The sequence below is a fragment of the Magallana gigas genome, chromosome 7 (assembly GCF_963853765.1).
Source record: "Magallana gigas chromosome 7, xbMagGiga1.1, whole genome shotgun sequence".
Taxonomy (NCBI): Eukaryota; Metazoa; Mollusca; class Bivalvia; order Ostreida; family Ostreidae; genus Magallana; species Magallana gigas.
The window spans coordinates 41,157,443-41,229,531 of record NC_088859.1 but is presented as its reverse complement, the minus strand read 5'-3'; the positions used below and the strand labels follow the sequence as shown (position 1 = coordinate 41,229,531).

Genomic DNA, 72,089 nt, shown 5'->3' with positions numbered 1-72,089 from the left:
TGTATGGAAAAAAAAACCTATTTGTCGCTTCAATTTCCCAATTCCTCCTATCAAAAACCGTTACTTTGTCCCCTTTAGAAGATGAAGCTGTATTGCCAGAAGCAAAAGCAAATTACCAAAAGATTTGCATGCTACTTAATTCAGATGAAATCAAAAATACTGATATGGACTTCAAAGAATTTTTATCAAAATTAGAAATGGACTTTGAGACATATACATTGGCCATTAGATCATCACTGACACAAAGTAAACTTTTTTTAAAGAGAGAGCCATACGAAATTAGAATCAATTCATATAATTGTACCTTGTTGAAAAGTTGGCTTGCAAATATGGATATATAGTTTATCCTAGACCCATATGCATGTGCAACATATATTGCTTCCTACATCTCTAAGGGTCAGCGAGGGATGTCAAACTTGTTGAATAAAGCATGTGAGGAAGCTCGAAGAGAGGATTCAGACCTAAGGCAGCAAGTAAGGCACATAGGGAATCAGTTTTTGTCCCATGTGGAAATTGGAGCTCAAGAGGCAGCTTATCTTGTGTTACAAATGCCTTTTCGCAGAACTTCCAGGTCTTTTGTATTCATCAACACAAGTCCTCCAGATGAACGAGTCATAATGTTAAAGCCTAAACATGTACTGGAAGACATGAATGAAGACAGCACTGACATTGAATCAAGCAACATTGTGAAACACTATCAACAGCGACCAGAAAGTATTGAAAAGTTGTGTCTAGCAGACTTTGTATCTAAATTTTCTGTAAGATACAAAAAAGGGAATCAAATCCTAATTTGATAAGTACAGATGATCTGCCAGAAACAGAAGATACATCAGATGATGTTGAGGATGATTCTGTGGACTTTGAATTACAAAAAAGTTACATGTTTAGAAATGGAACAGAAATAGTTCAAAGGAAAAAACAATGTATTTTAAGATGGGTGCACTTTGATGTAGAAACAGAACCTGAAAATTTTTACAGAGAACTACTGATGTTGTTCACACACTGGAGGAATGATGTTAAGGACTTGAAAGGAAACTGTCTGTCTTTTGAAACTATGTATTTAAACAAAAAAGATGAAATAGATAGCAAAAGGGGAGAATATGAACCAAGTCGTGTTGTTTTTAACACTATAGAGCAGGCAATCCTGATGGGCAGTTCATTGGAAAATGAGTGTCTTGATTTTGTTGAACCTGAAAATGAGCATAATGAGCTTATTGACAGAGATAACGGTGATAGGCTTTGTCAAAAGTATGGGTGCTTTATCAAAATATGCCAAATTAAAATATAGGGATAGACCTTGGCATAGCAAGAAAGCAGCTTGAAAATGAACAAATCATTCAGTGGGGAGAAATAAATGATAATGATTACATACAGTTATTGAGAAATTTGAACAAGCAACAAAAAGAGCTTTTATACCATATTTTGCATTGGGTGAAAACAAAACCAGACCCACTCTATGTGTTTTTGACAGGAGATGCAGGTGTAGGGAAAAGTGTTGTGACAAGGGCTCTCTACCAATGTTTACTGAAATATTTTTCTCATCAATTACAAAACTCACCAGATAACTTGCATGTCTTTGTGCACCAACAGGAAAGGCTGCTCACAGCATAAATGGTGCAACCATACACTCATCATTTTGCTTACCAGTTGGGCAAGGTTTCAAATATAAGCCCTTAGACATGCAGCAGTTGAACATTCTTAGGTCTAAATACATGCACCTTAAAGTTATCTTCATTGATGAAATATCAATGGTTGGGCATGGCATGTTTAATTTTATTAATTTAAGATTGCAAGAGATAAAAGGTTGCAAAAAGCTCTTTGGTGGAGTAAGCATTATAGCAGTCGGTGACCTTTTCCAGCTTAAGCTAGTAATGGATGGTTGGATTTTCTCACAACCATGCCAAAACTATGGACCTTTAGCGACAAACTTATGGAGAGACAATTTTCAGATGTACGAGTTAACAGAAATAATGCGACAGAAAGATGATAAAGAATTTGCTGAGATTTTGAACAGATTGAGAGAAGGAAAGCATACCACATATGATCTTGCAAAATTAAAAGGTGCTTTGACTACTAATGACAGCAAACTTTCCAACATTCCTCATCTTTTTGCAACAAGGAAGGAAGTCTTTGGTTTTAATGAAAAAATCTTTTCACAGTCCTCATCCGAGATGAAGGTCGTTATTAAAGCTATAGATTGGGTAATTGGGTGTCCTAATGAAGCATTGCATCCAAGGATATTGTGCAAAGTTCCTGATGACAATTCGAAGACAATGGGTCTAGTATCTGATTTGCAATTGGTTATTGATGTGCCTGCAGAAATTACCAACAATGTTAATGTAAAAGATGGTGTAACAAATGGATCACCTTGTATTGTTAAGAAATTTGACTATTTTGTTCAGGACTCTGAAAGAGTAAGCATTGTTTGGGTGGAATTTCTTGAGGAATCAACAGGACAAAAAATCCGCACCGAACATTTCAGGCTTTATCATAATGGGATAGAAAGATCTTGGACCCTTATTTTGGAAGTAACAAGGATATTCAAATAAATGGAGTATATCAAGTGAAAAGGCGCCAGTTCCCGTTGCAACTTGCTGCGGCCAAAACAATACATAAGTCTAAAGGGTCAACCATGCAGAATACGGTTATCCATTTTGGAAATCGGAAAATAGATCATATTCATTATGTTGGTCTAAGCAGAGTGACACATATAAGAAATTTACACATATTTAGCTTAAATGAAAGCAAAATCAAAGTATCTACACTAGTGTTGGAAGAAATGGATAGGTTAAGAAGTAAGTCACAAACATCTTTAAGCCTTGAAAGCTTTGATGTCCTGCCTCTATCAGTCACAAAAGTTGTATTTTACAACGTAAGGTCACTTCATCGTCATATGGTAGACGTAAAGAAAGATTTTACTTTGTTATCAGCAGATATTTTAGCTGTGTCAGGAACAAGACTTGGAGAGGCAGATGAAATTGACATGTACTTTTTAACTGGATTTACTACTTATCGCTTTGACTACCCTGGTACAGCACACAGGCCAGCTTTTGGTTTAGCAATCTTTGTAAAGCAGTCTATACTGGTTAGAAATGTGTTCAGGAACCTCATTCACAATATTCAGGTTTTGTCGTTAGAGGTACATGTAGCTTGTGCTCACAACTGGTTGTCAATAAAGTTTTTGTATGTTCCACCAAAAACTTCAATTTCACATTTAAAGGAACTGCTGAGCATAATAAGCAATGAACATTTTTCTCAGCCAATCCTTATACTGGTGATTTCAATTTTGATTCACATGTGTCTAAAGCTCTTGAGTGTTTCATGCTTGAAACATTTAATTTTAGATATTTAGAGACAGGTATAACAACAGACTATAATTCTGTGCTAGACCAAGCTTTTACAAATGTTGGAAATGCTGCTCTTCACTCATGGGGAACTTTTGAGTCCTATTATTCAGATCACAAACCAATATTCATATGTTTCAATTAAACAAGAGATCAAAACTGTTCTTTAGTTAAAAGTGCTTTAAGTGATATCTCCATGCTTAAAAAAATCCTTAGACAATTCTAACAAATTGATTATTACTTTCATCTGAAACAATATATATTTGACCTACAAACTGCAAATTAAAAAATGCTCTTGTATTCTCTTATTGCAAGACTGAATTTTCAAATATTTACAAAACTTTAGTAATGGTCAATATAAAAAAATCCTTTTTAGCTTTTATATGCATTTAAAATGTTGCATTTTTGTTTGAGCAACAACTTTCATTTTAATAGCTTCTTTATTTCAATATGAAGTATTTCAACATTCATAATGCTCTCAAAAAGCGCATCCTGAAATACTGGAATGTCCTTAAAAATGATGAAATATGCAAAGAACTATTTACCAATGAACCTATAATCGCCTACAGTAAACACAAGAATATCGGCGAAATGATAATTCAATCACGATTACAATAATGTGAAAATCATAATAGGTAGACCCCTGATGAGGCGGGCCTTAAGAGTTAAAACCATAACTCTTACAAAAACCGCCGAAACACTCTATGCATCCTTAATAACAATATCAGTGTATAACGTGTACTCATAATGTGGTCTAGAGTGTCGGGTCTTAATAAATTTACAACAAGTTTGGTTGATTGATGTCGTCTTTTTTCAAAACTTTTCAAAACTTTTCAAAACAATATCAGTGTATAACGTGTACTCTTAATGTGGTCTAGAGTGTCGGGTCTTAATAAATTTACAACAAGTTTGGTTGATTGATGTCGTCTTTTTTCAAAATTTGATTGTTTAAAAAAAAGCATTTTGCATTAATACAATTTAACTTTTCAGATGTTCAGCATCAAGAAACTGAAGGCTTCAAAGCCGAAGCCGTATTCCAACCCACTTAAAGTAAAAGTGATTGGGGTTGGTGATAAGTCGACGTACACAACAGCCGATGGTAAAGAAAAAATGCTTGTTCCTTGTTCCACTTGGGGTTGCAGATAAAGAGGACTCTATAAAAGTGTCCTTGTATGAAGTTGACAAATTACCATTATTGAAGGCAGGAGAATGCGTGGTTCTATCGAACTACGTATACAGAGCGGACCCTCATCCAACAATAGTGGTCACTGCAGTGACCAGAGTCATGAAAACCTCAGCCTTTGCGGTTCCAGAAGATGTCGAATTAACAGCAAAGGCAATTGCAAATCCTGCCCCAGCCAAAATCATAACGATCCACGATGCCAAAAAGAGCCCTAACAAATCCTTGGTATCGATAAAAGGACGAGTTATTTCGGTTTGTTTCAATACCTCTTCAATTTTAAATTCAATTTCTTAAATTTGTGAATATAAAACCTTTACCTGAATCTTTATCAATACATTGTTCAGAAGATTTTTAACAAGTTTTAAATAACTATGTCATTTCAACAATTTACTTTACTATATTTATCAAAATTTTATTTTTTTGACAGGAGGAAATAATTCGAATAGTACAAGTAGGAGGAACAGATGTCCAGGTACGGAATGTAAGGGTAAAGGATGGAACCGAGGAAGTAATGGTGGCATTATGGCGTGACCAAGTCGATGGGTGCATAGTTGGAGAATTCTTAAAATTCTCTAATTTGGTGACCAACACGTACATGGATGAGGTTTCCTTGTCAACAACACAAAGAACAAAAATACAGGTATGGTTTTTTTTAAATACCCATGCAAACCATGTTTAAGGGGATGTATTAGAATTACTTTGTCTTTATGTATATAGACACTAATTTGTCTCCCTATAAACTATTAAATCACAGCATGGATGAGTCTTAAATTATTTATATATTCATGTATGTTGAACATTGCCTAAAGATAAGTGCTTTAAATGATATCTGAAGATAATCACCTGCATTTTTATTAAGATGTAAAACATTCATTAGTTTGTAAATCTTTTCTTACCTTATTCTCTATATTGTACACTGGTAATGAAAAGTTAGGCGGCTTATCCTTGCATTGTTTTAAATATCTATTCTAAGTTTACCAAAATTCTAATTATAATATTCAATTAGTTCTAATTTAATATAAATTTTGTTCACATTAATATTTCTTCTGCTCATTTCTATAACTCAAAATATGTGAACATTTGTGATTTCAAACTGTAATTTTGATGAAATGTATACAATTTCATGTATATACTTTATATGTACATTTTTTTTATACTAATTTGAATGAATTTATGATAGAAATGTTATTACATCACTTGAGTCACTCACGTGACCTATTGCAATTGGTGTTCATCCGTTGTTGTAATGTGCATCTTGTGTATCACTTGAACTTTTTGCCATGAAAAGCTGTTACTTTAATGAAAGCCCTCTTTGTTCACCAGACACATGTACGATGTGTATACATTCCCAAGATACACATGTGTCTGGAGCAGTAGCTTCGTTAGTTTACCTGTGTCATTGTTTCGAATCATTCGTGTGTGAAGGGATATTATGTAATCAAAAAATGAATAATGAACATAGATCTGCCAATGCAAGCGTTTCAAGATATCATATTCATCAGTAAAAAAGCGACGAGAATAGCAAATTTTAAAATCCTTTAAAAAGAAGTCTGACTGTAACAAAATAATTACGGATACAGATTACTTATAATAACTAGTTACGTCAAAACATCACACCTATATCAATCTTTTTGGCTGAAAAATCTTATTTATTTTTTATAGCTTGTAAGAAAATCTTCCTCTGAAGCCTCGTTATAGCCTAATTCTATTTTCCCTTGATTAGATTTCTCAAAGCAGGTAAAAATAGCCAGTTTGAAGCGGCGTAACACCGTTATTTTTGCATCAATTTTTTGCATGAAATTCTTGTAAATAAATTTTATGACATAAATTTCACATCGGCTGGGCTGCAGGTACCCATTAACAGTCATTAAAAGAGACCTCTACATCTAAAAGGTGACTTGAAGAAAACGTCTTATTTGATTTTTCATAATGAACTTCATATTTTGACTAATTAATGCAAATCTTGAATACTTCATTTTTTTTCTTAAATTCTAACCAATTGCTATGTGGTTTGCGTCATTGTTGTCAAAATTTGATGTCAACTTCTCTTGACGATCTCCGATCCTCAGCAATGTTTAATAACTTTAAATTATCCGGATTTCTTTTATCCATAGCATAAATCTAACTTTTATACAGACAATTTGAATTAGTATTTTAGTGTTAGTATTACCATCAGTCACACCACTACATGCTTTGTGTAGTGGATTCACAAGGAGCTACTTATCAATGAGTTAGTTATACCCGCCAGTGCACCAGCACTTTTTTTCACACTTAGTCTCGTTTATTCCATTATATCCATCGTATGCAAATTTGCAATAAATTTGTAAAATGCTTTGATACCATCCAAAAATTTCATTTTTTTTTTCATTTCACTTATAACGTTTAAAAGATATGTAACACTTTTATGATGAAAAAAATACTTTGAGGCTGAGGATCAAAACCTCAATATTTGTTACTAAACTTTAAATGACTCAATTATAAAACAATGCAAAATACTTTTTAAAAAATTGGATTGAAGATAATAAATTACAATTGAAAGGAGTACAAAAATGCATTTTAATTAAATTATATTGAAATATGAACAAAGGAATAAGTAAATTACACACAAGACGTAGTGAATTTGTCTCTTAATTTGTTTAATATTTTTTAACAAAAAATTTGTGAATTTTATTTGCAGCCAAGTGATGCTCCCCCATCAATGCTAACAGGAACAGTCATTGCGTATGAAAAATTTGAATTTGGATTTTCCATTATGGTGGAAGACGGAGACACATTTCAGACAGTTGGTATCCCCATAAATATGGTCCGTGACGCTCTCGAATGTGATGAGAATAGTGTTGAAGACACTTTATCCATTAGAATACCATTCAGTGTGGCAGTGGGAACCACAAACGGAATTGTCTCTTCATTTGCTTTAGTGTGAACTTTTTATGCACTGTTGGTGATTGCAATCCTGACCATATTCTGGGTTTTTTGCTTTATGATTATGCTTTTTCATGTATATTCAGTACTTTGCTGTAACTGTTAAAGCTGACATGAATTCATAAATACGCATTATTTCCCTTTTTGTCTCCGACTACCGCCATATTAGTTGTCGATTTCTATTGTTCTGCTCATCGCTACACACCCCCTATATAATGCCGAGAGCACTATTCATGCTTCACCGCATTCAGGAATTTCATACACCCGAACACGTTACCTTGTACGAAAAGACTTGTAAAAACGCGTTTTGAACAAAAATAATATGACAACCACTGCAATGGCATGCAAGATATATCCAATAAACGACGAAACAAGACAGACTGAAATCCAGGCGCAGATACTTCGAAAATTCCTCACTAATTGTAGTCCGTTTTCCTGTGTGTGTTATAACATCGCACATGCGCAAGCCACACACTGTGGCAGATCGAGCAATGTCAATTATCGCATGGATTTCAGAAACGGGGCGTTTTTGTAGGAACGGATTGAAACGTTGTTACTTTCTTGGATTTACTTACTAACGTTTAGCTACTGTGTTGGATGTAGTGTCGCCGGGGTTTTCAAGAAGATGCAGACGTTATACACTCTGTATGAACAAAACACGTGTTCGATGTGCATGCGAAGTAAGGCAGCACTGTCTGTGCAAAATAATGCGGATACCTTGGACATCCTTTCAAAGAATAAATATATTTTGTATTTCATTGATTGTTGTTTTCTTTATTCTTTATTACTACATTTTACTACAATGTGTAGTCCATGCATTTAGAAGTCCCTGCAACCCGAATGCCTCGATCGGAACGCAACCGACCGTAACTATCTCAACCGGTATATATACCCCAGTGGCAGTACAGGAGCGATCGAAACTAATATGGCGACCAAATGCTTTTATGAATTCATGTCAGCTTTAATTAAGATCTGAACTCAGATAAATGTTATGTTTGAATACTTTTCTGTATTTGGAATGCACGTTGTGCATTTTGAAATGTTGGAGAATTTTATCACTTATTTAAACTGCTTGTTTTTTTTAATTTTTGTTGTCACTGGATATATGATAGAGAATATTTTGCCTTTTGACATTCTGTAGTTCATTGCTTATAATTAAGCACTTCGTTGTTACAGTCTGTATGACTTATCTGTTTTAAGTCAAGTGCAATATGAACACATCATTCACTGTATGTTCTGACACATTCCCAACAGCGTTTTACCCCTGGTTCAATTATTTTTCAAAATTCAAATGCACATTCTGTTTCTTTTCCATTATTATAATCTACAATTTTGCTGGACAAATTTTTCATCTAAAAAAAATAATTTGTTGCTCTATAATGTAAAACACCATGCATGCATCCACAATTTTGCTTGATGTAAATATTTAAGTGCTTTTATTTTTTTTTCAAATATTGGTAAATAATTCTTGTTTATTTGCTCTTCTCTATGAAGTTTCTTTTTATACATTTGTATTTTAATACATTTTGATCAGGTGATCTGTTAATAAGTGCTCTTCAATTTTCAAAGGCTTCATTTTGTATTGGGACACAAACAACAAAAACCTAAAGCTTTGTTTAGTATGTACATGTATTAAAATCAAAGCATCACTAAGCCATATGTTAGAGGTCCTCAACATGTACCAATATACACTATTGTCACTATTTTCAGCATTCTTGAAATTTCTGTTATGATTCTCTATTTTCCCAATCATGTTGCTTGAACTGGACATACTTAAACAGATTACTCGTATTTTGCCATGTAATACATGCATTTAAACAAGTTGATAAGTTTTAATTGCAAAAAGTTCTCATTTATGATTTTTTTTTATCCAAATACCATACTAGTCATATCAAAATCTGTCCTCTTGGGTGATTTTTAGTTTTATAATTTATTGTTTCAAATGCACTACCAGTATTTTTCTCAACATGTAATATTGGGGTTTTTTTTGTATTTTACCTATAAAACTACTCCCCTTTTATTAGTTATCAAGCTTTAAAATTGAACACATTGTATAATGTGAATGATTAAAACAGGAAAAATTGTTATTGAGGATTTTTATAAGTTCTAGAACAATAAAAAAAATAGAAATTCCTTTATTTTGAATAAACATAATTCATTTTTTTTATTATTTAAAAAAAAAAATATTTGATCTTCATTCTGTTTCATACAGATTGATCATAATTCAAAAAGTTTCCACTGAATGCCAACTACAGTTTTATCATGATCTTTTAATTTAAGATACATGTAATATTGCTGACTAATTTGTTTATATTACAGCCAATTGTTTCTGTTTTTGTTCTGATATTATATAATTACCAATGTTCAATTATATTCCTGTTCACTTTTGAAAGCTACACAGACTGTTTTTCAGATGGTTTTCGGTCTTCCATACCTTATACCATCTCTGAATAAATTTTGTTTAACTGTTGATGATTGTTGTTCTACATATTTACTGGAATCATATTTAGCATTTCTCTCAAAATACATATTTTTCTCCTCCAAAAAAGTAAAAATCATGAAACCTTTTAATACGCTTCTCCCAATTGGGATGAGCTTAATCTTGATCAGGAATATTTCAAACTTATGGGTCAATGTCAAAGCAAACGTTTTTGAAATTTTTCTCATCCTATTGTCCATTATTTCAGCAGGACCCTTTGACAGGGTAACCATTTCAATGTTGTCTAGATATTAATGTACATGTACTAGTCCAAACATACTACTGGTATTAAATTTATGCAAGATCAACTCCCATTAGTACTTTCAGTACTTTGTTATATGTCCAACCGCTTCCGAATAAATACTCGCTTCCGAGAATTGTATATTGCGCCGGTCTTAAGTGCTGCTTATACCATCATTGACAGGAAACCACTTCATCCCAAGTCCAGTGCTTTAACTGTTGGGAAATTGGTCATAGAAAAACCAGCTGCAAAAAGGCGAAAGCCTGTAGAGTGTGTCAGAAAGAAGGCCACGAACCAGGGTCACCTAAGTGCAAGCATTTTGTACAGCCATCAGAAACGGTCGTTGCTTTCCAAGGGAAAGACAATCCTTTTTCTAACTTTTACCCTTGTGAAATTAAAGCCTTCGGCGAAGTTCACCAATCTGCTGAACACGCATACCAGTTTACAAAAGCGTTAAGATCGGGAGATATGGATGCTGTGCAAAAGATCAGGGAGTCCTCCACAGCTTTAGAGGCCAAGCGGATTGGTCACACAGTGAAGGATCCAGTGGGGAGGAATAATTTTACCTGGCGATTGTGGCCACTTCCTTCGGTAAAGCTATGAGTGTCTACTATTATGAATTATCCCTCTTGAATGTATGCAATCTGCTAAAAAAAAGTAAAAATATAAGTTTAAACTGTAATATGAGACATCGTAAAATGAACCCAATCAATAAAGGTATTTTCAATACAATCAAATTATTTAATGTAAACTGTTGTGATACCAGAACATATTACTAGTCCGCAATGGGCAGGTGTGTGCATAGGGATCAGCAACAATCGTTTTTTTTCCAAATTGTCTACTTTTCTAACCTGCATAACTCTCTTTCTCATACAATATGGAACCCCCCAAAAAATCCAGGAATGTCGCGTCGTTTGTACATGACTGTACCAAATAAAAAATAGAAATTTACAACCAGTTGTAAAATAACAGCATACTGTTGAAATCAGCTTCATGGTATAGCTTTCGATAACAATAATGCAAGAAAATTTTGTTAAAGGATCACACTTGTAATATCTAAGATGTAATATCTTATCAACACAAACACACAAACATTCATTTCAATATCAATAGAAAAAGAATGTATGGTTTACCTGGTCGGTTATCCAATTTGAACTTCTAAACATTTGATATGTTATAGTTACCATATACTTTCTTTTTTGGGCGTTTCAAAATGTCATCGGGTATCTAAAGCAAACCAATAGAAAAGCATATCGGTAACTTGCTTGTACCATAGCTACACCAAAATGTTGTTACTAAATATAGAGGATGAGAGAGAGAGAGAGAATATGTGCAATTTTATTATTTAACGTATTAATTATCAATACAATCAATTTCTTTTTTAATTTTCTCAAGACATTCACATTAGTTACTAGTATTTTTCTGACCTAAATAACAAATAAGACACAGAAGCCGATGTTTACTATTGCCAATCGATTTGTCACGCACGATTGAACTGGCATAAGGTATCGCACAAAAAGACACGTGTTCGGGTGGTTATTCCGGGTAAAACATGGAGGAAGACGGACTGGATTTTGCGTTGTCTCAGGCTTTGGATATTGCCGAAGCTGGGGAATCCTTAAATGAAAGGTCACTTACACAAACAGTAGAAGTTTACAAAGTGGAGGAAGCTGAATTTGCAGATTTTGAGATGTTTGAAGGGCTGGATGATTTGTTTGATACCAATGAAGAAGACAAAAATCGGTTTGGGCCATTGGTTGAAGAGGAGGAGATATATTCTATTAAAAAGTCGTTTGAAAGCAAGAACACGCGTAAAAACACTAATTGGAGTCTGAGTACTTTTCTAGAATGGAGAAAATATCGAATGGAAATTACTGGGGCCTTTATTCCTGACTTGGAAAAGATAACGAACGAAACTGAGATGAATAACTTAATGACGAGATTTGTCTTGGAAGTCAGACGAAAGGATGGAAACACATATCCACCCAGATCCCTTTACCAGCTGTGCGTGGGTCTGTTAAGGCATCTGCGTGAAAATGGAAATCCATTGAACTTTTTGGATGAAAAAAATATTTGTTTCCAAGGTTTTCGTCAGGCTTTGAGCGCCAAAATGTCTGAACTGACGTCTCAAGGCATTGGAATCGTCAAAAGACAAGCCGAGCCGTTGTCAGAAAACGACGAAAAATGCCTTTGGGAGAAGAACATTTTAGGAAATTCCACTTCCAAGTCGATGTTATATTCGATGTTATATTCGGTCTTCTTCTACAACTGTAAGTTGTTCGGCCTACGAGGAGTTGACGAACACCGAAATCTGGCGATAAATCAATTTGAACTGCATGATGAGAATGATAATGATCGCCCGTTGATCATTTTAAAAGGGCGGACCAATAAAACATATAAAGGTAAAATTTTTATTATTTGCAAAAGTTAAACAATAAAGTAGCGATCATTTGCTGAGTAAATAAAAATCATTTCCAATATTTAAAAAAAAAGAGAATTAATTAGGAAATTGCATCAGCATGCTAGTATTCATTGATAATTTAAATTAAAGTTTTTGTGAATTGCAGGTGGTCTTAACCAGCGCAACGTTTCGCCAAAAGTCATCAAACACATATTCTCGGACACTGAGTTGTATAATGTTTATAAAGAGTACATTTGCCTTGTTCTCAGTGTATCCGACGACGGGGATTCGGCTGGACCGTTCTACAGAAGAGCGTTAGAGGGTAGAAAATTCAGCAAACAATGTATTGGTGTAAATAAATTGTCAACCATGATGAAATCCATGTGTGAAGAGGGCGGGTTGAGTGGTAACTTTACCAATTACACCGGGAAGCGAACCTGTGCGACGGCTTTGTATCAGGCGGGGGTAGAGGAACAGGAGATTATGGCCCGCACGGGTCACCGTTCCATCGAATCTGTTCGCCAATACAAAAGAGCGTCAGACGACATGATGAAGGAAGTATCCACCGTGTTAGAACCGAAGCGCGTCAGGAAAAGTGATGAGCCTACCTCTACGATTACTACAGCTTCCCTTGATTCACCACGCTCCATGGATATTGACAACTCAGCCTCTGGAACTATCTTCACCAATTGCACATTTAACTTCGGTGGATTTTAAGATGATGGTTATTCAAGTAAATATGTGCTCATAATAATTACATTGTGAACGATTTGTTATACATAGAGAAAGGGAGAGAGAAAGAGGGGGAGATAGAGGGGGAAAAACATTAATTTTGAGTTTTGTTCTTGTGCCGTAAAAACGGTTGAGAGAGAGAGAGGGAGAGAGAGAGAGTATATTGAATTATTGATTCAATCTTTATTAATTCTCAGTTATTCTTATTTCTGTACACTAATAAAGAGTAATTATTCATGCATGTGGTTTTTTCCCTAAACTATAAGAGGGCGGAGCTTCAAGCTCTCTTACAGGTATGTATACCCGCTATAGAAAACTGCGGGTTTGCCATATATACACCACGTTTTTAAACAAAGAAAACGTGGTGTATATAGCGACAGCTATGGTACAACTTCAGCATTCACTTAGTATGGGCCAATCAATACGCTAGTAGAACTATGTATTATTTCTTTTTTACAGTGTTAATGTACAAGTTCGATGTGTTTGACACCGGGAAACCTATCTAAATCCGCTTTTTAGCTCAAGTTAGCTATTCTGATCGCATTTTGTCCGTCGTCCGTCCGTCTGTAAACTTTTTACATTTTAAACTTCTTCTCCAAAACCGCTTGGCCAATTTCAATCAAATTTGACACACACAATGCATCCTTATGGTAAGGCAACTATAAATTACAGAAATGAAAGACCGATCTTTACTCAAAGCGGAGAAAACCTCGAAACTGTAGGAAAAGGGGGTGCATTTTTAAGAATCTTCTTCTAAAGAACTACTGAGTCAAATTCAACGCAATTTAAGATAAATAATCCTTATGGAAAGGAAAATATAAATTGCAAAAATTAAGGGCCAATCTTTTTCCGAATTTGAGTTATAACGAAAAAATTAATTGGAAGGGGTGGGCTTCGATCAGTTTATAACTTCGGGTTCGGTATTCCATATCTCAAAAACCTCTTTGAAGCGGCCATTTTCAACGTATGAGAAATAGTTCAATCTGACAAAGATGAACTTGGTTGTTGTGGAACAGTTTGCATGCGAAAGGAATATATGAAGCACGCAAGATACATTAATGCCGATTTTGTAAAGTAAATTGAGATAAAATATTCCAATGCGGTGACATTTTCACCTTTGACGGTGGTTTTAGCTTGTTTTGATTTTCGTTTCGTTTTCATAAATTACGATTTGTGACTTAGGGGACCTATTGCCTGTATTTTGTAATTTTTAGTATCAATCAAATATAGACATCGGTAAATAAGACAGCTGACTGTAACTTGCGGAAAATAAGATACATTAACAGGTACGGTACTTTAACAACTAAAATACAAATTTTAATGGTAATACGGTATGGTCTTTGCGTAATACTAGTTGATTACTGCAATATGTTTTAGGCTAGTTGTCAGTATTTTCTCTAGTCTATTCAGTCTAAACGGAGATTAATTACTACATGTAGCAGAGTCATAAATAATTGTTAGCTCACCTGAGGTGAAATATACTGAGATATATCTTGAAAAATATTCTTCCCAAAAATCAATTGGCCAGAAAGGCTGTAACTTGTGTGGAAGTGTTGATTCGTTCTAGTTTGTTCAAACCATGATTTCAGTGGGTAGGGTGGGGTCAAATTATGTTGGTACATGTAATTCGGTACGATCTCTACGTAATGGTCAATTAATGCAATATGTTCTATTAAGATGCTCAGCAATTTCAATCTAAACGGAGATTATTCTCGCTGCTAGAAATATATAACTAAAGGATATATATGATGAAAAACAAATTGAGTTTTTTTTTTTTTTTTGTTTAAGTGCAGTGTTCTCTTGTTTTAATTGTTTATAAATTCCTATACTTTTACTAACCTGAGAGTCAAGCTTCGAGTTATAAGCAAGATACAGAGCTTTGCGCACAATTGTACAATACGTTTGTACACAAAGCTGAGGCCATGCTTTAGTTTGTTTATTTTTTAAATGCTGCTTTCCTGAATAGGAAATACCAAGTTTAAAAATCTTAAACTGAATGTGAACAAAAAGATGACTTAAATCAAGCTATGTGTCTTGCTTATAATTCTACGATTGACGCTGAAATTTTGGTTATAAACTCATGTGAACAAAAAGATGACTCAAATCAAGCTATGTATCTTGCTTATAATTCTACGATTGACGCTGAAATTTTGGTTGATCAATAGAAAAGGATGATATGCTGTAACTACTTTCTGGTGCTTCTTCTTTAACGATGAATTGCATACAATCTACACAAAAGTTTTGATAGTTTTTCGAACACAAGTAAATGAAAACGACGCCTTTTAAACAGTTTCCATAGTCCTGACACACTATTTTTATGAGGATAAAAGCATTATCGGTGTTCTTAAAAAACTAATGCAACGGAAAATCATCTTTGTTTGTACACATTTGTTGTTTTTAATTAAGATGAAAATAATGGATGGGCCTTGGTACAGTAGAGCGACATACCTACCAATACAATAATTCGAATTATAACTCTTTAACATATGTGACAACATTTTTCAGTTAAGTTTATTCTTCAATCAAGTTAGTAAGGATATGAAACGTCATACGAAATGAATTCATGCCTGGAAAATGACAATCGTCTATAATAGAGACGGCCAATTAATTTTTCAATGTTTTTAATTTGAGGAATTAAGCGCAATCATTCTGGTGCATGGAGGTACGCTTTTCTGGAGGGAGAAAATGCACATTCATGCTCTCGTGTATTTTAATCGTTTCATAAAGTGATGGGGGGGGGGGGGGGAGAGGGCTAAAATAAAGGAACTGAAAGTTAACCGTGAACACCAACTGAAAATTTAGTTATCTATATTGCATATGATCTTATTTTCGGTAAAAATGTTTTTTTATAAAGGTAAATATGTCAAAGATTAAGTATATGCAAAAACAAGTGAAAATTCAGATATTAATTTTTGGTTAATCTACCGAGGGGCCAAACGGCACAATATCCCTTGAACACCCATTTAAAGCCAGTTATTCTCAGGTGAGCGATGTGCCCCATTTGGGCTTCGTTACAAAGGCATATACTAAACAGATCATTTTTGGGGGGATATAAATTAAGGAAATGTTCAATTTTTTAAAAAGCGCTGCTTCTTTGATGAAATCTATAGACTGAATAAATAAATACGTAAAATATTAAGCAAAGGTCATATCACCGTGTGATTGGGTTGTGGTGATAACTAAATTCTTTAAACCTGAAGAACAGGACATGAGACAGTCTAAAAATCAAGCTGTTTATTGTTCAATGTCCGTCGCAAAAGTGATCGGACAAAGATCTGATAGCGTCCCCTGTTCAGGCGTTGAGTTTTTCTTGTCACCAATTGTTACAAAAGGTGTTCATCTAAAAGTTATATATTCTTAATCGAAAGCCATGAATTTGATTGAAGTAAATAAAAGTATACCAACTGGTAAATACAACTTTATAAAGGAAATAATTTGAAATTGATAATAAATTTATACTACAAACAGAAATATATCAAAAGGTCAATTTTACAATATGATAATACCCTCTTGGTCAGAAAAGTCTTTGTCCTCAAAGATAAAAATGAAAAATACATTAAATGGCAAGTAAGTAAAAAAAAACTATGAACCAAGAAACAAATGAAAAAGATGCATGTATATACACTAAACAAGGCATGTTATCTAAATAAAACACAAATAATTTTTTGCACCAGTGTATGGTGACTAAATGTTTGAACAAACACAAAAAAGTAGTTATTTGCAAAATATGTGGCATACATACCAACTGAACAGATTGAAAACATAATATATTTCACTCATACAGTTTTAAAGCAAGTTATGCCCAAAAGGAAAAAATATCTACAGTATTTGAAAATAGTTGTGGTGTAACAAAAGAAAATACGCTATGTAGAGATGCTTAAGGATGTTGCGAATTTTCCATGTCGTAAAGGGTGAAATTAAAATGATTGTTGGTACGTCAATGGAGCGGTTAGTGTGAGTGTTAGTGACAGAGAAGTTAAAGCTTTGAAGGTGTAGGTAATGGAGAATAAAATATGAGGTGGTAATATGTACAGACGAAATATCCTCAGGGGTATGTATTTTCAAGTTATGTGGACACAGTGGTAGTGTAAGCAGCGTAAAGAGTTCGCAGCTTGGTCCAGTGGTCAGTTCCAAATGTAGAGATGTTCTGTGCGACCGTTGGAATGTTCGCCAGATGTAAGCAATGCACACCATTACAAAGATGGTGGTCAATACGGTTAGGGAAACATATGGCAAAGGAGTTGTGAACGAAGCAGAAATATTCAGCAGGTCTTAAAATAGCGGAGATATACGTCATTATTCTCTCGAATTCGCAAGTTTATTTTTACTCGGACATTTACCGGTCCAGGGCTCAAGATGGGAGTTTGCCTATGACAACAGCAGTATTGCAACAAGTCGAGAAAAATTCGCACTTATCTTTTAAAACCTCACATCAAACGCACGCTACTTACATCCTTAAATTCCGATAAAATTCCTTAAATACTCTCCAAACTGAACTTTTATTCTGCAGCCACATTGACTTCTGACAGGGCCACTCATTTTGACGTCTTCGAGAAAGACTGATTCTGATTGGACCATCAGGAATATTAACTAATGAAATTGAGTTTAACATATTCTATCACAATGGCCGGTCTGGTCAGGAGTTGAAGTGGCTGCAGAATTAAAGTTCAGTTTGGAGAATGACGTGTATCTCCGCTATTTTAAGACCCATCAACTTGAAATTCGGCATGAGTGTATCTTAGACATTACTTTTCTGAAAAATACATGCATGTTGCAAGTGTTGTAAAAATAATTGATTTATTTGGCTTTTGAAGCGAGCTGGTAGTTTTTTTTTATCTGGGTCAGAGTTCGACCCCTTTCTTTTTTTATGTTACATTGAAATTGATGTTAAAACGGGCTTGGCCCCTGTGAATTTGATGTGAACGAATTCTTTAAATATGGTGTCTCCAAATAAAGTTGAGTGAGCATCCTTGTCGAAGAATTTCTGGAGCAGGGCCAGGTTAACTGGGTAAAGGATGGTAACCTTATCAGAACATTTGTTGCAATTGCCCAAACGGGGTGGCAGATACAAGCTGTTGCTAGTTACTGAACAAAGGCACGGTATTTTAACAACACAAAAGGAACAGCCCTTGAGAATTCGTTGACCATTTGCGCAATCTAATGCAATTATTGTTGTTCGGTACAGCAGCAGATGTGAGGGTGACAGTTCGTACATGGCAATGGGAAGCATGTTGGTCAAGAAACGAAAGTCACACATTTTGCTAACTGCTTCTTTGTGATTGAAGAAGACTGCTGACAAACAACTTGCAGATGCTGAGGCTGTCAGTGCAATGTTGAAACTGCAAAAGAGAATTGTTGTTCCTTTACACTGTGACAACTGTTGTAAGGTAATGGAGGTATAATGTTGATTGTCTTTCGTATTTAAAAAGTAAGGTAGCATATGTTCATTAGCTGAGTAGCATGGTTGGAACTAGAGTTCACTGGTACTGGATATGAATACACCTTGTACACTGAGATTGGTAGATGGAAAGAAGATGTTGGTATTTTCACTGCCATGTATAAATGAGAATGTCGTCTTGTATACAGGAAATCCCCAAAGGAGTAGAAAAACAGTGGGTCCTTATTGGAAACTTGAAATTGTGGGAATTTCTCTGTGATGATGTTTTGGACTTGGTTTAAAGATGACTTTAGGACATGTGGTGACAACAGGAATGGAGATAGTTTGCTATCTTACCAAGTCATGTATTCCTAATTTAATATTTTCAAGTTCCTTTTCTAATTGTGTTGGCACATTACTCATGATCAAAATTCATGATCCAGGGCATCCATTGATGCATGAGCTAATCGAAAAATCGTAACAGCATCCTGATGATTCTTTTTTACTGCAGCTAGAACGTTGGAAAATCTTTTGTCTACTGTATTGATAAAGGATGATAAATGTTGATCCTGATGGACCATGGCTTTTGCAAGTTTTACGTTGTTCTTGTTCAAAACTTGCATGTGACGCTGGAGAGTGGTAATATCAGCAGATGTTGTAGTTCCAAAAAGTGATTTTGAAATTTCTCCAACGAAATAAAAAAAATCCTCGTTTTGATCTGGATGAGACAATATATTATTGTGTAGGTGGCATTTGAATTGTTGGGATGAGGTCATGAATATGGTGAACAGTTAACACTGGCCATACTCTGCATCTTGAAGAGATTCAACGATTTGATTATGTGACCTAGGGTCTTACATTGTGGCAATATTACATACAGCTTGTCGACTTATAATTTCTTTGGCAGAGGAATTGGAATGTGTGGACCCCGTATTCTTGTCCGAGGTACACTTCATTGGTCTTTTCGAACAATACTCCATAGTTGATTTTTTAGATGTGCTGATCTGAAGTGGCGGTTGTGCAGACAGAAATTAGACAGAAGCAGCTTATATTATGTATGTATGTATGTGTCCCAGATCCACCATATGTGTCCCAGATCCACCAGTAAGGAAGGGAATAGGAAAGATAAGGATCGTGTACAATGTAGAATCATGTCAGTATCAGTAGGTACCATTACTGAGAAGCATTAAAATAATAATTTCTAAACAAACTATTAAAATTTAAACATAATTGTATACAATGTATACAGGGAGGGGTTAAAAGAGAAAGGAGTTAAAGGTGGATTAGAAAAATAAATTCAGAAGATCTAGTTAAAATGATTTTGTCCTGCGCCTGCGTGCCCTTCCCGTCTGAGTCATGGTAATGTGATACTGATGGATGAGGTCCTTGTTTATGTGTTCTTCCGGTTCCCATGTCTTAACACTGCTTACCTGCCGTTTAACTAGGAAATATTTCTTTCCATTTGTAGCCATGTTTGTTAAATGAAAGGGTGTTAGGTATATCACACTGTTATCCACTTTCTCGGAATTCTGCGGTTCTTTGTTTGTCTCTCAGCGTCTTGAGTGTCAACAAGTTCTGCGGGCTGATACTCGGTGTCCTCAGCTGGAGGGGTTTCCCACAGGATGTTCCTCTGTGTTTGGTTCAGCTTCTTTAGTTATCCCAGGTTCAGTAAGAAGGAACCTGTACGTTCAATGCTGGAGGATATCCTTCAGTTAAGTGGGTCCGTACATCTGTTTGCACAGGCGATTGGTGTGCCCCAGTTTCTTGATGGCCAGCAGCGTTATCCAACGTTGACTGCTGCTGGGACTCAGCGTTACTGGACTGGGAGTCTTGTCCTGACTCTGTACCTTCTGATGAGGTTAGGAAGCTAGGAGTCCTATTCCTCATGTTGTAGTTTTGTGGTCTGTTTTCTTTCATCCGGGAGTACCCGGATCTCTGCACCAACTTATCGCCGTGTATTTGGGGATCTGGTGATAACAAATGTTATACAACCTGAAAAACAGGACAGGGTAGTCTAAAAATTTAGCTGTTTATTGGTCAATGTCCGTCGCAAAAGTGATTGAATAAAAGACCCGATAGCGTCCCCTGCCCAGGCGTTGAGTTTTTCTTGCCAGAAATTGTTACAAAAGGGTGTTAATCTAAAAGGACTCATATTTGACATAAAGAGGTAAGATTGACAATAGGACTTTACGATTTATGTAATTAAGAAAACAGAGTTCCATTTTGGGAAAACTAAGAAAACACAGATTTTACACGAAGGGATGACACTAATTGATTTCATAACTTTTCTCAAGAAAACTGACAAAGGGTCTTAAGTTATATATTCTTTTTAATCCAAAGCCATGAATTTGATTGAAGTAAATAAAAGTATACCAACTGGTAAATACAACTTTATAAAGAAAATAATTTGAAATTGATTAATACTTAAAACAGAAATATATCAGAGGGTCAGTTCTACACTATAATAGTCATATAAATTCCATCCGGAGCTCATTTCTTTGATGTTTATTCTAATATAAGATGAACTCTATACAAAGCAGCAGCACCTTTCAGAATCTACATGAAAAGTAGAATTTAATTAAAATTTTAATTTTTAATTCAAACAAGCATTCTGAGAGTATTGCATAAGCAATACACGACCCCTACCGGTCTGTATTATTCTATGAAAGCTTCGAAGCATACATCGGTTTCAAAACTGTTATAAACGAGATGTAATGCTTTAATCAGAGATAAAAGAACAGAGGACATTCAAACTACATCGTTGATATGGAAATGAAATAAAAAATGGGTAAAATACACTTTATTTTATCTCCTGGTAGAAATTTGTGAAAACAATGCACTGTTATGCAGAACATCATTTCTTACCGTCTTCTGTACCCCGAATAAACAGACCAACCCGATAACGAACCCGATTGTAATTATACAAAAAACAATGTCGATTAACACAATGTTTGACACTTTTTTTACAGAACTTATTTGTTTGTAAGAAACAATAATAGGAATGGTACAAGTAATGCACGATATCATTACTGACTACATATTTTCCCCGTTTTATCAATACATACCGAACCCGATAACGAACCCGAACATTAAAAAATTGGAATAAAAAAATTAATTTTCTCGAAAATATGTCAACCAGACGCTACAAAAGTGTCAATTTGATCTGTAGTTTGACATTTTAAAGCTGTTCGGCAAATTTCATATTATTCCTCAAACGCATAAAGAAACGAGATATCTGTGAGCCAGTGCTCACTAGTGATACCCCCGCTCTGATGTTAATATGCGAAATAAGCAAAGTCGACATTTAACAGAAAGCTGGCATCCGATTGGTTCAGAAATATATCCCACAATATGGCATGCCTAAACAAATAGTGTGTTAAAATTTCAAGCATCTGCGATAAATAACTGCTGAGAATTCTTTGACAAAAATTTGTTTGAAAATTTTTACTAAAAATAAACAAAGTCGTCATTTAACAGGAAGTTGACGTCTGATTGGTACAAAAATATATCCCACGATATGGCATGCCTATACAAATATTGTGTAAAAATTTCAAGCTTCTGCGATAAATAGTTGCTGTGAAATCTTTGACGAAAATTTGTTTGAAAATTTTGGTTAAAAAATAAGCAAAGTCGTCATTTAACAGAAAGTTGACGTCCGATTGGTACAAAAATATGGCATGCCTTAACAAACACTGTGTAAAAATTTCAAGCATCTGCGATAAATAGTTGCTGATATAAATGCGACAGAAATTTTTGTTACAGACGGACAGACAGACACACAAGGGTAAAACAGTATACCCCATCTCCTTCGGAGCGGGGGTATAAAAAGTGTGGAAAACTGAAGTGGGACAGACGGACGGAGGGACGGACGGGCGCAGAGGAAAGCTATAGTCCCCTCCAGTGAAACCGGTAGGGGACTAATAAGCATATGCCCTTGTAATATCGAAATTTGTTTATGACCTCTATTATCAACACATGTCACGTGACTATTAATTCAGGGGACCACACTAAGTGTCATACAAAGTAGCATTTACTATACTGTTTCATTTAATGTCATATTTATATCATGATAAGATAACTTTAAATAATAGATGCATCGTTTTATGAACGTTTAAATCCGCTGATATTTTCATAGCAAGCCTTAACAGTGCTGCGAAGCTGCTATTACCTTGAATGCTCAATGAGGATATTTGTAAAAACAAGAGGCAATAGTTGCGAAAAAGGATGATGATCATTAAGAGGAATCAATGATAGCAGCACCCAATCACTCAAAAATTAAAAATACAGTTCAGGTAGTATCTAGGGGTGACCAGAATTCGAAATGCCAAGCTGCTGATTTTGTCGCTGCACGATACGATGATGAACCATAGGCGTCGGAACCGGGGGGGGGGGGGGGGGCTAGGGGGGGAATTAGTTATTTTTCTCAATATTTCTGAGGATGAGTCCAGCCCCTCCATTTTCAATTTGCTTCCGACGCCAGTGTGAACTGAACAGAAGAAAAAGAAAGTCACTGTTTCAGTGGCAGGCAAAGCCCGATTGTATTTGGATTGAAAAACACGTTGTGTTCTGTAAGGTTAAGCTCGATTGGCCAACAGTCAATGGGAAATCAAGAAGATTTTTCAGGTTATTGCAACTAGGTGAAGCTAAACTGGCACGGTTTGGTGACTTAAATAATTGTCTTTCTTTTTCAAAAAAAGTGTTCCATTTCAAAAAAGTGTTCCATTGTAACTATCAATTGTCAAAAACGTTTAATATTAAAAACAATTCTGAAGTTATTTTAACAGATAGGCAATATATTTTCGATAGGGCTATATTTTGTTGCCTCAATCCACATATTTTATAGCTTCTTATTTTTATTTGAGATTTTCACGCATTCTTCGTTTTGGCATGCCATATGGTAGAATCTAATTTTGAACCAATCTGGTGTCAACTTCCTGTTAAATGTAGCCTAAATTTCCAAACAAATTTTCATCAATGATTTCTCGGCAACAATTCTTTGCAGATGTTTGAATTTTGAACACGCTCTTTGTTTAGGCATGCCATATGGTAGGATCTATTTTTGAACCAATCAAATGTCAACTTCCTGTTAAATGACAACTTTGTTTATTTTTAGCCTAAATTTCCAAACAAATTTTCATCAATGATTTCTCAGCAACAATTCTTGGCAGATGTTTAAATTTTTAACACGCTCTTTGTTTAGGCATGCCATATGGTGAGATCTATTTTTGATCCAATCGGATCTCAACTTCCTTTTATATTTAAATGACGTTTATTTTTGGCCTAAATAATCAAACACATCTTCGTCAAAGGTTTCACAGCAACTTATCATTGCACATGTACAACTTTAACACACTCTTCGTTTTGGCATGCATATGGTAGGATCTATTTTTGAACCAATCAAATGTCAACTTCCTGTTAAATGACGACTTTGTTTATTTTTAGCCTAAATTTCCAAACAAATTTTCATCAATGATTTCTCAGCAACAATTCTTGGCAGATGTTTAAATTTTTAACACGCATGCCATATGGTGAGATCTATTTTTGAACCCATCGGATCTAGTTTTAAAAACAAAATGAATGTTTTAATCGTTAGGAACTGTTAATAATGCTTAAAATGAATAAGAGGATAGACCAAAAAAAACAACAACAAAAAAACAGGACACGAGCCCTGTTTACATGACAAAGAATTGCTAGCCCTGTATCTTGCCTAAAACTCAACGACTGGCACCAATATTCCATTTGATCATTAGAAATGCATTCATAAAGCACTGTAAATAATAAAAACCGAAAAATAAAATTTGACCGAAATCGTGACTATGCCCCTTTAAGTTTCACACTAGTGAAATGGCGGTAATTATTATCAAGTCATACATAAAAATCCTTTGTGGAATGGTGATATTTCAAAAAGTATTTAACCAATAGACATAAAAAGTAATATGGTTTGTCTTTTAACTATACCAAATAATTATACAAAGTTCGATAAATATTTGTGAAACTTTTTGCACTCGTATAGTTTGCGCAAGGGGATAAAATGTATTTAAATTCTAACACTAGCTGCCACCTCAGTCTTTTTCAAGAAAAAGAAGGTCATTATTCTTTACCTTTTTGTCACTAATAATATTGCTTTTAATATTACAATTATTATATTAATTTCACTAGGTGTCCAAGTAGCGTAGTGGACAATGCACTCGCTTATCACCGCTGCGACCCAAGTTCGATCCCCGTGATCGACAGTGGTTCTATGTGATAAGGTGGTAGATGGACGTCTCGGCCCAACGACACCTCGGCCTAGGGGGCCCAAAACTATTGACACCTCGGCCCACAGAAATTTTCAGTTAAAAATATGTACAAGACACCTCGGCCCAAAGAAACTTTCGTTAGCATTTAAAATTATAAACAGGGGCAGGTAATTACTGTATCTATTCATTTAATGCAGCTTCATTAATTTTTATCTCGTGTGTGTGGTTAATATTACGCAGCTTCATTAATTTCATTTCGTATGAACACTCTTTATTTTTAGTGCTACTTAAAAAGTACTTATATTAATTTACGGTTCACGTTACACAGTAGCTGACGTGCAAGTTGACCACAAGTGAGTAACTACGGTTTGTGTCTTGGTTCAATTTAGCTAAATTTCATGTTGTGATTTTGAATTTACAACATGACATAAATATAGAAGTTCATTAAGAAATATTTTTATCTTTATGAATTGTATTATATTATATTGGAAAACTCCATTGTTAAATGTTCAACAGGTTATATATGTATCTTATATCAAGAAAGATTCTTAAAATATTTGATAGACAGTCAAACGTATGTTCTTGTACTCATAAAGACATAATTAATTCAGCAAAAAAAAAAGAAATAGGATTAATATTTTTATTTATCATAGTAAATAATGAAAAATAAATAGATACCAAATATATGCATAGAAAACAAAAACATGTACATAGAAACATCTTCTATATTCCTTTGAACATTAACTGTCACCACAACAGAGTTCATTTCACTTTAAACATTTACTGTCACTACAACAGAGTTCATTTCACTTTGATCATTTACTGTCACCACAACAGAGTTCATTTCATGGCATACTGTCATCAAATTTCACGGCACCGAAAACACACTAGAAGTCTGCCAACATCATTGAAATCTTCTTGAGGGCCTTCCGTGCGGACACCTCCCCCAAACTTAGGCGCTCCCACACGGCGAACAGTTTCCCCTGAAATCACAGGCTGCTCTTTCTTCTGGCGACGTCGCAGCTTCTCCACAGAGATAAGGCAGACCTGAAGACTAACCAGTCTGGCCTCATCGCCAAGAAGTTGGACAAGGAGATAGAATGGAAGACTGGATTTCCCTGCGGCATGGTTCAATCGGCGGTGCCATCCTTCAAGGTCGTTGTTAGTACGTACCGCCAGAGAATGAGAGAAAAATAGGGAAGTTCATATAAAAGAACATTTGATAAAATACCAGTTCAGGGGTATATTATATAATTATTTATTTAAAATATATTAAATGGTTTTTTGTTAAAGATAAAACAACATAGTGCAAACATATATGTTTATTTACATGTTCTTTTTTATATTTCAACAGCAAATTTCATAATATTGTTTATCTCATAATGAAGTGAGTATATATATATATATATATATATATATATATATATATATATATATATATATGCACTATGTTGTTTTATCTGGTTCTTATAATAAAGTCATGAGACTGTGATAACTGATGAACAATAATTATGAAATTAATATAATAATTGTAATATTATAAGCAATGTATATATAACACACTTCAAAATAAATAAAAATCAAACAAACAAAATATGTGGAATTTCTAAAAGGATAAAACATAACATATTGATAAAATGTGTAACTATTATATTTGTTTTTAAGAAAAACAATCAGCTGCTATTAATTAAACGGCACAAATATATCAACACAAAAATTCAAATATCTTTTCTAATGCCTTGTATCATGCTCAATAAATAATAAATATATCTTTAATTATACATATATTATTAAACATTATAACAACAAACTTTGAATATATATATAACATAATGCGCGGATCCAGTGTTTTGACAATCTCATTACATTGGGAAATTGAAAATTAATAATTTATTTTTTAGAAAATGTGCCTTAAAGTTGAAAAATTGACCTGGAAACTTACTTGATAAATTATCTGGATCCACGCATGAACAGAATTGATGAAAATGAAATAAATTATCATAAATTAATTTTAAAAACTGCTGAAAAAAAAACACTTTAAAATTTACATCTCTCTCTTTCTCTCTATCTCTCCCGCCCCCTGTCTCTTATAAATACTAATTTTCCGCTCACTCTGCATCTTCTTCTGTCCTCACGAACTTTGGGCATCCCTCAGTGGCCTTTCTTCTTGATGGCGTTGCTGACAGCTTCTTTTTCTTCAGTTGTTGCTTATGCTGGGGGATCAGGTTTTCCTTGTGAATCTCCTCTAGCCTGTCTTTTAGAGATTGGAAGACCTCCTTCTGCCATGGCAGGCGCCGCACATTGAAGTGTGAGAACTCCCCTGCGTCATCCTCCTCGCTCTCCTCAGATGACATATAATCTGCTGTGAACAATTTCATAACTTTTTCCTTATCGAAATCCCCCAACTTGTCCTTTCCCACACTCTTTAACGTTTTCTTCAGCCTGGCTGCTCTCTTAAAATGATATTGAAATGTTAAGATATAATATAGTAAACATTTATTTGATAATCAATTTAAGTATCTTTTTGATGTAACACTGAATTATTGGAAAAGGTAACAAGAAGCCATTATGTCATTCCATGTCATTATCTTTGATTATTTGACATTGTAGAAAGATTTAAAACTATTCATTCAAGGTTACTGCGTCAGTTTTGGCAGACAAGTTCTGTGAGTTGACATGTTACATCTCGAACTCACGCACAAGGAAACGGTCGTTCTTCGACACCCAGTTGCTAAAGCGGCTTATGAAGGTGGAATTGGAGGACTTGAGCACAAGTTTTTCCAGGCACTTTTTCTTCTTCGGGCAAACACTCTTTGATCTTGAGTAACACTTCCTCAACGATCGCGCGATAAACCACAAACATAAAACAAAAGTCTGAGATCGTTTCATGCTCCGATGCAGCTTTCTTTAGCGCCGATTCCGCTCGCTCCTTGATGAGGTTCCCCATAAGTTCCATCAGCAAAATGTTCACGAAGTTGCAAATACCCTGACTGGTAAAAGTTAAAGTCCCAAATAACAGCATGTAACCACGAGTAAAATCCGCACTCACTGTGGTCTGGTGGAACTTCTGAAACATGTACTCCCTGTCTAGTGTACTACACAGGGTCCTCCCCACTGAGAAAACGGTCGTGAAGGTATCCAGGAAAAACTGGTGTACCCCCGACAAACACAACACCACACGACACTACAAAGTGACTTCACTTTCACCGAACAACTTGTGCATGGGGTCCTTGGCAATGCTCTTCAGGGTAGCTCCAAAGATAGCAGGAAAAATATCTGCAATGGGCGTGTAAAGATCTGTGGATGTGGTCTTGGAGATAGGATTTTCAGCCGTGTTGTAGATGATGAATGTAGCTTGGGTAAAAAAAATAGGTCAGGTGCAAACATACAGTTTAAGCAAATAGCCATTCATATATATGAAATGAATATGAATTATTATTTTTTATAAAACAGCATTTAATATGAGAATTTTTGATGAAAATAATATAAGAAATTGAGTTTACATATAATCTGTATATTTATATTTAGAGATATAAAATTACCTTTTAGATGGGGTTTATCATGCAGTTTGGTGACATGCCCACGGAAACCGGCTATGGTTTTCAGGACTCGACTGCACACTGGACAACGTAAACCAGCATCAGAAGGGGGCGGGGGGGGGGGGGGGGTCTTTTTGGGTTTCTTGTGTTGCACATCGTTGTCATCGTTTTCTGTATAATCTCCCAGCAATGCATCAAGATCTATATCATCATCCCAAGAATGAAAGTCTGACTTAGACATTTTACCATGTGAATGTTCAAGGCAGAAGTGGTCAAGATCAATTATATTTTGCGTAAAAATATATTAAAAACAAAACGGAGTATCTAAATGATAACAATTATCTAAACATACCTTAATTGATGCCCCTTTAGATCACACTTCAAAGGAAAGAACCATATCTCGTCCAAATTGCATCATCGTTTGTGAAGAAATTAATTAGTGTGATTAAGCCTAATTAAAATTTGTTTTTGTAGTGTACGAACATCGAAACCAGATATTGGCCCCCATTAAAACAAATTACAAACCATTTATAACGGTCCTGCATGATGCGAGACAATAGATTATATATATATATATATATATATATATATATATATATATATATATATATATATATATATATATATATATATATATATTTGTCCAAACGCACTAAAAACTAAATATCATGCTCCAATTATTGGCATTTTCATGAAGATTTAATAACGGTAAGTTTTGTTTACATTGCCGGTAACCGCCATCTTAGATCTCGAACAGTCCGAGAACTGGAAATTACGAACAATAGGGACCGCGAGATTTCGATCAGCTGCCAATTAAGCATTGAATCATTATTTTTTGAAAGATTTAGTCTCAAAACTGCAGCGGTGTGTGCATACACATTGAGTAACGCGCGCTAGCGCGTTATGAAAATGTGTATGCACACACCGCTGCAGTTATGAGACTATATCTTTCAAAAAATAATGATTTAATGCTTATATTTACATTTTTTTAAACTTCTTGCCTTGTCTGCAAATGTGATTTATACGTCGAAATTTCTGTTTTATCCTAAGGGTAAGTTCAAATTAATGGAAGAGCCACTGTAACAGCCACAAGCGTGAACTTTGATTATCGCTTGTGACGTTGCATTTTACAGCGTTCAACGTTTGTGACGTCATAATAAAACTAGTCATTCTAACCTTTGAGTACCCTGTGTGTGTTACGGTCTTATAACTGCAGTATCTTTTCACACACTTTACATATGTACATGCAAAAACTATTTGGAATGTAAATATTCTCTGTTATTAAGGTCTTCCGTTTCCAACGGAAGACCTTATTGTTATTGCTTTGTTTCTTTTTCCCTTTTATTATTTTTTTTTTCTTACGCTTTTTTGTACAAGCGATTTTTTGAAAACGACTTGACCGATTTTCGTGAAAATTTCAGATCTTGTAGATATTGATAAAAACCTTATATATAATTTTTTATTTTAATGACGTCATTTCCGTTCGGGAGATATTGACGTTTTAGTGATTTTTAGAGGGTCATTTTGTCCTGCTATCTCCTCCTAAACGAAAAAAGATATTGAATTTAAATTTTCAGGGATTGTTGACAAAAGATTGTAGATGTGTTTAAAGGCATTTGTGGTTGTAAGGCTTCAAAGGCGTCGAAGCTCGCCTGGACCTGAAAATCGAGTTTAAAAAAACGACGTAATTTTTAATGGTTTTCGTTCTTTATCTCCTTTCCTGAAAATATTTTACCATAACATATAGAGCAAATAAAAATTATATTAACAAGATCTTCCGTTTGATAACAAGAAAAAGGGGCTGGTCCCTGAAAAAAGGGGCCAAAAGGGCTCTAAAGTCTTTCTCCCATAGCACTTTACTGAGAAATATTTTGTAATATGTTTAAAAAGCAAAAATGTTTATCTTTTACTAATAAAACTATACAATATAATTTTTTTATTATGCGTTACGTAATTAGGGGTTTTAAGGGGCCAAAAGTCCAAAATTTCGATCGAATATATCTCAAAAAGGACAAATATTTTGAAAAGCAATATAGAATAAAAGATGCTTAGAATGATGTTTTAAACAATATTCAATCATAAAATTTTCGTTATCTGGCCCCAATAAGGAGACTAGGGGTCGGCCCCTAAAACGTCATATCCCAGATAGCTCAAAAACGGCAAAGAATTTCTAAACACTTGTTGAACAAAATATGTTTAATATCAAAAGAACTTTCGTATGATGCCAAGAAAAAGGGGCTGGTCCTTCAATTTAGGGACCAAAAGGGCTCTAAAGTCTTTCTTCTATAGCACTTTACTGAGAAATGTTTTGTAATATGTTTAAGAAGCAAAAATGTTCATCTTTCACTAATAAAACTATACATTATAAAAAATTTATTCTGCGTTACGTACAGTGCTGCTATCGTGAAAGTTGACAAAACTATCCTATCCTATCCTATATCCTGTATCCTGCATCCTATCCTGCATATAAGCTCTATCCTATCCTATCCTATCCCATACCTTCAAAATATACGAATGCAAGTTAAATGAAACGAAATTTAAGAATTAAATGATTTTATCAATTAATGTAGTACTCAAAAAGAATAATTAAATCTTAAAACCGAATATTCTTCGAGCGGGATAACTTACTTACCTGTGCTACGGTAAATTAAATCGTACGCGGGATGGACACAATAACGTAAACAAACAGGTAAGCGATTCGATTTTTGATTTTATTATATTTATGCATTAAAAACAGATAAACAACTTCGATGCACTTATTGAGGAACTGTTTAGTTACACATTGTTATCAAATCATTTTCTTATCACGTATAACTGAGCGTAATTATCATCATTCGAGCGATTCGTTCGGCGATAAATGTAAACACGATCTGGAAATAAATAATTCCTTTAGGAAGTTTATATCGTTGATAGCTCAACCACTCGGAGTTATTTTTAAAGTATAAATTCTCAAGCATTTATAGCTAGCTAACATTTATTAATTCGATATGTTCAGGTTAATATCGGACAGAAATATGCGTCCCTGTTATTGGGCATCGAAGAAATTACATGAAACGTGAAACAATGTATGTTTCTTGTATAGATGTTTATCTTTTAAAATGCCAAATTGTTCGTTTATAAATTCAAGCTTTTATTACTTTGCAGACTTTAAATGAAGTAAAAACAGAAATCTATTTCCGACGGTGTCAAATGTTGCATCGAATTCTCGCAGTAACTCCGTACTTGCGTACGAATTGACAAAGATGTAGCGCCGACATTTTAGCGCGCATGAATGTAATGCACCGCGTTCTTGATATAATAATTATTCTTAAATGGTTTAACTTGTAAAATGTATTAAATTGACATTGAAAATACATTGTTTAGCCAATTTTCGTTTCGCAAAATAACTCTGAAATTTATACTCGAATCTGATTGGCTACAGGATGCAGGATAGGATAGGATAGAACTTAACTTTTATATTTCTATCCTGTATCGTGCATCCTGCATCCTATCCTATCCTATCCTTGTCAACTTTCAGGATAGCAGCACTGTAATTAGGGGTTTTAGTCCAAAATTTCGATCGAATATATCTCAAAAAGGACAAATATTTTGAAAAGCAATATAGAATAAAAGATGCTCAGAATGATGTTTTAAACAATATTCAATCATAAAATTTTCGTTATCTGGCCCCAATAAGGAGATTAGGGGTCGGCCCCTAAAATGTCATATCCCAGATAGCTCAAAAACGGCAAAGAATTTCTAAACATTTGTTGTACAAAATATGTTTAATATCAAAAGAACTTTCGTATGATGCCAAGAAAAAGGGGCTGGTCCTTCAATTTAGGGGCCAAAAGGGCTCTAAAGTCTTTCTTCTATAGCACTTTACTGAGAAATGTTTTGTAATATGTTTAAGAAGCAAAAATGTTTATCTTTTACGAATTAAACTATATATTATAAAATTTTTATTATGCGTTACGTATTCTGGGGTTTTAAGGGTCCAAAAGTCCAAAACTTCGATCGAATATATCTCAAAAAGGACAAATATTTTGAAAAGCAATATAGAATAAAAGATGCTTAGAATGATGTTTTAAACAATATTCAATCATAAAATTTTCGTTATCTGGCCCCAATAAGGAGATTAGGGGTCGGCCCCTAAAACGTCATATCCAAGATTGCTCAAAAACGGCAAAGAAATTCTAAACACTTGTTGAACAAAATATGTTTAATATCAAAAGAACTTTCGTATGATGCCAAGAAAAAGGGGCTGGTCCTTCAATTTAGGGACCAAAAGGGCTCTAAAGTCTTTCTTCCATAGCACTTTACTGAAAAATATTTTGTTATATGTTTAGGAAGCAAAAATTTTCATCTCACATTTATTTAACAACATATTATAATTATTTTATCATGTGTTTCGTATTAAGGGGTTTTAATGGGTTTTAAGGGGCCAGAAGTACAAAACTTTGATAACATACCTCAAACAGAACAAATATTTTAAAAAGCATTATTTTGAAAATCAATATAGAATAAAATGCTGAGAATGATGTTCCTAACAAAATTCAACCATCAATATTGTTTGTTGTTGCCCTAATATGGAGATAAAGGGTCAAATATCAAAGTCAAGGTCAAATAACCTTCAAAAAATCGCACGGAAGACCTCCTCGTTGCTCGCAACGAGATCATGTCTAGTTTATGTCTCTGGTTTTAAGCATAGCTTATTGATTTTCCGTTTACGAAGAACTCCTCCTTATTTAAAATATGCAACTTAAAGACCTTCCAGAATATATACGTTGACAACCACCTATCAATGATATATCGAATATATTAATTTTTTACCAAGAATTTTTTTAAAAAGAAACAAATCAAAGACACATTATATTCGTGAAGTAGAAGGTCCTATTGGAGTTTACTGTAGAATAGAACAACGTTCAACAAAATACACTTGTTTCTAATCCCCTTACAGTATGTATACTATATTGTTTTTTTTTTGGTTTTGAACAAAAAACAGTAATATAACAGTTTCTATAAAGAGTCAAAGGTTACCCTTTCCATAACTTTTTGTTGGTTTCCTTAACTGATACACTAACCTTTCAGTAAAAACAATATTGAAAGATTTCTTTTCTCACAAGACCGGAACGTTTCTAACGGGGATTTAAAAATGAGCATCTTTCATCCATTTGAAAATTCTCACACAATTTTTCAACATTATCATCCGGGTACTTTTCATTACGTATGCCCTGCAAAATCATAGTTAACTTTTTAATGAGTTTTAAAGCGAATGAGGGGCGTTTAAAAACAAGGGGACTTCAATAATGTACATATATGTATGATGAATGTAGCTTGGGTATAATGCAGTTCTGATTATCGTCATTAAACAACAGTTACATTAAATGTTGCATGTAAAACTACGAGTTACTGATCTTGCATTAGGACTAGCATATTCCACAATGCAAGATATGGCGTTAACAGACGTGACCATTGTTTTAGGCCTACAGGACATCTTTTCAAAATTACACGACCCAATAAGGCAAAATAACTCATTAAGTTCAATAAAGGAGGTTGGGTTCTTTATAGTGCTACTAACTACTGTGACCCGACAGTTTCTTAAGATTTTACAATTTTAACCGATTTCTTCACAGAAAAAGGGGGATGTATATTAATCAAATTGTTTTTTCTCTCGTTTATTACTTAGTATGTACTATAGTATGCGATCGTCTAATGCTTAGTTCGTTGCACCATGTTGCTTAGTTCGTTGCACCATGTCACAAGAGGTTCAACAAGTCTGTCCCAAGATATTTATGCTGCACATTTTGACTATTTTTAATAAAAATACACATACAATGTACCTGTGAAAGAAGTGCAATTGAAATCGAAGAAAGGGAAAATTTCCAAGATTACTTCATTCACACATTATCATTTCTCCCTCGTAAAAATTCACAGGAACGAAAACAGATTTCCTACGGAGATTCATAACTGGCAATGTTGACATCTTTTCTCCATTCGGAAGTCACTCGGAATACCTCGCATAATTTTTTAAATGTTATTATCCGGACTTTTGGTAATCTAAAAGGTCTACAGAAAATGATACATCTGTTTTCCGTAAAAAGGCAAAAAAGCCACTTTATCCTTAAGAAACATGGCAAATTGGTAATCATGAAACATCTGATATTTTTAAATATCTTTTAGGGTCAGTATACATTTCATGTAAATCATAAAACAGGTTTAATAAGTATAGTATCCATACTAGACATGCGCTTGGATCACCGGAATTTTAATATTCTTTTTCAATTGAAAGGCGGTTTTCAGGATATGTCGTGTTGATTGTGTCTTTGTAGATATGACAACCTCAAAAGTAGCATCTCGGTTGACCTTCTGATCAAGCGTTCGAAATTTATAGAAAATATGTACATGACGCTTTAAATGAAAATCATAGAAAACTTAATAAGCTTTGTTTTAATTTCGTAATTTTTTGTGGCAAATCAATACACATACTATGTATATAGGTGAGTTCATATTATATTCTGTTGACTTATGACTTAAATTAGTAATGCAAAACTATTGCAAATCTTAATGTCCATATTTACCAGAAAGCATAAGCGTCATATTCAAAATTTAAAGGGATGCAGTCCTTGTGAACCCATTAAGAGCATTTCTGCACCCTTCTTCTTCTTCTCCTTCCTTCCCTTTCTCTCCCTGTTACATATTTTCTCTTCCTCTAATTCTGCCTTTCACCTCCCACAAAGCCTTTCTGCTACCTAAAGAGACTAAGGATGGGAAAGAAGAGCACATGATCAGCATTGTCAATGGCAGGAGATAAAATTAAGTAGTCGAAAGAAGCAGGCATATAAGCATAAAGTTGGTCCAGTATGTTGCATCTAAAATATAAAAAGATATTTCAAAAGTCATTAAAAGGGATATGGTAATACATATACTTTGGCTATTATAAAATGTTTGTTACTCATAAACAGTGATAAATATACATTAGTTACCATTAAATATAATTATATTTATAACTCGCTCCAAAGGAGGGGGGTATACTGTTTTACCCTCGTGAGTCTGTGTTGTCCCTTCGTCCGTCTGTCCGTAACAATTTCTCTCGCATTTTAGATGCTTGAAATGTTAACGCACTCTTTTTAAAGGCATACAATATGGTGGGATTTATTTTTGTACTAATCGGACGTCACTACCAACCGAAGACTCTAAAACAGAGCGGACGCAGAATGATGACACCAGAGGCGTGTTCAACAAAGCAGGAACTCGCGAGCACTCGCAAAAACGCCCCAATTCTGAAACAAAATGTTGGCGAGTGCTCGAAAGCACTTGTTCTTATGATCACAGCTTAGGTTTTCTTTGCTCTAGCTTATATTACAATACAGCAGTGTCCTTAATTTAGCATTGTTTACAATTGTTTGTTATTTAGCGATAGGAAGTATTTTCATGAAAAATAAATAAAAGATGTCAATATCATTACCTAAATTTATCCTTATTAATATAGACTAAATCACGGTAGGTGAAGAGAATTAGATAATTAAAGTTTTGCCACAACCATGCCTTTTCCACCAACCTTTCTCTCCAATAGATTTTTTCAATACATCTAGAGTTTATGGAGAAAGACCAATGGCATGTAATTGAATGTCATAAATGTTGTTTTTCGTCACAGTTCAAGTCATTCGAAAGGATGACTGCACTTAATTACATATAAATTTTGCGACACAATTAAATTTAATGTTAAAAATTGGCATATTTATTTTATTTTTAGGATTAGCCAATGTCTATACTGCAACTTTGTGATAACATTAATGTAAAGTTCATATTTACAAAGGACGAAGTCGTTTTCATAGGTAGGGGGTCATTACATTTTCTTCAATACCCATTGGATGTTAAGGACGCCCACTTTTTTTTACAGACTTAATTCATAGACAGCGCATATTTGTGTATTGTTCTCATTTTAATGGTAGTTTTATATTTATATACATAAGCCTATGTTAAAAGGAGATCAAGAGACAAACATGCGTTCATGGTTAAACAGACAAAAAATGTTTATTCTTCCATTTGCGTTGTCTGTTGTAAACGGTATACTTTGACCTGTTAAATATTATAATTCACCACGTGATTTCTAACCCCAGTTAACTGTGAATACAAGACTCCCCTCACTTGACGTGTTAGGAGGCACACATTTTGCTAGGCGATATTATTTGTCCATACCTATTCATTCAAATCAAGTGATGGTTTCTTCATTTCCTCGGGAAATTTTTTAAAGATTATCGGTTATGTACGTTACTGATTAATCTACTTATTAATTTTATTCGAACACGTAAATTGCTAACATCAGTTGCTGGTTTACGATCATCAATGGCTTCTTTTACTGGCTGATATTATGTTACCATTATTTTTTGTTTTGAAACTTTTCAAAAATGGCAACATGCACACAGAGAAAGAAAAAGTGTATTCAATTATAGTATCGCTATTCTAATTTTAGATCACCCATTGCAATACATATGCATATATTAGATCAGTGCTTCATGCATATTTAGACAAAGTTACAACATAAATGTGCAAGATTTAAACTTTTTCTTAGCAAATAGTTGTAGAGAGGACACCAATGAAACCCCTTCAGATTTTTTTCAGATATTTAAATCTTCAAAATAAGTTTGTAGCTGCGCAGTTCGTGATTAACAAGGCACTGTCTTGTTCTTGTATGCTTAATTTGCATACAAACAACATGTATAATCTCATATATATTGCTTTCATATCATTTGGCAACATTTTTGGGCAGAAAAAAACCATTTCAAGAAATGTTTACTTTCTTATCCTCAAATGAACAAAATAGCTGACCGTCCCCCTTAAAACATCCCGATTACAATTATTTTCTGCAGTATTTTCTGCAGTTGTAGTGAAGAATTACCCTTGGTTCATTTTTCAACATTGCAAATTGAAACCAAAGGACTATATGGGTCAATATAAAAAAGGCAGCTTTTTATGTCACAAGTATGCTGATTTTTAATTTTTATCATTTGACCATAAATAACGATCATATAACAAGTAATGGACTGTATATTTTCTATTGCTATGATAAAAATTTAAAAAAAATAAAATGTATTTTGATAAATATCAGACTAGAATCACCTACATATGTAAATCTGCCACTTTTACACTGTCAATAGAAATGAGCCTTCTGTTTAATTGAATAATATTCTCAAAATTATTTTAAATTTAACCCCAAAAAATATATCATTATAAAATACACAGTTGGATGAATGTTTTTTTCAAATAAAAATATGCACCCCGTCCTCCATTGAAATCAATACAATACTAATTATGTCTGTACATAAATTCTTTGTCATTGGTGTAACCGATGTTAGTGTTTTTAAAAAGAGTTGTCATTCTTAATAAATGACATCATAACTAGTCCTGAGTTATATGACATCACTTCCTGTTGAAGACTGCAGACGCCATAGATATGTTTTGTTGCTTGTGTGATGAAAAGAAGCTCCAGATTGCAAAAAGGTAAGAAATACAATAATACTTTGTCATTGGTGTTGTAGTGATTATGACAAAACAATTGTAGATAAAAGTAACACCAGTGATGAGTTTGGTTACACCACTGACAGAAAATATATATTTCGTTACATATTTTTCTATATTTTTAACGAAATGAAACTTCATTTCTAATTTACAACTTTTATCAATTTAAATATTAGGGTATTTGATTTAATTTTTAAAAACGTTTCTCTAATTAAATACAAATTTAGGTACAATAGTAACGCCAATGACATGTCAAGTAATACTAATGACAAAAATACTATAAAAATAAATAATTGTTTTGAAAAATAATGATATGTTGATTTTATAAAGCTGGTCAATTGTAAAGGAATAGCATACATATCAGAAGAAAAAATAAAAGTTCCTCCATTTTTAAAATTTATCTCAAAAAAGAAAATTTTAGATGAAATGGTAACGCCAATGACATGTGCATGTAATACCAATGACAAAAATATTATAAAATAAATAATTGTTTTGTAAAATAATGATATGTTGATTTTATAAAGCTGGTCAATTGTAAAGGAATAGCATGCATATCAGTAGAAAAGTAAAAGTTCATCCATTTTTAAAATGTATCTTAAAAAAAGAAAAAATTAGATGAAATGGTAACGCCAATGACATGTGCAGTAATACCAATGACAACATTAAAATAAAATGCATAATATTTGTTTGTGAAATAAGAAAAGGTCTTAGGCTGGTATAAAGAAAAGATTAACTTTAATGTAAATTAAAATAATCAAAGTCAATCCAGTTTTGCAATTTATCTCAAAAAAGAATTTTAGGTACAATAGTAACGCCAATGACATGCGCATGTAATACCAATGACAAAAGTATTATAAAAAAAATATTTGTTATGTGAAATAATGAAATGTTTATTTTTTAGCAGGTAAATAAAAAATTAATAAAATCCATGCCAATTAAAATAATCTAAGTTTATCCGTTTTGAATATTTATCTCATTAAAGAAATTTTAAAGTACATGGTAACGCCAATGACATGTGCATGTTATATGTATATATTACACCTTAGCTTATATATTGATCATTTTTAAAGTTGATAATTAAAAATCATGGCATTAAATTAAATGATATTTCATTCAAAATATATATAATAATAGGAGAGAGTCACAATTTTTTCTATTGTTTTTCCTTCAGCTCATGGCATTAACTAATGCAGAGAAGCAGAGACGATATCGGGAAAAGAGGGACAGTGACCCTCAGAGAAGGTCACAGTACCTGGAAAGGAAAGACTTAGATATATCCAAGATGTAGCTGTCGGGAAACGGAAAAACGTTGACCAGCTGTCTTCGAGAGATCAACGACAGCAACGAAGAACATGGCGGACAAATCAAAAACTCTGCAGAAAGAGAAAAAAGGACAATCAGAATTTACTTACCCCTCCTGATTCTCCAATACTTGTTCAGCCATATCAACAATCTTCTGGGGCCAAACGTCGCGAAAAGTCTAGAGCAAAATGTTATCGTGATAAGATAAAGTTACAAGAGCAGCTGCGAAAAGAGAGAAAGAAAAAAATGATGTATATGAAGAGATGGTTGAGAGAAAAAGAGAAAAGCACAAAATGTTCAGTTGAATCACCGCATTCTAGGTCAACAAAAATGTTGAGAGGTGTAAAATTTAACTTTCAATCTAAAAAGAAAAGAAACACTGTAAGACGCTCTTTCGAGTTTAACTTTGTGCTAAACAGAAGCGTTAAAGCAAAAGTACCGGAGAGGAAACCAACAGCTAAAACGCACATTGTCAAATGTTCTTTCGTCCAACATTGTTCGTAAATACCGCTGTCTGAGCAGAGCCAAAATGGAGATTGGCATGCAAAACAAAAAAATTCAGAAGAGGAAATACAGTATGACTCAGAGGTTGAACAAGGAGTTAAAAGACTTCTTTGAAAGAGACGATAATAGTCGCCTTACCGCAGGAGTCAAGGACACTGTCACAAGACAAAAGGTAAAGAAGCAAAAAAGAATTCTACTTTGCAGCCAGAAGGAACTACATCAAAAGTATTTGGATGATAAAAAATCCAAGATAAGTTACTCATCCTTTTGCAAACAAAAACCATTTTGGGTTGTTCCACCATCAGAAAGAGACCGTGAGACTTGTGCATGCAAGATTCACGAAAACATCCAATTCATGGCAGATGCCTTATACAAGAAAGGAGTCATCAATACCAGCAACCTCTTGCTCCTTTTAAAGGAAAAATCATGTGACATTGAACAAATGAGCTGCATGTATGGGTATTGTGAAACATGCAAAGATGAATGTTTCACAGAAAACAAAATTGATTCCAATATGGAGATTGAATGGTTTCAATGGGTGTCAAAAAAAGAAAAAAGAATAGTTAGGTCAGAAGAAAAGGAAATTACAATCACTATGAAAGAGCAGACAAAAGGAACTGTTGGAAACCTTCTTGACTTATTCACTGACCAAATGGTCAGATTCAAGTTACACTCTTTCAACATTGGTAATCAGCTTAAACACTACCGACTGACCAAGGAAAACTTTCAAGAAAATGAAGCTCTTCTACACATCGATTTTGCTGAAAATTTTCAGACTAAGCTTAGTAGAGAAATTCAAAGCATGCACTTTGGTGCCTCACACAGTCAAATTACAATTCCGAAGGAGTTTACTACAACGGAAACAATTCAGCCTGTTCTTTTGCGACTGTATCAGACTCAATGGATCACAGCCTCCCTGCAATTTGGGCCTATTTGGAGCCAGTTCTTGACAGAATGCAAAGAGAAAACCCACACCTAAATGCATTGCACATCTTTAGTGACGGTCCAACAACTTAATACCGACAAAAAGGAAATTTCTTTCTTTTTGCCTCCGAACTTGCAGCTCGTGGCATATCAATGGCTACGTGGAATTTCCATGAATCAGGTCACGGGAAAGGTGCTCCTGACGGGGTGGGGGGCACTCTTAAACGAACGGCTAATCGGAAGGTGTTGCATGGCAGAGATATAAAAGATGCAATATCTTTTAAAGAAACGCTTGAAGAAGAGAAATTGAATATTTCAGTCTTCCACGTACCTACTGATATGGTTGAAGAAAAGCACAAATTGCTTCCATCATTGAAATCCATTCCTGGAACCATGAAAATTCACCAGATTATCACAAACAAACCTGGAGAGATTGCCCATCGATCTGTTAGCTGTACATGCAATGACCCATCCACTCATTCTTGCCACGATCTGAAAAAGTTTGTTTTTGACTCTCATCCTGCTAACACAGCCAGTTCAACTCCAATGAACAGGGCAAAAAACTCTATCGTGGCATTATCTGTTGAGGATCAGCGGGCAAAATTCTTTGAAGAAACACTTCGGGCTTTTGCGAAAATGAAAACATTTGACGAAATACTCATGCTGTCTATGAGCATTGAAAACCTCATCAAGTCTTATGAAATGTGTGAGTTTATCCCTTCACTGCACTATACAGGGTTGAGCGTAGATGAAATATCGATGAGTATATATCCAGCAGACATAACACAAGAACAGGTTATGTATACTGTTTCTGTTTCAGCAGATGGTAATTGCCTGCCTTACACTGGCGGTGTGCATGCATTTGGCACTGAGAAAAGGGGAGCAGAAATGAGAGTTCGCATTGTAACAGAGCTTGCACTTCATCAACTGTATCTTGACCAGACATATCTGCAGAGGGGGCTGGATGTTTCAACTACGAATTTGCCAATGCGATTTGCCATGTATTCAGAATCTTACCTACCTGGATTGCTGTTAAATGCAACTTCCATCAACACTTTGTTTCAGAACGAAGTTGTTAATGTAAGTAGAGACAAATGTTATATGGGCATTTGGCAGTTGTTTGCTCTTTCTAGTATCCTGAAAAGACCCATAGTCTCTGTGTATCCTCAGCTTGGAAATCCTTCAGTAAGAATGGACCTAAACAGGACAATATTTCCCCGAGAAGAACAAAGGAGCAACAAGGCGTTTATTATGTGGATAAGTACAAGAACCGACATGGTACATGTCCATTGGGTTCCGAATCATTTCATTCCAGTGTTGCCAATAGATGTAGTTCACAAACCATCAGACATTGAAATCCAAAGATGGAGACTTAAAGCTCAGAGAACCAAAGAAAAGGTTAAAACCGAGAAAGATATGAATAGCAATGGTATGTTCAAATCAGGTGAAGAAGAGAAAAAAACAGAACATCAAGAGTCATTTCTAGAAAAGAATACAGAACATTCAAGAAGGAAAACCGCAGAATTCGATACTTCTGAACAGAGTAGGACACCTGAGCACGAAAAAGAAATGGAATAGAATCCTTCCAATGAAGAACCAAACAAAGACATTCCACATCTAGATGCCACCTATCAGCATGATGAGAAATCAAAAGAGCCAGATGATGATGAATTTAAAGGATATACATCAAGTGATGACTTGTTACATAAGTATGTCATCGTGTTGTATGATGGGATGCCTTATCCAGGATATGTTTCAGACATAGACAATGATGATGTGTTCGTTCGTTGTATGCACAGAGTTCCCGGAAAGAAGATTGATTCCTGTATGTTTTACTGGCCAAAATGTGTCCTAGATGAATGTTGGTGTAGCTTAGATAACGTTGCATGTTTGATTAAAGATCCAACAAGAGTTGGATTTAAGTATGTTGTCGAAAGTGAAAAATGGGCCAAAATTGTGCAAATGTATGCTGAGTAATGATTTCGTTTAGTGGGTAGATATACCAAATTGAGTTGTTTTTTAAGCATTTGTCAAGCTTTTGTTAAAAAGGGACGTTAATAACAAACTGTGTGTTTGAATTTTGTCATTGGGATAACCAATTGTCATTGGTGTTCCTTTGTCAATTTTTGCTATTGCAAACCCGTTTTCAGTGTTAAACTTAATAAATAATTTTTCATCTTTGTAATTAAGAAAGGTCAATATATTTAAAATGAAGTATTATTTTTATTATTCTTTGGTTTAATATGTTTAAGACACAATTTTAGTACATGAGTCATTGGCGTTACTGAAACTGTCATTGGTGTTAATATAAAGTCATTGGAGTAACCAGCCTTACAAATGTTCTTTCGTCTTAAAATTCATGTTTTTTTGGATTGTAAATCATGATAAATAATTTGTGGAATTTCCAGATGAAATGTATGTTGTGAAATTATTGTTATTTTTGCCTTTTTTACGTAAAAATGTAATACAGCAGGTGTACCTTACAAAATTGTCTCACATTCATGTCAAAACTGTTAAAAGAAACTTACTATCATAACTAAATGCTGATAATTTTTATTCTTTGTCAAGTCATATTATCAAACATTCATTTGTACCTCAAATTTAATTTAAAAAGTTGTTTATTTTTTCTGTACAGTTTATTGTTTACAGGTAACACCAATGACAATAAAACAGCTATTGTCCATTTTCAAAAGAGCATTCTAACCAAATTATATTAACTACTGTTTGGAAAATGTGTTTTTTGAAAAATATTATGTTGTATTATTACTATTTGTTCAATAAAGGTGCTGAAACATCGACTTTTTTCATAATTTTGACCTGAACTATTTAGCTGCTTTTTTTTATATTGACCCATATATGATATGGGCCTGAAATGGCCCCCTAAAATGAACATCTTCATTTTACTGTAATTATTTGATTTTTTAGTTCAGATATATACATGTATGTGATGTGTTTACATAATATTCATTTTGATTCAAGTGCCCACAATATAGAAATATGACATCGTAAAGACAACCTTTTCCCGCCATTTTTGCCTTTTTAGCAATAACAGCTTGTTTTCAAGCACTTTTTCTTTCAGAAAACATAGAGCGCATGCTTGAACAAACAACATATTTTAATCAGGGATGTATCTAGCCAAGACTAATAAGTGACAAAATAATTTATCTTGTTCAAGCATGCGCTGTATGTTTCCCATTTGTATAAAGATAAGAAAAATGTCAATTTTTGCCTGATTTTGATTGAATTCTAAAAATAGCGTCACTTCTGACGTCATATACTGCGAGTGAGAGCAAAAAAATCAAATAAACATATGAAAAATATATTTTATATCAACTCTTCTAAAAAAGAAGTAAAAATATCACTCTTCTAAAAAAGAAGTTAACTTTTCATTGTACCCGAAACACTTAAAAAATGGCGAATTATGGGGGCCAAATTTAACTCATATCATATATAGTTCTTTATTGAATTAAGATCCGTAAAATTTGTTGGTTTTAAGGTTGCATCTTACTGGAATTGCTTTCTTTAAAGCGGTTCTGAAATCAACAACATTTAAAAACGCGTATCAATGTTAACAGATTATATATGATGTACAGATGTAATTTAATAAAAATGTACTGTATAATACATATATCTTTAGACAAGTGTACCTAAAACATTGTCAATCTTGTCCATTTGATTAATTGAGTAACAGAATGGCATACACCAGCGTTTAATCCAGAGCAATGTGTACATTGTGTATGTAAACCAAAATAGATGGTGTGACGGTAAAATTTGTATTAATTTATTTGGTTTTCAATACAAAAGAGTTCTACATGTTTACATCATGTCAGCCCTAATTTCAGAGGTGCTTTAAAGTTTTTATCTTTAAAACAGTATGATCATGATCAACTATTATTATTTAAAACACTTACCTTCCCCTATAACGCTTATACAAAAATAAGTCCCGATTGGGATTATTAAGCTTGGTACAACGTTTATGATATCTTGTACCATTGACAGTTTTCAGCCGATTTACCGGTATTAAAGCACAAAACATTGAGTCAATAAAGTAGAAGTATAGTCCATACAGTAGAGGTATAGTCATATTATTATATAATAGGGGAGAATTATTAAGTAATTCTTGTATAACATGAAGCAAGAAGAAGACTTCTAAACGGTTTTTGTTTCATGATGATTATTTTCACCGTACTAAATATTTGCAAAGAAATCACGAAGAAACTAAAAATAATGTGTTATCGTCTGAGTGTGACAGACCTTTAATTAGACTATCGTAACAAGCTTCTTATCAGATTCTTTCTTCGAACGCGTGGGCTAAACAAAATAATCGGTATTGCTATTCTGTGATAAAAGACGGACCCTAGCGTCTGGAATGATTCGATTACAACTTACTACTTTTGGGTTAATAGGATTTAAGGGGTGATTTCTTCAAACTCACATAATGAATGATTTTCTTTTGCGTGTACGTTTTATCAGTAAATTAAGACATTATCCATTGTTGATAGTTCAAAGGATTATTTCATCGGCCTCGATAAAGTACATAAGACTGCTTTTAAAATTTATAGTAAATTTGATTACCAGCATCTTTACTTCGCGATTTACGAGTGGTGAATATATTGAAAAATGCTTTCGCGATAAAAAAAAAAAAAAAAAAAAAAAAAAACCTAATCATTGTTCAGGCAAAAGATTGTTTGCAATATTAAGATATTAAGAGAATAATTTTTTTCTTTCACCAAAGTTTTTATTTTATGAAATAAATAAGCATTACGAGAGTAAGACGCAAGAAAGCTAAAGTCCTCTCTGTGATGAATAATTCGTGTAAGAATTTTCCATAATAACATGTATCAAAAAATTCAACTATGATGTTTACCTTTGTAGTGCATAATTATTTTAACATTGAACTACAAAAAGAGTTATTTGGAAAAATAATGAACCTGTGTTTAAAATCTGGTATATTTTTATACTCTATTTTTTCATGTTTTATCAATATATATATATATATATATATATATATATATATATATATATATATATATATATATATATATATATATATATATATATATATAAACTGATCTGCAAAATAAACATTATCTTTAAATTGCAATGGAAGTTATCCGTGACAAAGGGGACGTAACCTATCAGCAACTTATGCCCAAAAAAATTTGCGCAGCAATTATCTAAATACTATAGGAGTAATTCAGTTAAAAGCGGTACTCATTTGGCAGGTCATTTTTACCAATTTAATTGCCGGAATTTTTCATACGGAAAATCCGGTTTAAAATGACGTTGTTCAACAGCTTGTATTTTTTATCTAAATTTAAAAAAAACACGTAGTATCTGCAAAAAAAACCCAAAAAATGTCTAGTATCTTCAAAACTGTAAACATATTTATCTTGACCATAGGGGGTACCATATATATGCAATTTATGCCCCCCCCCCCCTCTATAAAAAGACCAAGTTCAACAAATAGTAATATTTTGCATGATTTATCATGTATATCCCTGGTGTCATGCAATTGATCTGCCAAACAAAAACTTTTCATCTTGAATACTGTAGGAGGAGTCATCAGGAGAAAAGGGATGCTATTTAGGCAGCCGTCCGCCGCCATTTTCACCATGAAGTATGTTTAAAATATGCGTATAGTTAAAAGTCATAATGAAAGGGCTACATTCGGGGCATTTGTGTTGATGCAACACACCATGTTAAAATTCAAACCGAACCTTAAAAATAAAACTGATAACAATAAAATCATTCAAAACTGTATACTGACTCTCCTGGCCAGGTATAATAATTTTAGTATGAGTTAATAAAGAACCTTATCAAGTTATTGTTCGACACTAACACAAGAGATTTCAAGAAAACTTTATATCAATCGAAGAATTGTGTATCTATATTTTGCGTTTAATTTGAATCAGATCTAAATATCTATCTTAAATACGCATGTCAACTGAAAAATACAAATTTCATGTAAACTATATTTCAATCAAAGAACTGAATTGCTGACTGTCTCATATGTAACACGCTCCATGTATTTAAATGTTCAACGTTTGTTTTATTCGATTTGAAGCATCTTTTCGTGTTGACATCAATTGTCCATATTGTACTGCATGTAATAGTCCCTTAGAGATTATTTTGCAAAGTGCTTGAAGCAGTAAATATTAGCTAAAGAGTTTACGAATCAATAAAAATTAGGTATTCCGTGAAAATCACTAGTGGTGTTCTTCACAGTAGAAAGAGAGGAGATAAATGGATTTAAAAGTTAGACAATTGAATAACGTAACAAGAAAATAGTTTATAATACAACACATGCACGCTACATATACCGGGTATGTCCAAACCACGTTTCTCCCACAATTACTAAGAATATATATTCTGGCATGCCTAAACAAATACTGTTTTGAATTATCAAGCATCTGTGATAAAGGTTTGTATATATAGTCAAGATTTTAAATTCTAAAAACTGTAACCCCGGACAAAAAGTGGGGCCCCGGGCGGGGTTCTAACTTTAACATATAGATATAGAAAATATTTAACAATTTTTTTCTCAATAACTACAATGCAGCAGTTTGGGATAATACTATGCATATATCATTAAATAATGTAGATTCTAATTTGTTATAATCCTGACTCCCGGACTAATACCAAAGCACCAAGAGGGGTTCAAATTTTAAAAATCATTTTTAAATGTATGGGAAACGTTTTAAAAATGTTCTTCTCGAGAACCGCAATGTTACAGTTTCTGAAATCACTATGCAAGCATCCGTGGCTTATGTAGATCTTATTTGGTAAAACAGTGACCCCCGGACTAATACTGGGGCCCAATTGCAAGAGGGGTCAAAGTTTAATATAGAAAAATATATGTACTATAGGTATAACATGTTTAAAAAAAAACCTTCTCGAGAACTACAATGCTACAATTTGTGAGATTACTATGCATTCAACCGTGGATAATGTAGATTCGAGAGTTTTAAAATAGTGACTCCTTGACTAATATTGGGGACCCAAGATCGGTTAAAAGTTTAATGTAGAAAATGTTTTAAAATTTTCTTCTCGAGAACTGCAATGATTCAATTTGTCAGATAACTACGTAAGCATCCTCAAATATTATAGATTCCAAATTATTAAAGTCGTGACCCTCGATCTAATACTGGGGCCCCAAGAGGGTTTCAAATTCAACAAATAAATATAAAGGGAAAATTTTTAAAAACATCCTCAAATAGTGTAAATTCTAAATTGTTAAAGCCAACCATAAACCTTGGACCAATACTGGGGCCCCAGAAAGGGGATCAAAGTTTAAATTATAAATAGTATATGCTACGAAATACAATGTTACAAGTAACTGCTGTTCAGGTGAGCGATGTGGCCCATTGGCCTTTTGTTGGCCATGTTTTGAAAAGTGTAGTGTACAAACTGTCTTTTGTAAAATTTAATGCAAGTGTTTATGACATATTTTGTAGACGTGTATATAACCAGGAAAATCTGATTCCATTTTTTCTGCAATTTTGCAAATTGCCCCTTTAAAACAGAAGTTTGATCTTCACGGCAAAAATTTTAATGTGCATGTTTGAATGACGTTTTAATGTAATAATTTTTGGAAGAATGGTGTCCTCTATTGAATTAGAGTATTTTATGCACATTCTGCCATTCATTATGTGTAGCATTGTCAAGTAATGATGGAGCGTGGGATGAGCATGTTCGCTCTCTCTCTCTCTCTCTCATCTTATTCATGCTTTCAGAGTTTAGCACGAAACACGAGTTCTTAATTACCATGTATTTTAAATCATGTAAAGTCATTTCTAAAGAGAAAAAAAAATGATTAAGTAATTTGATTTTATATCTTTTTCGCCAGGATACCATTCATAAGTACATATCTTATATCAGAATGTTGGGTTGTCTCCAATGCGCTTTTAATGCCCACGTAATAAGCGGATAAAAAGAACAGATATAGCTATTAGACATAATCCGAAGTATACTTAACGTAGCATCTCTTTCAGGATTTAATTTGATACGCTCAGACTACAATCGTTACGACACTCCAAGCCTGATTAAAGCTCGTTTATGATTTCCAGTTAATTCCGGTATTAATTTTGGTATAAAATTGTTGCATCATTCATTCTATTGTCGTTTAGGAGCAAGTTTATAAAGACTGACTTGCACACTTTTTATTAATTAAAAAATGAAATGAATATGGATTATTATGTTGTACCGTAAAAAAAATTGCAATACCACGGCTTACTATTAACAGATTTATTAATCCTAGTCATTAGCTTGAAAAGCAACTGGCGATACTATATAAATGCACTGTTTTCATAGATCCTTCAGAACCTTCTCCAGCATCAGAAACATATGGCCCTAATTCAGCGTCCACACCTTTGGAATGCATCCGAATCACAAGATGCATCACTTATTCAAATTTGATAAAGATTGAACCAATAATAACTAAGCAATTGTCTAGCAAATGACACATTATCTAAAAACTTTAACCAGCTCAAAAACTTTAACATCAATTAGCATCCGAAACCTATAGCTCAGATTCAGCATTCAAGCTTGTCACGTGCATAAGTGTTATAAGACGCATCATCCATGCAAGTTTGATAAAGTTTGGCCAAGTAACAACTAGAATATAATCTTCAGAGGGCACTTGACCCAAACACTTCAAACGGCTCCAAAATCATTAACCTTCTCAAGCATCCGAAACCTATGGCTGTGAATTAGAATTCAAGCCTGTCAGCTTAAGTATTACAACACGCATCATCCATGCAAGTTTGGTGAAATTAGGACCAGTAGCGAGATAGAAATGGTCATCAAAGTGCACTTGCTTCTTAAACTTCAACCTGCTTCAAAAACCGAAACTTCCTACAGTATCTAAAACTCATGGCCCAGCATCCAAGTCTTTCAAGTCCATAAGTAGGTACAAATGCATCATCCATGCAAGTGTGGTGAAGACAGGACAAGTAATAACTTAGATACAGGACCTGCACCGAAAACTTTAACCAGGTCCGGACGCCGACGACGTTGTATCTGTGAGCTAAAAAATGAAGTGAAGAACAATTAATACATGTTTAAATATTCATGCATATACATCTAACTGAAATAAGACTAGTATAATAACGAAACGACATACAGCCAAAGACATATTATGTGTATATACGCTGCACTTAAATGCTTATAAAGGGGTGAATCTACATTGTATCTACCAGGACATTTTGTTTCTATATCCTTCTCATGTTAGTTTCACTTGTCCGTGCATTATTTAGTTACTTGACATTTGTTCCTGTATACCTAAGTATGTTCATGTATTGAAGCAAAAAAGATAATTCACTATTGAATTTGAGGCCTGATGATGAAAACTTCTGCCTCACTTCTTACAGAGTTGGTGTTGCATTATATCTACACCCAACCCAAAAGTAGGTGTATGTTAATTTGACTTTTCAATGATCATAACCTTGTAATTGTCTTGTAACCTACACATTACAACTTTAAAAGATGACACGACACCAAAAAGCTATATATTGTTAATATTTAAAATCTTGATCATTCGACTGCTCATACCAATCTTCATTTAAGTTCTCCCACGCACTATATTGAATCTTAATTTACTAAATCAGCAGGCTTTCTTGTCCTCTCATCTCTTGTCTCTCCCTCCCACCTCCCTGTCTCTGTATAGCCTAATGCTTTTCAGTCTCATTGACTATTTATAAAACATGATCTTACTAAAGATGCGATGTAAAATAGAATTGCTGACGTCAGATCTCAATGCAAATGAGATTAAATTCATACTGTTTATTGATGAATAAAGCTCGGCTTCAGCTTTATTGTTGAGACGTTAACGTTGTTATTTATTTGCAATGAAATGATGCCTCATGGATCTGTCAACAAATTGCAGCTAAGCGACCCCTCGTCTATTGGCAGATGAAGCTCATATCTTGCTTAGTCGCCCTATCCTCGCCGGAACTAATTGCATGTTGAGTAATGCGAGCTTATCGTTATATTTCTCTCCCAGCAAACACATCAATCATAATATTTTGAATGAAATTAAATAGAGATTTGACACCTACCCTTAATTGGAGTTAATAAAACTGGTGGACAAGGATTATAAGAATGAGATATTGAGACACATTTTGTCATCGATCTAGTTTGAAATAAATTTTGGTCTTTTTTTTTTTTTTAATAAAAGTCAATTATAATGAAATTCTACAATACTGCGCTGCCCCATTTGGTTTTCTGCAAAATCATGTTTAATCATAATATCCTTTTGCTTTCGTTAATTCACTTGAAGCATGTGCTTAATCATTTTTTAAAAGTTTTTACTTTAGTGTTTACAATCGCTTAACGTGTGTCACTAAATTAAGGATTCTAATTGAAAACGGACATGTTCATATCTTCAATATTATCGATATTATATCGATATATTATACTAGGATATACATGTATATGATTGGGCTGGACAGTGATATGCTTACGTCTTTTTAAGGAATATTCATTGAGACATAACCAGTTCTAGTCAAAACTTTAAAAATTATTAAAAATTGGCACTTTGCGTTAAAGATTAATGAAAATGGAATAACATATGAACGGCATAAAAAACAATCTTTAAACATAGGAACAAGTTCGGCCAATTTGTTAATTTCTTGAAACGTATTACAGTGTAGGCGAATTGATTGAAATCAGCTTTACTTTCATGGTGAATGTGTTTGCTATATAAACGTTTGTGTTTAAAAAAAATATTACGGCAGTGCAAACGACTTCGGGCTTTGATTTTTATGATTTGAGTGCGTAGCAAAAGTTGATTTAAAACTTCGTTTGGTAGTAATCTGTATTTTAGAAAATACTCTGTATATACGAACTGCTTATCAGGCTTTCAAACTTGGATCCTATTGCTCCCTCGACGAAGTGACTCTACAGGAAACGTTAACACTACACAATCGATAAAAGCGACAGAGGCTTGTATGGTGATTGGAAGACAAATATTCTGTGATATTTTGAATTGACCCACCTGATGATACGGTTAAACCGAAATCTCAATTCAAAATTAATGATGACATTATATATATCATTTGCCCGGGGTATATCTTTTCTTTCTTTGCCCAATCTGGCTCACATCACCCACTAACCTGCAGTGACATTAAAACAAGTTTTTAGATCTAAGGTTGAAGGGACTTGGACACGATTTTAGATTTTTTTAAAGTATAAAATGGTTTATTTGCTCATTTTGAATGATTGACCGAAATTTGAATGTTAAAAGTCAAGTTATAAGAGAGATACAGAGGAAAGAAATCATTGTTATGTAAACAAAGCTCGAGTGTATTTGTTAACAAATAATGTAAAGTATGGAATTACCATTTGTTTAGCGAATGACTCGTGGCAAGCAAGGTAAACTGATTCAACGTGTTCATAGATAATATGATAAACAGAAAACGATTACAAAGCTCGGGCTATGTTTAGAAAACAAAAATTTTCAAGCGCTGTATCTTGCTTATAACTCAATGTTTGACTTTCAAATTTTGACAAAGCATTAAAACTACCCATATTAACAATTCAAAACATTAAAATTGGAAAAATAAAGTTAAATATGTACTGCTAAAAAACAATGAAAGTGAAATGAACCAAATCCACATGACTGACAACATTTAAGAAGCCGGTCACTTTGCACCTTAAATTTTTTAAAAAAATTATCTCTTCTTGTTGAAAAAAAGAAAATTTTAATTTCGTCAGAATATCTGCGGTGAATGATTCATTTTAATTCATATTTTAATAAAGAGAAAGTTTATGCATGTATTAACCAAGAGAGGTTTACAAATTTTAAGTTACTTTTTACAATATCGCATTAAAACATACGTTGCCCATAGACTTCAATACAAAATTCAAGGTGTAATTAGTTAGATTCAAGGTGTAATTAGTTAGACCATAAATAATATTTTGAAAATTCCTTTGGTGGAGTATTTTCATTTGATAACACCTTCAAAATGATACCATGATTAGGAATATCGGACCATTCATTTCTTAGGTACAAAATGTGGTTTAAGGTTATAGCAAATTATTTCTAAAAAAATCTTGTCCGGAATACATACATTTATTATCTCCCCATTGTCAAATCTGGCTCAAACTTCACCAAAAGAGTGCCTCTGGTCAAAGGGTGTGCGTTGACCTTTCTAAGTCAAGGTTCAAGGTCATAGACCACGCAAAACAAATTTCAGAGCATATTGTATATCCCTTAACCCTCTCAGTCTCATACTTCACATATAAAGAGCTTTTTGTGTAAAGGGTGTGAAGCTACCCTAAGCCAAGTGGGTATATTCTACAATACATTCTCTATAGACGATAATGTTAACATTATGTCTCACAGCATTCTTCCTTATTTTCATTTAGCTACGAGTGACCCTTCAAACTGAAGCAGTACAAGTTGTCATTCTTCGGTCCGAGTTTCGAGGTTTCATTTCAGATTCGTTTTCCCGCAAAATCCGTCTTTTACATCAAACCATGAAAAAGAAAGTGAAAGTAAACTCCTGGCTATCAGTTAGGCATAAGATATCACAAATTCAGGTAAAATCACATTTTGCTTGATATACTTCCAGGAAAAATGCTCCTCACTGGAGCGTTCTATTGACATTTTTCAGTGTCTTCGCCTGTGATAACACTACGTATCGATTTTGTACTGTACAGTCCAATAACTTCAAATAACGTATAATTAGGGTGCCAGCGGGGTCTGCATATTTATATTTTAATATATAAATATAAGTAATAAGGAATCATTCTTTTAATATTATGAGGTGATAACTTCGGTCGGGGCGTGATTAAATCTATCATAAAGCCCTTCAGGCTTTATTGGATTTGATCACGCCCCGACCGATATTATCACCTCATAATACTCAAAGAATGATTCCTTATTCCTTAAATAATTAAAACAAGACTTATTGAACTCGTTACAACGAAATAATCAACTCGTTCGTTTTAACAACTGATTCTTTTGCAACATACATTCCTATCTCACAGCAAACTAAAATTAATCATTGATACCGCACAACCCAACATTGTCACCCTCGGATTTTGAGGCTCTGAGCAAAGCAACACTTCTAACTATAACGAATTTAATACCATTAATATTTCATATCAGATTCTTTTTAAACAAATATATTGGACTGATTATTACTCATAATTTGAATAAAATTTTAATGTGCTTTTGAAACAACTGTTTTAACATGTTTTCATATGTTTATGTATCCTGATGATATCTAAGTTTCTGAGCCTAGAAACACCTCCATATACTAATTACAAAGATGAAAGGTCCATTATTACGTGAGAAATAATGAGGCATTGCATGAAGTGGAATCATTAGAATTGATGGTGGCTCAATTTTTCATGGATTCCGTACGTACCCTTCACCCACAAATAGACGTCCCTGACAAATTTAAAAATAAATAATTCATTAATTAAGAGATCATTAAAGTTTCCAAAAAGTACTTCCCGCGAACTGTACAAGAATGAGAATTAACAAAACTTGGCTACGTTTTGTTCAGTTCAAAACTTGGTTAAGTCACTTCAAAGTAGCTGTAAAGTAGAATTACTAGGTTGAATCGCAATTATAGTGAAGATGGTGATATATTAATATTTTGATTAGCTAATTTGCATGTTTCTTATCTTACAGAATCACTAAATAATGTGTTTGCGAAAAGTGGCAATCAAAAATAGATGTCAAGATATGGATTCTGTTGATCCATTTGGTGCTAAATCTAGGTTAGGAAAACAGCCGACCTTTTATTAAATAAGTAATGAGAGTTCCTTTCGATAGAAGTTCGATTTTTTCCTTTCCTATACTTTGTACTCTAAGACTTGATGTCATGTAACGCCTTCTTACGAATGAAAAATGGCCAATGCCCGTTAAACTGAGCCCACCCATCATATGTTATTCTATACTTAGTCGACTTGAATATCGAGCTCTACGACATCAATGTTAGGTACCAAATCAAGTAGTCAAATACTATTATAATCCAGAAAACAAGTTGCAAGGCAGGGTCGTAGCTAGTACGCCATAGAAAGTCTGTGTAAAAACCTGCACTGAAGACCCCCTGATAGGTCCAGAATCTAAGCACTGTGATGACGCATGGGGCATGGCATTCATGCGATTTCTGAAGAAAAATCTACGCTTAAATTACGTGCAATTTTGTGAATTTGTAAACTGTAAAATTTATGCTATTTCTTGGAGATTGGACAAAGGCATTTAACATAAAACAACATTTACAAATTCACATAAAATGTTTAAAATTTTCTAAATTCCACTCTTTGATATTTATAATACTGTTATGTTTCTATCAATTGAATTGAACATATTGTATTGACTATAAATATGTCCAAAAAAATTGCACACACGTTCTAATACATGCAACGTAGAACGCCTCTCCTTAAAACACACATTATATATTAGACTGCTATGCAATTAACTGGCAATGTATAAGAAGTATCAATTTTAAAAGAACTAGAAAATAACCAAACAAAACAGTAAGCATAAAAATTTGGAAAAAAAGAATGCCATCAACACATGCAGTTTTCATGTTGTATTGTTAAAAAAGCGTCGAAACTGGGCATTAGATTTGTTTGAAACATGGCTAATTTTTTCTTTTATAGTTATACAACTTTTTTTCAAGCAAACGATGTTCAAGCCAATAAGCAGCAACGCCCCTGCAAGCAATACAATGTTAAGAAAATATCAAAGCCTTATTAGTAAATGTTCAAACATCTGACTGTCATCTGTGAATCTGAAATAACACATATTAAAATAATTTCTCCTGATGCAAAGTTTATGATTGCATCAATTATGCATTACGAAGGACAGGGCTGTACTCTGGATAGAAGTTTTATATATGCTTGTGGGTGTGATTTTGAGAGGTGAGTCAATTGGAAATTAACGTTTATCTTTCAAAGATATGTAAGCTTAATAAGAATGAAAATTTCAAATTATGGCTTAAAGGGACTTGGACACGATTTAAGATCAAAAATTTTATTTTTATTTTTTATGTTTAAAACAGTTAACTGGTGCATTTTAAATGATTGACCAAAATATTGAATGTTACAGTCAAGTTACAAGCAAGTTACAGAGCTAAGAATTGATTGTTATGTAAACAAAGCTCGAGTCTTATAGTTGTTTACAAAAAATGTAATGTAGAAAATTACAATTTCTTAGACAAAATGACAGGCCAAAAACAATTTAAACTAATTCAATATCTTCATAAATACTATTATCAACAAAAGAAAGATACATTTGATTGAAACTCACACCAATATAACACACATGTAAAAAATGACAATACTGAGCTTTGTTTACAAAACAAAGAATTATGAACTCTGTATCTTGCTTATAATTTGATATTTGACTTTCAAATTTTGACAAAGCATTATAAACCTCTATATTCATTAGTATAAACATTAAAAATGGAAAAATAAAATTTGAAAATTTTATGTCAAATCGTGTCCAAGTCCCTTTAAGGTCAACTCACAGTCCTGCTCTTTATCCAAATGTTATTTATATAAGGTGTATTCTTTGAGATGGTCATCATCTCAATGATATCTAACTGTACAGGTTGTTTACTAGTTTCGCTTGTTTTGATAAAAATGATATCTAGAATATATAAGCAAGCTTACTTGAATGCTTATCTTACCAAAATGACTGACCCCTTTTTATTCAAAACGTACATATTTTAAACGAATGAACACGCACTGTCTAAATGCATGAATTCTATATTAATTTCTTTTTAATTGTTTTTAATTAAACATAAAACATTTAAACAAAAACGTAACAGAGAACAACTATATACTTTAAAAATCACAGTTTCTCTCCACATCTGTTCCAACTTGTGAATTTTTCATCCAACATACCGTATGTGTACACCATTTAGTATTAATACCAAAGTCATTTTACATCTATTGTTTGTCAGTGATTTTTGTTAGCCAATTAATATTTTCTATTAATAAGTCTATTTATTTATATCAATAAATAAAAATACTTGCGTAGTTTTTTTTACCATACAACTTTTTAACTACTCTATATTTAATTATTCATTACTCCATTATGAAGAAGCAAGGGAAGATAAATCCATTACGAAGAATCAAGGGAAGATAACTCAATTAACTTTCTCAATATCTTAACTTTGATACAGAGTTTCATTCTTTCTCTTTTCTAAATACCAGGTATGTGAATAACCAGGGTATCGCATTTCTTTCATTGAAGTTCCTGAGCAGAATAAAATAACAAGACAAATATACCCCCCATTTTCCCAGCCATAACACTTGTCTAACATGTAGGTGGCATGAAATATTATAAAAGATGACGTCTTAATGGGTTTTTTTCTAAATATGCAGTCAGTTTTTATTCAGTGTCAGTAGACCTTTTTTAAACATTCTCTATACATTAACACTAAATGACCATGCTTTTAGCCACACCTTGCATTTAGAATCCCAACCCTATACAAGTGTTTTGGCCCCGCCCTAGATTCAGAACCCCTAGCTTGGGGGACTTGAAATTTAAAAAAATTGGTAGAGGACTTCCTGGTCTACAAAATAATGTTTTCCCTAAAGGTGTGTGGAAGTAGAAAAATAATTTTCAAACATGGCAGTAGATTATTTTAAATATGATGTGCATTAACACTTTACATCCATTTTTATCCCGCCCTAGAGTCAACACCCATTGCCTTGGGGACATAAAATTTACAATTTTAATAGAGAACTTCCTGGTTAACATAATTAAGAAGTCAATCTTCCTTACAGATGTATGAGAGAAGAGAATATTTTTAAACATTATATGCATTAACACTTTATGGGCATATTGCCCCCCCCCCCCAACAGCCTGAACCCCTGACCTAGGGGCCATGAATTTCACAATTTGGGTAGAGGAGTTTGTGGCCATCATAACCAGGCATTCAGTTTTATTTCCACATGTGTGGGAGTAAAGAAGATTTTCTAAGATTTAATACATTTTCACCGTATGGCTGCACTGACCCTGCCCTAGGGCCTAGACTCCTGTCCCAGGGGTAATGAATTTTACAATTTAGGTAGAAGACTTCATCGACACCATAACCATGCATTTAGTTTTTAACAAATATATATGGGAGTAGAGAAGAAGATTTTCTAGGATCTATTACAATTTTACTATATGGCCATATTGGCCCCACCCTTGACTCTGAACCACTGACCCATGGGGCCATGAATTTTACAATTTTGGTAGAGAACTTCATGGACATCATAACCATGCATTCAGTTTTGTCCTCACACGTGTGGGAAAATTTGGCTGTTTTTAACATTTGGCCCGCCCTTTGCCCCCTGGGAGTGGTAGAGCCCTGGGAGTGGTAGAGCCATGAATTTCACAATTTAGATTCTTCTTACTATAGAAATGTTTCACACCAAATATGGTAACAATTGGCCTTGTAGTTTTCAAGAAAAAGTTAAAAATGTAAAATTGTTAACGCACAACGCACGACGACGGACGAAGACCAATTGCATTAGGTCACCTAAGTCACTCAGGTGACCTAAAAAAACCGCCAAATATACCTTTAATGTAGATAAAGTTTCGTTTCTCAAACTAATGTGAAAAACGTAACAATAAACTAGATTTTTAGCTCACCAGAGTCACTCAGGTGAACCATTGCAATTGGTCTTTGCCCATCGTCGTTCGTTAACAATTTTACATTTTAACCTTCTTGAAATTTACATGGCCAGTAACTACAATTTTTGATGTGAAGCATCTCTATGGTAAGAGAAATCTAAATAGTGAAATTCATGGCTCTACAACCTCGAGGGTGCCATAGGTGGGGTTCTAAATTTTAAAAGTTGTGACCTCCGGACTTATAATGCAGTCCCAATTAGGTTTAACGTTTAACATTATTCAAAACTCTTGTACTCAAAAACTACAATGCTACAAATTATCAAATAATGTAGATTCAATATTTTTAAACGCGTTACTCCGAAACCAATGTTGGGGCCTAAAGAGGTGTTCAAGGTTTAACAGAGATAAATAAAGGGAAAATGTTTTTGAAACCTTGTATAAAGCGATACGGGGAAATGTTGCTCAGGTGAGCAATGTGGCCAATGGGAGGTAAAGTTGTTCAAACTAAGGGATATGGAACTTAGGTGGCCGTCAAGGCTTGAGGGAGACTGTTTAAACTATTTTATTTCATCTTTTCACTTTGTGGTTATAACGTATACGTACTACAGTAGTAACGATAGTCAGGTTTTTGGAATTTCAACAGACCTTTTAAAGCATAAATCGAAGACTGGTAATCGTGTGTTAAATGAATGTCACTCCGACATGAGTGTTCCGCAGGGATTTTCTGCGAGTTTGTATGTTTCCTGGAAAATGTCAAAACCATGTGGTGTGATTTCCTCTTGCCGTACCAATGGCGAGATCCGGTGTGTGCAAAGCACTCGGAATAAGAACTCCATATTTGATAACGTCATGACCTCGTTCCTCTGTTCACGAGTTTCTTCTGGAAAATCAAGAGAGTTTGTCCCTACAGGGGCTACATATCCGTTTGTTGTGTTCACCAAGAACCAGCAAAGCCTAATAAATAAATCTCACCATGAAACATGGGCGTGAAATTGGTTTACTAGATTGCACAATTTCCGCTTTGTTTATTCCGATTGTTTGATATGCAAGAATATTAAAAACCACTTAAACCTATTGTATTTTATAATGTAAAAATGGAATGGTAAGAATGGTGAATATCAAAAAAAATGATTTGATGTTTCATGGGTTTTTTTTATATTGAATTACATGCTGATATAATAATAGGAATTAGTTTCTGGATCTAAAAGCTTGAACAATAAAATTAACGACAGAGAAAATCACAGCGGAGAGAATTGCGTTAGCTTCATTGAGTTATCCACCCCTGCTCGCACTGGTCACGGAAACCACGCAGAAGTTTTTCATAATTCAATAACAATCCTTTATTATTTAGCCGAAAAAAATTTAAAATAGCTGATCGTCTTTCATATTGGGATCAATTAATGTTTAATGCAAAGAAAATTGTTCAAGATGACATTTGATTATATGTTTTAATGTATTAACAATCATATTCATATACACATATTTATATCCACTAAATATGATTTCTTTTCTTTCCTACGGAAACTGATTCTAATTCACAGCTCCATAAAAAAAATCTACACGATGCAGTTTTAACGTGATTATCGGTCGGTCGAAACCTTCAGCAGCTTAAGAAAAATCACTGACTGCACGAATAATCATGATGATATCAGACTCAAATTCCCATACCAGACGATATATGGCTATTTCTTTTATCTAACGTACTGATATACATTGACAATAATTTAGTTACTTTTAGTACGATCAAATCATAAATTTGTTAAAAGAAAGATGTAATCATAAACATAAAATGTTTTCTTGTATAATTCATGCGGGATATGAAGGCAGCGATCTATACATATTTTCTACAATGTCGCTATCTTCATATCCCACATGTATCACCAAAGAAAGATTTTTATTGTTTAAAACATGGATTGGTTTTTCAAAAAGACACGTCCAGTTTGCATCATTGGATTTTCAAAAAAGCTAAACAAAAGAAAAACTGCCGTAACGGTAATCGGCTTATGTGCTTCTGTTTGGGTTAGATTATCACATTCAACTTTTAGATCGAATAATTGATTTTTTTGAAAACTCTAATTAAATTTATGAGAGTTTTAATCATCTCAACAACATTCTATTTTGAATTCATTCATTGAAACTAACAAGAAAACTTGAGACAAGTCAAAAGAGCTAAAACAATGTAGTGGATGCATAATACATTAATATTCCATGACATATACTCGGTTTTGGGGTTCTTAATACACCTTGAAATAGATACCCCTCTTATCGGTAATAATGATAATTAGTACAAAGCAATTTACGAAGATCTAGAGCCACTTTACAAGTTTTTTCCTTTCTATTTGCTGAAATACAGTTTTTATTAAATGATAAGCGGGCACAGAATTCGGCGTAATTACAAATGATAAGAGATTTAAAAAAAATCACATAGGAATAGAAAACACAACACATTATTTCTTTGCAAATGATATAAATAAAATGAACAGAGTGCATTATAAGCGAGTCTACCAAAATGATTGGTAGATGGGTTTCTGTGGGAGCGATCCTGAAGCTCTTATAGCTGTATAATTATTGCATTAAATTGTTTTCCGATAAGTTATCGGTGCATATCCAGGAGAGGGCCCCGGCAAGAAACAAGATGACTGCGTCGGTCGATGTAGGCGACAACCCTGGCTACCTGTTCCAGCAAATCGTCATCCAGCATCCAACCTCATCGACGAATGTTGTTCCCAATCTCGTGCTGACGTAGATGACATTTAATTAAAGAGGTACTCAAGAACGAAAACACGCTGTATATGTTTCTCATTTCTACTAAGTGTACACACTTCCGTCTGTTGGTATGTCAAACTTTTTGGGCTCTCTAGCGTCAGAGTTTGGTGAATTTAATTTCACGGAATATAACATCACAAATGAAATTGAGGGGAATGCCTCGGAACAGAACACCTCTTATTTCCTTAACCACAATTCGGACTATGATGGATCCTTTTTCTATTTTGATTATGATCTTGCGCAAATTCCTTACCCCAAAGAAAAGAAAGCGGTGCCTTTTGTGGAGGCTTTGATAAAAATTGTAGCATGCACGGTCACTAGTGTTGTATCGCTGGTGGGGAATTTTCTGGTGATTTTGGTGGTGGCCTATAACAAAAGGCTGCGGACCACCACCAATTTTTACATCGTCAATCTGGCGGTGGCCGATTTATTAGTGACGCTCTCTTGTTACTGGGTGGGTACAGTGGCAGACCTGACCGACGGGTGGATACTCGGAGCATTTTTCTGTAAATTCAATGCTTTTGCGCAAGGTGAGTTCAATTTAATGCTTTAATTATCTGTTTAGAATTTATTGTAGTATAATATATAGTAAACTATATGCTTTATGTATATCGTTTATGCTAAAACATACATTTTGTTTGAAATCTAAACATTTCATTTGGTTGTAATACTTTTGGTTTAGATTTAAACATAAAACTACAAATTTGCCAATCTAGAATCTTTTCTCGAATATATTACATATTATATATATGTGCCCTATTTTTCTTTCCTTCATCAATACATCAAAGCATCAACGAGTAGCTAATATATACCCAAATGTTATACAAACTAGGCATATAATGTATTATTCAGGTGTACAATGGTTGATTCATGGATTTTACTCATTAGACAGGTGATAATATCATAATGGGCACTAACAATGCCCATTAACGGCAGGTTTCAGTCTGCATATTATCACGGTCTAACGTGATAAAGGACCAGCTTATTTTGTTAACGATGTAAATAATCCAGTATTGATTCTACATATATAATATGTGGGAAATAACAATTTACAATCTTTTTCATGCCACAGATATTCGAGATATCGTGTATAGATGACATTGGCTATCAAACCAGTATGCTAAGAAACACTTACTATTAATTAGATATTCTTTTTACTAATTTGAAATAATCTTGGCTATAGCATAGAAAATATTTTTCTAAACACTTTTACGATATTTATTTCAATTTACATTTACGGTAATCCCAAAACTGGGTAGTTCGTGAAAAATTCATTTTTTCTGCAACACATGTATACGTCCGGATAGAGTCGGGTAATTGCTATTGCCAATTGTACCATGTATACTAATCCACTTTTTGAACACTCCTGCAAGTGAAAAGGCGTATGTTGTAAACCTAGCGATAAGCTCTGCACTTGCTTACTGTGAGGGGAATCTCGGTCGTAATTTGTGGCGATCCCGGTGGAGGTACCATCCCGTGATACACAAGGGACCAGGTGCTTGTTATTTTCTTACAACATTCTGAGTGGGATATCTTTTGATAAACTATTAGTTTGCATATTGAAACTATGTACGTGAATTGTCTCATTAATAATAATGGAAAACCGTTACATATATATACGTGCAACACTAGGAGTAAAAACCTAACATAATAAAACAACAATTGAAAATGTGTTTGCTATTGCATTAAATCTGAGAAGGTTTCATAGAAGACAGATTATTTTTCTTAACCTCTGGCTGCTACCATAATAAAAAAATAATTTACAGTTTAACTTTTACCTATGCCGTTGTGCTCTCTGCTACATACACCATGTTACGTTGTGAAATCTGTTCATGTTTAATCGCACGTATTTCATTCACCAAATCGAACATGTTTTTATTAAAACTGTTTTTTAAAAACGCGTTTTCAAGAAAAATTGACAACCATTGCACATGTATGAAAAATACATAAAAGGTTTAGACTCTCAAGAAAACCAACTTTTATACATACAAATTTCAATGAATAAAATGTAATATTATTAGAATGTATGCTTTTGTGTTGTACTGTCATATGCAAAACATTTCGTAGTAAATTAAACAGCGACCGCATGAACTTTAGAAAACGGCGTATATCTAGTAGAATTTGGAGAAAATTGATGATAAGAATGACAATCATCCGTTGTTCTTAGGGTCTGTTATCGCCTATTTGCAATAAAGTGCCATGATCTACAATATACACACCAGTAACATCCACGTGTTCGATGGGCACGTGCGGTAGGAGAATTCAAACACAATTGTCAATTGTAAAAAACAAATTAATAAAAACTTTTTCTTTAAATTTTTATTGATTTTTTTTTTGGAAGGTTTTTAATTTCTTTATCGAGTAAAATTACACCCAAATAACATTAAAAGAAACGATCGAAAATAATATGTCGACCGAATTCTTTTGTGAATTAATGTCAGCTTTCAAATAGGGGAACTGAAAGATCAATGGTGATGGAAGTACTACATAAAACATGATTAAATAATATCGTCGTTTTAATGTTTCCAAAAGGATGGAAGAACTGATTTCGAACGCATCATCTAAAGACCATCACTTTACACTCAGACTGATTGAACAACTAAACAATTAAGATTTTGGACGTAAAAAAGCTTTCATAAAATATATCGATATAATATATGTCACAAATTTAAGAGGTTTCGTACCTCCTATTAGTGTCAGAAATGTACTCTATTTATTTCAGTATCAATGTGTTATGTAAATAGAGACAGTATGTGTTTTGCTTTTTAGTAAATTTTTTTTTTTTTGGGGGGGGGGGTGTTTTGGTTTGTTTGGTTGGTTTTTTGTTTTTGTTTGGGGGGTTGGGGGGGGGGGGGGGGGTCCGCTATTCTCGCGAATTGCGTGGTAGAAAAAGAGTAAACATCGGATATGCAGGATGAATTATCGATTCTAACTGCATCTTTTTATATTAAAACATTCAAATTTCAGATTACATCATTTAGGTATCTTTTCTCTGTTCATTATAGAGTTGTCCACTACAATTTTATCAATCATTTTTAATAATTTTGTTGCCAAAAGATATACACTAGAAACCCTTGCCTAACAAACAAACCATATGCATGACACTTTTTAAAAATACTTGTACATGTAGACGCTTATCATATTTACTGTATTTATAGCGACAATCATCGAATTCCCACGTCTTTCATGATATGGTTTATTAGTATCCTTTCTTTATCCTTTTGAGTCTTTCACTTATTATTCTTCTCATGTTTAACACACAAGGTTTAAATAAAATCAAACTATATTCTGAAATATGCATTTCTTTTTACTTTTGGAAACGGTTTTGAAGTATTCATTCTTTGAAGTAAATTCTCTTTTACTTCTTCATAGCTATGTTAGCAAAGTTATATTCATTATGCTTGGTATGAACATAATCACTGTTTCATGTTGTGATCATGACAAAGATATCCTGTGAGAATAGTGAAAATTTATCAAAACATTCAAAAGCAATTTGAAAAGCATGTTGCTTACTTTAAAACTAAAATATTCCTAATATTTCTTTCCTATCACTGAACAAAAAGACTGTTGTTTGCCTTCATTTATCTTTAATCATGTGATTTATCTGAAAGTCTCTTAAATGTTCTCACAAAGACACGAAACTCTTATCAATCAGTCAAGTGAGAAAAACGCACTTCCTGTTTCGGATATTTTATTCATTAGAATTTTTTTTTTTGAAATTGAAATGCTGTGTACAGTACCGATGATGGAGTTCGTATTTGTTAGCTAATGCTTCTTCCTTAACGTACACCAAAAAAAATGAAATAATAGGTCCATTTTCTAGTTTTGTATTCTACTGAAATCTAATCGCTTAATTAACTTTATCGACAACCCTTTATAGGCATTTGATAATCAACATTACAATCCATTTATCAATTACAAACAAAGCATGATGAACTAATACGTGGGATGAGAACAATCAAATCGAACGAAGCCTTCTGTCTTGACATTCACACTATTAGCCCAATCAAAGGATTCATCAGGGCCAGATGGCATGTTTACTTGTTCGCCATGTATCCGAGATACTTATCAATTTATAGGGGAAATCGATATAAAAGAATCAGAGAACCTTAATAGTAATTGGAAAGGGTAAGGATATTCAGCTGCTACCGATAGCCTTAATTCTTTTTTACAACCACCCACTTAGAACTCAATATTGTTATCAGTTGTCTTATGTTGCGGAGCCGTTGAAATTCGTAGTGGCCTTTCTTAATAAACTTAGGTGATATCTCTCGGGGTAAAAAAATTATATCCTTAACTAGTTGTGAAACATTTTTGTTTCATAATTTATAGATTCAAAAGTCATTTCACCGTCTCCGCGAATATGTGGTAAAGATAGACAGATCACAAAACAAAATTACAAATTTAGATGATTTCACAATATCGAAAAGGCTTGGTTTTCTCCTTGACGCCAAGTTCTATCTTTTTTTTCCTTCCATCCATTTCTCCCTTTTGTCCCAAGTCTATTTTTTCTTGTTACATAAAGATTGTGAAGTTGAAATGTTAACAACTGTAAAGTATCGTTGCAATGTTAATATAGAGTCAGGTGAACGGTAAAAATGGAAAACTGCTTGGTTTTGCAAGATTTTTTTGAAATTGAGCAAATTTTTATAAGTTCTTAAACTAGGACATTCTTTACAAATTATTATTGTCAAAATGAATTTTTAATTGATTTGTTTCGTTTTTTAAACACAGTCTGAAATGGTCGAAATTCAAATTAATATTTTCTTTTTCAATCTATATTGTAGTGACTTCTTTGGTGGCAAGTATTATGTCGCTGATGCTTATAGCCTGTGATCGGTTCTTCGGAATAGTGTACGCCATGAAGGCTCACGTGATAGAACGCAAGGCATGTCACAGTATCATCGTCATATGGGTTTTCTCCATCGCCGCGGGGACCCCTATGTTGGTGAAAAAGAAACTGATGAGTCGACAGTGGCTGGACTATACCGAGATGTGGTGTGACGACGCATGGGAATTGAAAACGTTTGGCGGGGGTACCGAGAAGTTCCGTCCGGGCAGGATGGCCTACTATACAATAATATCATTCATTCTATACTTCATTCCCTTAGTTGTGATGGCTGTTGCCTATATATGTGTTATTCGGACATTATGGACGTCAAAAGCACCAGGTGAAAGGACGACTAAAGACGTTAATATCCAAACAAAAGTAAAAAGAAAGGTACATGTCCAGATTCCCTCGTTACAAAACAATGCAGAAAAGATTTATTTTACTTTACTTTTTATTTTAGATTTGGTAATATTCCTATGTTTGCATTCAAACAAATTTTCCTCAACAAGTAAAAGATAAATTCCCGCTATCAGTAAGAAGGCGTCCCATTAATATCGGGGCTCAAAAACTCTAAGCATTGATGCCAATCAACTTTCAGAGGGTGCGTTATTGACGAAAGAAGGAATTAGACAAGGTTTTCGTGAAACACTAAGCATGCTCTTTTTTTAAGTTCACCCACGGCATTATACTATTGAAATGATGTTCTGAACACTATCTGATTACTACAATTCTTTAATGAATCGCCTGGCTTATTTAAGTACATTTCTACAAAGTAAATTCATAAAGAATGAAATTTTCGTCAAACTATACAGAAGCAATCTCCCTCTACCAAACAGATGAGAGATAACATTTACTAAACAAGTACTCTTTTCGTATCACGGATTTTCAATGAATAATTAGTAACATACTATAAAAACGTACATGTACCTAAAACGTGAATAGCAATGCATCTGGAAATAAAATATCTGCGTCGCTTATTTAGCAGACCGGGTATATTGCATTGTATGCCTGAACAGGATCCTTCTTTAGTTGATTTCTAAGAAGAGATGATTACATTTCCTGTAAGCATTATAAAGGAAAAACTGCTCTAATTAAGAAAATCGATAGCGATAACATTTATATCTTGCATATTTATGCAGTGACATGCATAGATCCATCTTCGAGATGTTTAGCGTGTTTGTTCAGTAAACATTATTCAATTGAAATTAAGAATAATTTCGCTTATAAATATGCAATATAAAAAAAATCAATAGAAACTGTTTGGTTGTTCGTTGTCTTTTATAATCAACACGTTACTATCCAGTATGAAGTGGACTTTTCTAGTTGAAGTCTGTTTCCAATTTTTACGGTTTCCTTTCATGGTAATACATTATTCAAATTAAAAAGAATCTGTTGAGCTCTTTTCTGTAACACATACAAAACCTTATTTCCCAGTCGACATCATTTTTGATCTCCAGATCTCAAATCAAAACTTATTTTTCATTGAATCATTAAAACAGACCCATGAAAAAGTTATTGAGTATCAGAATTGCAATTAAGAATGCATGACACTGCAGGTACTCTTGATTTTGCTTTTATTTCTGTTCTCCCAGGACCTCCTTGTAACAGAGTGAAAACGCAAAAATTGTGCTGGTGAATGAAAAGTCACATATATTTTGTTGTGACAAATGTATTAATAACATTCAACTTTAAAATAGTAATTAACCATACATATTGTTCTAAATGGCAAAATAACAGCTTCATGTACATGCATTACCATAACACAGTACATAAAAGATTACTTGTGTTGGCAATGTCCGTTTTCCTATCATTTTTCATGTCCTTTATAGAATAACTCTTTTTTTTAATTGAATAGCGTCTAGTTAACGATATGAATCTGTTGAATTCAAATTAAATCTTTCAAATTAATTTTGCCTGATAACGAATTTGCAAAGTTTAGTAATAACATCGTTTAAACTAATTCTGTAGCGCTTCAATCTACAGATTTCATAATTTGTGCTTTCACATCAAATGTTTAATGAAATAAATTGTTAATAGTGTAAAATTTGAATAGCTCAAATATGTCATTGTTGAAAGCTGAACTCCCATGGGGCCATTTTACCCGAAGCGTGTCAGAATTTCGTATATTTAGGGAGCATAATGGTATCTAATTTGAAATTTTCACTCATTACAATGTTACATGATCCTAGATGTTAGGAGAGGATCTCATTGGGGTGTACCGAGGTATTTTATAATCCTCACTGTTGCAGCTTACTATTGCTGTCAAAATCTTTTATGAGGTGTTATTAATGAATAATTAACGCTGATGCGTAACTTCCCAGTGGGAGACGAGCTCCCTTGGATTAAATCTGTAAATCAGTGAAGTTTGATGACATGTTGATGACTTCTACAGTTCCCGTAATTTATAATGGCAAACTTTTCGTATCATCGTGGATTTATTTGCGATAGGGTGCCAGAAGTTCATTGGTTCTCCACTATTTAAATCGTTTTTGCAGCAAAAATGTTCTTAATCTTTATATTTTACAATTAAGATACGAGTGATGTATTGACAATCAAATCAAAATCTAATTACATTGAATTATGTTGCTTCATTCGACGTTTTTAAAATATATTTATTAAAACTAATTTGGTTTTTTTTTAGGTGGTAATTATGCTGGTCTTCATTTTGGCCGTATTTGGACTGTGCTGGATGCCCCTGCAGGTAGCGATGTTGTACTCAGAATACAAACCGTTAACAGACACGGTAAGAAGATTTAAATCTATTCATAGCTATTGGTGATATTGTATAAACTAATAATTACCGAGCAATTCATCCTTCTCCCCTTTTGATTTTCAGCTGTGGGAAGGCTACGAAGATTTCTATTACATAGCCCAGGTTCTGGCATTCTCGAACAGCGCCATAAACCCTCTCCTTTATGCAGGGTTTAATGACAATTTCAGGAAAGGTACGATACTGAGTATATTACAGATAACGGAATGACTCTGGTAAACCATCTTTGAATGAGAGCAGCTGCGATTACATTTAAGAGGCTTTTCGGTGACGATATTCCATTATCCTTGCAAAATGATTCTACAAAATTCTCACAACTTGCTTGTCGTTGACCTTGTAGCTTGAAATTGGAAGATTGTGGTTAGGAACTTGTATGAAATTCATTTCGGGACCTTGTGTATACTCAAATAATATGTTTTGGAAATGTAGATGAATAGATTCTGCATCAAACTTTAGACTGCCTCATGGTATGCGCCTTAGGTCTGGATTTATAGAGTGTACGAATCGATTAGAGACTAGTATTACGAATTTTGGTTATCAGTACTTTAAAATGTAATAGAGTTAGTTTACAAATTTAATTTTACTTCAATTCATATCAAGGAAGAATTAAGAACATTTGTTATTTGATTTAAATTATAAAAAATCACCCTTCAAACAGTGTGCGCATGGATGTAATTTGTTATCAATTCATGCACGTTGAACTTAAGATTAAACCCAGAAATGCGTAAATTTTCCCCATTTCCTGGGTTAAAATTTCACGTTTCTATGATGAAACTCGTAAACTCGTAAAAATATCAAAAAACACATCTTTGTGCGATATAATTTTCTTAAATTAGAAAAAAAAAACATTTTAATTAGTATTTAGAGAGCCCTTAATCATGCTCGATATTACAGATATTTGTAATACAATAATATCATCGTACTATTCTCATATATACATATCTTCAATGACAGAACAACGGGTTTTTTTCTTTTGATGAACAACAACAAGTCATGAAAAATTAACGAACTTCCCGTATCGACCAACTAGTTTCACGAGTTCCTCGTTTTTCACTTTATACCAAAGATTGCTTTCTAACACGTAGAACCGATCTGTTATTACAAATTACGTATGTTTTGCAGGCTTTAAGCAGATGTTTGGATGCTACAAGAAGAAGCGTTACACCACATTATCTAAAGTGGATGGCGAGGACACATATCATAGTTCCACTACAATGACTCCAGTTACAAAAATGTAGATCGACAAGCCCTCCTACTCGTGTGAAAGGCATAAAGTCTTTGTTGATCAAGCGAGTGAAATGTTCAGCGTAAACGCTCCTCTAGTGTATCATGGGAATCATCGATGCCAGGAAAATGGTACAATGGCAAATGTCAGAACACAAATATCACGTTTAAACGTTCTTTTTGTAAATTAGGTAATTTTTCACAATTATGCCATGTTTTCAACGTTTAGATAAATTTGTTCTGTAAAGTTTGATTGAAAAAATACACGGAACACTCAATAATTCATTTATGTTACTCTTTTGATTTAAAATTAAATTGTTTTCTAAAAATGCGCTTTGAATTTTCAATGTCTCATTCTAATTTGTTTCCATGTTGAAAGTGTGTGTTCAATTTGGCCATTCCAAGTTTTTTTTTCTATGTTAGGCGTCCACCAAAAGAAAAAAAAAACGTATCTTTCTATCCAAGAAAGAGAACACAAATCGATGGAACAAACATACATTCGTATTTAGTATAATACATGAATACATATAAATACATATCATTATTTGAGTTTTTTGTTCATATATACAGTGAACACATAGTAATATATAATAATATAAAGTGAACACATATATATAAGAATCCCAGTTTTTGCAATTGGCACTAATGGTAAAAGGAAACAAATTTAAAAGCCTAGTATATTTATATCAAAGCATCAAGAGTAAACATGTATGTTCATTTTCGGGGTTTGGTTTTTTTTTTTAAATGTTCATGCTTCAAAATCAATCCGTCTTCGAACGCTTAACATAAAACATCTTGGAATGACCTCATTCAGTGATGGTCACATGCCACTATATTTACCCCGTGCTCATTGACGCAAGTAGTTCCATTCTAAAATTGTATGTATTATTTCAAAAATTCCTAGGGGTACTAAATGGTCGAATTTGGTTCTTTTTTATGGCATGGATGGAAAGAAGAAGGTTTGAAAAAAATACAGGCAGGAAAAAAATTAGAAAAATTATCTTTATAGGCCCAATAGAAAGGGTGTGAAGAAGCCAATGTTTACACAAATTCCAAAATGAAAGTGAATTTTTCATGAAAGGGGTTATTTTAGGGGCCATATCTCAGTCCCCTCTCGATTGATTTTCCTGTAGTTTGGATATGTTGTTAGACTAGTGTCATTCTATAGGTATGCTGTATTTGAACTCATTTGAGCCGGTGGAATTTTTTATATGATTTATTTTTGTATAAAGGTATAAGAGTGAAAAATAATTGTGGTCTGTGTCCGGATAAATGTATTTGAAAAAGTATGATCCCGAACCCGATCCTATATATGAACTATTGAAAAACGGAGATCTACCGAACTTTGATATAAGTTTAAATCTGACCAAACTTTACAGTCACTATTGCAATAATCTTTAAAATCCCACCCAAAAAATGTTATCATTTTGTTTTTAAAATTTAAATTTCTGTTGGTTGTTCGAGCATTTAGAGATCATCTTATTGCATCATGAAATATTTTACTTGGGGATCCCAATGCTAGTAATCATTGAAAATGACATCTTCCCAAGTCAAGGGTTTCTGATCCGCACCGCTTCTCACAAACGCTTGTGAATAGTGGTGCGGATAAGAAACCCTTGACTTGGGAAGATGTGAAAATGAATGCCTTTTGAGATTAAGTTAAAAGATGTTAAGAGAGAACTTTATATCATTAGCATTAATTATTGGATCGCACTGGGGCTTTATTTCCAACTACAATGAAATATATGTATAGGTTTCTGACTTACTGAAAAGACAAGTCATGATACTGCATGCAACAATAATATCTGTGCATCTTGAAAATTATGAAACAATTGTCTGGTGAATTATTTTATTTAATGTTTTAACTGCATCCCTGTCAAAAATAATTGACATTTTTAAATTGGATTAACTGCGAATGATTGTCGCTTTATAATATACATAATACACATTGTATAAAATCACCTTACAACTATATATCTTCAGAGATATTCATTTGTCATTATTTCCTACAAGTGTGTGTCGTTTTACATTAAGATATTTTATTGGATAAGCTTTTTAGGGGGTATCTTTAAGAACATAATCATGAAACTAGTTTTATAATCATTCTTCGAATTATTTTGAAGGAGCACATTGCAAAGCGGTCGTAGGTACCCCTGCAAATTGAAATGCCGCTGGTTCAAATCCTCCTATGTAAACAAGACACTTGTATTGAATTAT

The 72,089-nt window shown here is 33.7% G+C and overlaps 2 protein-coding genes across 2 annotated transcripts; both read left to right on the top strand.

Annotated features, from left to right (window-relative positions):
* Window positions 1-40,971: 40,971 nt before the first annotated feature.
* On the top strand, window positions 40,972-42,540 carry LOC136270231 (uncharacterized). Its single transcript, XM_066067211.1, has one exon. It carries the CDS (start codon window positions 41,028-41,030, stop codon window positions 42,264-42,266), a length of 1,239 nt encoding a protein of 412 aa, XP_065923283.1. The 5' UTR covers window positions 40,972-41,027; the 3' UTR covers window positions 42,267-42,540.
* Window positions 42,541-60,798: 18,258 nt separating this feature from the next.
* LOC105327200 (QRFP-like peptide receptor) lies at window positions 60,799-70,201 on the top strand. Its single transcript, XM_011427531.3, has 5 exons — window positions 60,799-61,577; window positions 65,835-66,268; window positions 68,520-68,621; window positions 68,715-68,823; window positions 69,771-70,201. The coding sequence occupies exons 1-5, from the start codon at window positions 61,118-61,120 to the stop codon at window positions 69,884-69,886; spliced, it is 1,221 nt and encodes a 406-aa protein (XP_011425833.3). The 5' UTR covers window positions 60,799-61,117; the 3' UTR covers window positions 69,887-70,201.
* Window positions 70,202-72,089: the final 1,888 nt, after the last annotated feature.

What these genes read in the sequence shown, in the direction of transcription:
- LOC136270231 (XM_066067211.1), top strand. Translation starts at nt 41,028, where the DNA reads ATGGTTGAAGAAAAGCACAAATTGCTTCCATCATTGAAATCCATTCCT.
- LOC105327200 (XM_011427531.3), top strand. Translation starts at nt 61,118, where the DNA reads ATGTCAAACTTTTTGGGCTCTCTAGCGTCAGAGTTTGGTGAATTTAAT. An exon ending in ATTCAATGCTTTTGCGCAAG is followed by an intron (nt 61,578 to 65,834) that starts GTGAGTTCAATT and finishes TCTATATTGTAG; the next exon opens with TGACTTCTTTGGTGGCAAGT. An exon ending in ACAAACCGTTAACAGACACG is followed by an intron (nt 68,622 to 68,714) that starts GTAAGAAGATTT and finishes TTTGATTTTCAG; the next exon opens with CTGTGGGAAGGCTACGAAGA.